Source organism: Rutidosis leptorrhynchoides, chromosome 1, assembly GCF_046630445.1.
Source record: "Rutidosis leptorrhynchoides isolate AG116_Rl617_1_P2 chromosome 1, CSIRO_AGI_Rlap_v1, whole genome shotgun sequence".
Classification (NCBI taxonomy): domain Eukaryota; kingdom Viridiplantae; phylum Streptophyta; class Magnoliopsida; order Asterales; family Asteraceae; genus Rutidosis; species Rutidosis leptorrhynchoides.
Window position 1 is genome coordinate 645,177,515 of NC_092333.1, and position 72,089 is coordinate 645,249,603.

General features: G+C 33.0%; 1 protein-coding gene across 1 annotated transcript; it reads right to left on the reverse strand.

Moving 5' to 3' along the window:
• Nucleotides 1-32,243: 32,243 nt before the first annotated feature.
• On the reverse strand, nucleotides 32,244-33,683 carry LOC139885735 (glyoxylase I 4-like). Its single transcript, XM_071869489.1, has 3 exons — nucleotides 33,403-33,683; nucleotides 32,634-32,968; nucleotides 32,244-32,519 (listed from the first exon to the last, which is right to left on the reverse strand). The coding sequence occupies exons 1-3, from the start codon at nucleotides 33,582-33,584 to the stop codon at nucleotides 32,425-32,427; spliced, it is 612 nt and encodes a 203-aa protein (XP_071725590.1). The 5' UTR covers nucleotides 33,585-33,683; the 3' UTR covers nucleotides 32,244-32,424.
• Between the last annotated feature and the right edge of the window lie 38,406 nt (nucleotides 33,684-72,089).

The window sequence follows — 72,089 nt, forward strand, 5'->3', positions numbered from 1 at the left end:
CAACACGTCAAACATCATGATTACGGAAGTTTAAATAAGCATAATTCTCTTATTTCATATTTAATTTCCTTTATTTTATATTTAATTGCACTTCTAATTATCGCACTTTTATTTATTGTTATTTAATTGCACTTTTAATTATCGTCCTTTTTAATTATCGCAACTTTATTTTATCGCACTTTTATTATTCGCAATTTCATTATCGTTATTTACTTTACGCTTAAAATTAAGTCTTGTATTTATTTATTATTTTACATTTGGTTTTAACTGCGACTAAAGTTTTAAAATCGACAAACCGGTCATTAAACGGTAAAAACCCCCCTTTATAATAATAATATTACTTATATATATGTTTGTATTTTTATAAAAGTAAACTAATATAGCGTTGAGCTTTGTTTAAAAAAGATTCTCTGTGGAACGAACCGGACTTACTAAAAACTACACTACTGCACGATTAGGTACACTGCCTATAAGTGTTGTAGCAAGGTTTAAGTATATCCATTCTATAAATAAATAAATATCTTGTGTAAAATTGTATCGTATTTAATAGTATTTCCTGCAAAAAAATTTAATAGTATTTTATACCCCTTAGCTTTGACATCAATTATTATTCAAAACATATCTATATATATAAAGGAAATATATTGAATGCATATATATAGTTCGAATTTATTTAAGTAAATGACAGTAACACTCGTTTGACTTTCGGTTGCGGTTAAACAAATTTAAATACGAAGACGGAAGACATAAACGAAGATTTGAAGTCGTAAATGGCCAAAACGCTCAACGTACAAGTCAACAGAGCAAAAATTACAAGTCAACTATACACAAGAATATAATATAATATAATATATATATGTATGTATATATACATACATACATACATATATATATATATATATATATATATATATATATATTTATCTATATATATATATAATAAGATGTCGATAGATATCTCACAAGTGGCTTTACTATTCGAGAATTACTATGCCTAATTGAAATTAAATTGTGTTACTGTGCTTGATTGTGTGATTATTCCTTTTCAATTTCACTTAGATTATATATATTCGCTTTTAAATCATTGTACTACTACATTACATAAATGATAGGAATAGACAAAACACTTTAAAAATCAACTATGTACAACTGTCTAAATCCATAAGAATAAGCTTTAATATTCCTAACACTTTAACTAAATAATTGATTCTTGCATATCTAACTAATCAACTCGTGAATGTGAATTACCAACTACGATTACTATTTGTGTTCCTTTGTATCATAAACTATAATATATATACATATGCATATATGAGTTACAAAACCCACTTCGTCTTCCTGGTTCGTGAACCTCAAAATGTTGAACCCTTAAACTGCCTTATCATTACTATTTTAATTATCATTATTATTTTAATTATCATTTTTATTATTATTGTTATAACAAATAAATATTATACTTATATTACACATAATTATATACTAAACATATTAACATTATTTTTATAAATATTACAAATAATAAATTATTGATAAAATACTAATATACATATCAAGATATCTACATGTATAAATATTAATCATTTTAAATATATACAAATTAAATACATATAACATATAAACTAAGATATAATATATATAAATTTTTTCGATTACAAATATATGTGTTAATATACATTAATGATATAGGTGTCCCTTTTTAATTGTTTTAGCGTAATATTTGTATTTTTAGCTCATATTTAGTTTTAAACATAGTTTTTGCCATAGTTATTTTTACTTCTAGATTTTTAGGCTTTGCCGTAGAATTCCTTAAGTGCTTTTTCTTTAGACTAAGATTTAGGTGCTTTAGAATTTTGCGACGCCTTTTTAAGTTTTAGTTTCTTTTTAAGTTATTTCCATTTGGGATATAGTTTTTCCTGTAAGCTTTAATATTTTTAGACACCTTTTACTATGTATCAATTATCATTCCAATTAGTAATCTCAATTTGCGATTATAATTTTAAGTTAGTTGTACTAATAAGGTTAGGTTAGTCAAGTATTTTTAAGTTTTATAAGTTTCTTTTATTTTTCCGTCACCTTTTATTTTTCAACCATTTTTCTTTTTCGACCTTTTTCGACGAACTCTTTTTCTTTCTTATTTCTCGCTATTCTAGTTTTAGGACATAGATTTTTATTCTACTTCTTATCTAAATTTTCTTAAAATTACGAAAATTTATTTTAAGTGGTTAAATTGATAGACATCAAAATTTTCTGGTTCGTAGTAATAGTTGGATTTGTACGTGGACCGGGTTATTGGAGCCAAACAGTCCTCAATTATATTGAGACCAAAAGAATCCTGCCCCTCTGCTGCATCTTTTGGCTATTCAAAACGTGGGCAAAATCAGAAAAGTCTATTAATTGGATAACTTATTAAAAATTTTCTTTCATTTTAAAAACTAATAGGATATTCAGTGAATGCACCGAGCAAGACGTTCACCACCTTTTGTACGTTCACCACCTTTAACTAGATCAAGACATTTAGCAAATATTACTGTCGTTGATTTTTCTTTAGAATCGTCATCCAGTCGACCAAGTACTTCAGTTCAAATTTCCGATAATCCATTTTTTGAATCCGACCTCACAATTGAGAATCCGGAGAATATTCAGGAACGGTTCGTAGATCCTGAACCACTAAACTTTCCTCCGGAGCCACCAATCATTCAAACAGAGATTGTTGAGGAACGAACCATTAAATCAGAATCATCTAGTGATACCGATTCAACAAATTCAATTATGGAGACTCTGGAACCTTTAAGTATGGAAGACCGAATGAGAGCTAAACGCACTGGCCAAGGTCACCCAATTACTCATCCAGACATTAATGCGCCAGATTATGAAATCAAAGGACAAATTCTACACATGGTGACTAATCAATGCCAATTTAGTGGTGCGCCGAAGGAAGATCCAAATGAACATCTACGTACCTTTAATAGGATCTGCACACTATTTAAAATCCGAGAAGTGGAGGATGAACAGATATATCTCATGTTATTTCCCTGGACTTTAAAGGGAGAAGCCAAAGATTGGTTGGAATTGTTACCTGAAGGGGCGATTGATACATGGGATGTTTTAGTTGACAAATTTCTAAAACAATTCTTTCCTGCATCTAAAGCCGTAAGACTTCAAGCAGAAATTGTTACGTTTACACAGAAACCAAATGAAACTCTATATGAGGCATGGACAAGATATGGAAAGTTGTTAAGAGGATGTCCGCAACATGGTTTAGACACCTGTCAAATAGTACAAATATTCTACCAAGGATGCGACATCACTACAAGAAAAGACATAGATATAGCAGCTGGTGGTTCTATTATGAAGAAAACCGAAACTGATGCTTACAAAATTATTGATAATACTGCTTCCCACTCACATGAGTGGCACCAAGAAAAAGACATCGTTAGATCATCTAAAGCAGCTAGAGCCGATTCTAGCCATGACTTAGATTCCATTTCCGCAAAGATAGATGCTGTGGAGAGACGAATGGAAAAGATGACTAAAGATATTCACTCAATACGAATTAGTTGTGAGCAGTGTGGAGGACCACATTTGACAAAAGATTGTCTCAGTATTGAATTAACAATGGAATAAAGAGAGAATATTTCATACATAAACCAAAGGCCTGGAAATAATTATCAGAATAATTATCAACCGCCAAGACCGATTTACAATCAAAACCAAAATTATAACCGAAATATTCCATACAACAACCAACAAGGTCCTAGCAATCAACAAGTATCCAATAATACTTACAATCAGCAACGACCTAATTTTCAAAACAAACCACCACAACAAACCGATGATAAAAAGCCGAATTTAGAAGATATGATGACGAAGCTAGTTGAAACTCAAACGCAGTTTTTCACATCTCAGAAACAAACTAATGAACAAAATGCTCAAGCATTTAGAAATCAACAATCTTCTATTCAAAATCTAGAACAAGAAGTGAGTAACCTAGCAAGGTTACTAGGTGAAAGAAAACCGGGAAGTCTACCTAGTGATACAAATGCTAACCCCCGGAATGAAACAGCTAAAGCCATTACCACAAGAAGTGGTACAACACTTAAACCACCGGAAATACCTGTAACTTCTGATGAAACTATTCCTACTCCACAAGAACCACAACCTGATCAAGATAAGGAAAAAGAACCGGTAGTTGAAAAGGTTAATGAAGATAACACAGTTAAGGATAAACCTTATGTTAAACCATATCAACCACCACTTCCTTATCCGAGTAAAATGAAGAAAGAGAAACTTGAAGCCGAGCAATCCAAATTCTTGGATATGTTTAAACAGATAAATGTAAATCTTCCTTTCATTGATGTGATTTCAGGAATGCCTAGATATGCTAAATTCTTGAAAGATCTAATCTCAAATAGAAAGAAAATGGAAGAACTCTCGGCTGTTACTATGAATGCTAATTGTTCAGCAGTGCTGTTGAATAAGATACCAGAAAAACTATCTGATCCAGGAAGTTTCACAATTCCATGTTTTCTGGGTAGTCTTAGTTCAATAGAAGCATTGGCAGACTTAGGTGCTAGTATAAATCTAATGCCGTATTCACTATACGCTAAACTAGACCTTGGAGAATTGAAACCAACCAGAATAAGCATACAACTAGCCGATAGATCAATAAAATATCCTAGAGGGATAATGGAGAACATGCTAGTTAAAGTTGGTACTTTAGTATTTCCAGTAGATTTTGTTGTTCTGGACATGGAAGAAGATTCTCAAGTTCCTCTCATATTAGGAAGACCATTCTTAAACACGGCTAAAGCAATGATAGACGTGTTCGGTAAGAAATTGACCCTAAGTATAGAAGATGAGAGTGTTACCTTTTCAGTTGATAGAGCAATGCAACAACCACAATCTGCAGATGATACATGTTATTATATTCAAACTATAGATGCACATGCAGAATTATTAGAAGAATTTCCAGAATTACAAGGAACAGGAGAATGTTCTTTAGGAGAAGGTAATGAACAAATTGATGAAGCTGAAATGTTAGCTACACTAATAGCTAATGGATATGAACCAACAACAGAAGAAATTCAAGTGCTAAAAGAAGAAGATAGATATCGATATAAATCATCGATAGAAGAACCTCCGAAATTAGAGTTAAAACCACTTCCAAACCATTTGGAATACGCTTATTTACATGGTGAATCTGAATTACCTGTAATAATATCGTCTTCTCTTACTGAAAATGAGAAATCACAACTCATTTCTATGTTGAAAGCTCATAAACCAGCCATTGCATGGAAGATTCATGATATTAAAGGAATAAGTCCTTCGTATTGCACACATAAAATCCTTATGGAAGAAGGTCATAAAACATATGTGCAACGCCAACGAAGACTAAATCCTAATATGCAAGATGTAGTTAAGAAAGAGATTATTAAACTGCTAGATGCAGGTTTGATATATCCAATTTCTGATAGTCCATGGGTAAGCCCAGTTCAATGCGTGCCTAAGAAGGGTGGCATGACTGTCATTACAAATAAAAAAATGAGCTTATTCCTACTAGGACTGTAACAGGATGGCGTGTATGTATTGATTATAGAAAATTAAATGACGCCACCAGAAAAGATCACTTTCCCTTACCTTTCATAGATCAAATGTTGGAAAAATTAGCCGGAAATAGTTACTATTGTTTTCTAGATGGATTTTCCGGATATTTTCAAATTCCAATAGCACCCGAAGATCAAGAGAAAACCACATTCACGTGCCCTTATGGTACTTTTGCTTACAAACGCATGCCATTTGGACTTTGCAACGCCCCTGTAACCTTTCAAAGGTGTATGATGGCGATTTTTCACGACATGATAGAAGAATGCATGGAAGTATTCATGGATGACTTTTCAGTCTTCGGTGATACATTTAAATCATGTTTAGTTAATCTGGAACGAATGCTAATTAGATGCGAAAAATTAAATCTAGTACTTAATTGGGAGAAATGCCATTTCATGGTTAAAGAAGGCATCGTTCTTGGACATAAAATTTCAAAAGAAGGAATTGAAGTGGATAGAGCTAAAGTAGATGTAATTGCTAAACTTCCACATCCCACCAATGTTAGAGGAGTTAGGAGTTTTCTAGGGCATGCCGGGTTTTACCGACGTTTCATAAAAGATTTTTCTAAAATTGCCACTCCTATGAATAAACTCCTAGAAAAGGATGCTCCATTCATCTTTTCAGATGAGTGTATCAAATCTTTTAATATTCTTAAAGAAAAACTAACTAATGCACCGATCATGATAACACCAAATTGGAATCTACCATTTGAACTAATGTGCGATGCAAGTGATTTTGCAATGGGAGCCGTTTTAGGACAAAGGATTGAAAAACGATTTCAACCTATATATTATGCTAGTAAGACGTTACAAGGAGCACAAACGAACTATAAAACTACTGAAAAAGAACTCCTTGCTATTGTCTTTGCTTTTGACAAATTTCGATCATATCTCGTTCTAGCAAAAACGGTGGTCTATACCGACCATTCTGCTCTTAGATACCTATTTTCAAAACAAGATGCTAAACCAAGATTAATCCGTTGGATCTTACTCTTACAAGAGTTTGACATTGAAATCCGAGATAAAAGAGGAGCAGAAAATCTCGCCGCTGATCATCTTTCTCGTCTTGAAAATCCCGAATTAGAAGTTCTAAATGAATCGGCCATATAAGACAACTTTCCTGATGAATATCTATTGAAGATAGATTATAAAGAAATTCCATGGTTTGCAGACTATGCAAACTATTTAGTATGTGGATTCCTTGAAAAAGGATTATCATACCAAAGACGAAAGAAATTCTTCAGTGATATAAAACACTATTTCTGGGAAGATCCACATCTGTTTAAAAGTTGTCCCGATGGAATAATACGCCGATGTGTATTTGGAGATGAAGCTAGTAAAATATTAAACCATTGTCACACAGGACCAATAGGAGGGCATTATGGGCCTCAAGTAACAGCAAGAAAAGTTTATGATGCTGGATTCTATTGACCTACAATTTACAAAGATGCACACCTTCTTTGCAAATCCTGTGATGCTTGTCAAAGGGCCGGAAAAATAAGTCAACGTGATGAAATGCCACAAAATGTCATCCAAGTATGTGAAGTATTTGACATTTGGGGTATTGACTTTATGGGTCCATTTCCAAAATCTCATAATAATCTATATATACTCGTAGCCATTGATTATGTATCTAAATGGGCGGAAGCACAAGCTCTCCCAACTAACGATGCACGAGTTGTAGTCAACTTTTTAAAACGTCTTTTTGCAAGGTTTGGAACACCGAAAGCTTTAATAAGTGATCGGGGTACTCATTTCTGTAATAATCAACTTGAGAAAGTTCTTAAAAGATATGGAGTAACTCATAAAATCTCCACCGCATATCATCCACAAACAAGTGGACAAGTTGAAAATACCAACCGAGCTTTAAAACGTATTCTAGAGAAAACCGTAGGATCAAATACAAAGGAATGGTCCATTAAATTGGAGGATGCACTCTGGGCTTTTAGAACAGCCTACAAAACTCCAATTGGAACTACACCTTTTAGACTTGTTTATGGAAAAGCATGTCATCTTCCAGTAGAAATTGAACACAAAGCATTTTGGGCTTTGAAGACATGTAATCTTGATTTACATGAAGCCGGACGTTTACGATTAAGTCAACTAAATGAATTAGAAGAATTAAGACATGAAGCATACGATAATTCGTTAATCTATAAAGAAAGAATGAAGAAATGGCATGATAAAAGAATCAGAAGTTCAAAAGAATTTAAAGAAGGAGACAGAGTTCTTCTTTTCAATTCACGATTCAAGCTATTTCCTGGAAAATTGAAATCAAGATGGTCTGGACCATTCATAGTCAAAAGAGTTTTTCCATACGGAACGATAGAATTAATAAATTCAAAAGGGATTGAATTAAAAGTTAATGGTCACAGAGTTAAACATTACATACATGGTCCGATGGAAGTTGACAACGAAGTTAATCACAATTTCGACACCACAGCTAACTAAGTGTGGGGAGAATCAAGTCTTTAAAGGATAATATGTATTTCTGTTAGAGTTAGATTATCTGTTTTCGTGTAGTTCTCGAAAATGGAACCCGAATGGTCTTCCCCTAGCAGACCCTAAAGAACTAGTCTTCTCCCCCCATTCTGAATTTTTATTTTTTTAGGTTTTTACAAAATGAAGACTGCCTGTGAACTAAACCATGGTCTAATGCTACACGCTTTGATCACTAAAAGAAATAATGACATACTACCAAGTGAGATAGTATCAGTAATCAGAGAAAGAATGGACGGAGTTAGAAAAGAATCCAGATGTGAAGATAATAAGTTACAATTTGGTAAAGAATTTGGTAAAGGAAAATCAAAATCCGCAGCGAAAAGAAGAGCACGACACCTAGAAAGATGTCACAAATGCGGAAAATGGTCACATGGAGGTAAATGTTCAAATAATCAAACCTATTCAAATACCGAATTTGTTACTTTATGCAGAGACGGACCATTCATATGTTTAGAAGAAAACACACTGAATGCTCGAGGTTACGCCTATGTAGCTATGGAAAACCAATTAAACCGACTATCTTATGAATGGGATAGATCATATAACTAAGAAATCTATTTCACAGGTATGTCTGTACAGTTTTTATTTTTATTTTTATTTTTAACCTTTTGATAATAAACGCTAATTTGTTCGCTAAAAAGTATTAAATTGGTATTGAATAAAATTAGGTTTGGCGACCGAAATTATTGATATCATTCAAAAATTTATTACATCACTGCGAAATTTAACGTTTATTCTTAAGGTATAAATATCTTTAATCAATCAACCCAAAATATTTCAAAAATTCGTCATGAGTTAAATTAGGTTTTGGAACCGAAATTACTTTACCGAAAAGAGGGGCGCATATTTTTGATAATATTTGATTGATTAAAGTGGGATAAAAAGCCAAAAAGATTTTTAATTTTATTTTTACCATGTTTTTAAAATTAATATATAAATCTTAAATTAATATTGTAAACTTTGTAAAAATAATATATTTAAAATTGTAAATATTTGAAAAATTAATATAAGTTTGGAGTGAATTTATAATATGAATTTTTAAATTAAGTTTGGTGTGAATTTTTATAAATTTTTAATTTTATGCATTTTAAATTTTAAGTTTGGTGTGAATTTTTAATATTAATTTTGAATTTCATATTTAAGTTGTGTGAATTTAAAAACAAAAATTTACTTTATCTCATTAAGTTAAAAATATGATTTTTAAAATTCGTCGTAAGTTGAAGACTAGGTCTTTGAACCGAAATTGCTTTACCCAAGGGAGGGACGATAACTTTTATTATCATTATTTTTAATCTTATTAATTTAAAGTATGCCAAAAACATTAAAAAACCAAAAATCTTAGCTTTAAAAACAATCGCTACAAAAAAGACAAATTTTAAAATTTTGTCGAGGGACGGACTAGGACATCGATCCGAAACGACCTCGTCCTAAATAACAAGGGAAACAAAATTTTAAAATTAAGTACTTAATTGTTTTATAAGTTAATGATTATAAAAAAAAAAAAAAAGCAAACTCCGCGAGTCGCGGAGTTTGAAGGGTATTTCACCGCGAGTCGCGGAGGACCGAAAATCAGGAAAAAAATAAAAAGAGCTGAACGATCAGTTTCAGTCCACACAACCCAAAACTCAAAAACACAGCGAAATACTGCGCGAAAATACACTAAAAAAACCCCCAAAATCACAATTTTTAACCGTTAATCACCAAATTTTTTACTAAAATCATGTTGAGAAGGATGCTATCTAGGAATTACTCAAGAAAAACGGTAAATTTCTACACCTAAACACCATTTAATCCGAAATTAGTGTTCTTGAGCAATTTTTTCCCCAATTTGATTTTGATGTTTTTTAGTGTAATTAGGCTTAAATTGTTTATGTATTATGCTTGTATAACCTAGATTGATGCTGTTTAACATGATTAGAAGTCTTAAACTTCAAATTTTGAGTAATCTAGGGTTTGTGTTCTTGAGCAAATTTGGGGCTTTTTGATATAAACAGGTTATGGCCGATTTTTGTCATGAATTGTTGCTAAATTAAGTAGTGTAACATGTTTAAATATTTAAATGATCCAAACTTTGAGCCTAAACATGATTTTGAGAATTAAAGTGGACTTTTTCAAGTCTAAAATTCATGAACTTGATTTTTGAAAGATAATGCCATTTGAAACTTGTTTAATTGCTAGTAATGATTATTTTGACATGTTATTTGAGTTGAATGCTTATGAACTTGGCGAACATTTTCGTATATGCTTATTTGAAAAAGTGTAGATTTGATAAAAATGTGAAAATAAGCTTAAGTTTAATATAAATTGATAATGTCATTGTAATTATTTTGATTGATGATTTTGCTGACACTAATGCATATTTGGATGCACAAAAATTGTGTTTGATGTGTTTTGCAGACTGAAAGGGGTGAATCTTCATCCCAAGCCCGTAATGCTCCTGCTGAGAATGCGGAACAACAGGAGGTGGATAACTACTACAAGCAGGATATACCTCATCCAGTCATGACCTTTTCCGATATGCACTTGGAAGAGTTGCACCCGAACCTGAGATTTGACAGACTTTGGATAGATTATCCAAAATATCAAAGGGGTTTGCATACTCTTCATTCTAAGGTTGTTGAGGTACCGAGGGTCATAGAATGGGGACCCTTAGAAGCTGTAGAATTGGCCGGGCCAATTAGGGAATTACTTGTACAGAGGTATGGTAATTCTACTTTTAATGACTGGGTACGTTTATTCACCATGCGTAGACCTGTATATAAAGTATGGTGTGAAGAATTGTTGTGTAGTATAGAGTTGAATGATCGGGTAGCTAGTTTAACCGATCGTTCTTTTATTAGATTTTTGTTAGGCGGTTCGATGCGCCACATGTCTTTACTAGACATGGCTCAGGCTTTACGTATATATACGCCTGAGGAGTTAGCATCTGCCGATTGTAGAGGGTTGATACTAAACGGTAGAAAGATAGATGAAAATTTTGATACACACGGTGTGTGGAGTCAAATGACAAGCCATCACCGTTTCAAAGGGGGAAATTACTCTTATTTGGATATAGATAGAGCCGAATTAAGAGTGATTCATAGGTTTTTAGCTAATTCGATTACACAAAGGGGTAAGAACAAGGAAAAAGTAAATGAACAGGATTTGTTTTACCATATGTGTATTCGAGACCCACAAAGCGCTGTAAGTATACCGTATTGTGTGGGTTATTATTTATCAGCTATGGTTCGGGGGATGCGACCGCATAGCATAATAGGAGGTGGTATTTTTATTACTTTGATTGGTGAATATCTCGGTGTGGATATAAGTCGGGGGGATTATTAGTAGAAGAACCAGAACCCCGCGATACTATAGGGTTAAATGTATACCATGGTGCGAAAGTTTTGAAGAGGCGAAATAACGCCGCAGTACAATACCATGGTAGACATCCACAGGTTGAGAGAAACCAACAGCAAGGTAATGTAGGAGGGGGGAATGAGATGCAAGAAATGAAAAGGTTTATAGCTTCTCAGGAGTACGAAAATGCTAGACAGAGAGCATTTGAAGATTGGCAAGTTCATCAGAACCAAATCATAGCTCATTGCCAACATATAGGTAGAAACTATATTCCTACACCGAAACCCATCTTCCCTCCCTGGTCTATAGAGATGCAGCCACCGTATCCTACGTATAACCCTGCCGAAGCATTCTATAGCACCTATGGTTATGCCTGGAACCCCTATTGGTATCAATATCATCCCTAGTCTACTTATTATTATTATTTTTTTTATTTTGTAATTTGTAATGATTGATACGTTTAATACTTTTGTTAATATTGTAATAGTTTTTATAATTGTCTAACTTTTATTCTTAGATTTTAATAATTTTTGAATGTGGGGTAATATACCAAACTTCAAAAATATGTATATATGTTTGCAGTTTATCTTATGTACACAACAGGGTAAAACAACGCATTTTCAAAGTCTGGCATTAAGTTCAGCAAAAGCAACTAATTTTGACGACAAGATACAAAATATATGTGAAATAACAACAAGACGGAATGAACAAATGATGTGCACCATTTATCATTCAGCAAACAAACGCCAATATATTTGGAAACTTTGGTAAAAATTTAATCATTTTCACACAAATCACCCTCAATAATTTAAATTATTACTGATTTCTTGCAAATGAGGGCATTGCAAGATCTTAAGTGTGGGAAGGGGTTAAATTCTTTCGGATTTTAAAACTTTTTACTTTATACACTTGGTTACCATTAAAAATACTAGTAAAGCAGTAGTTGTATTAGAATCTAGTGCTCTCTGATAAAAAAAGAACAGCCCTAGTCTTATATACTAACTACCCAATTCTAGTAAAATTTTTCAAAATTTTCAATTAAATGAACTCAAAATCATGTTTATACATATTTATGAACAATAAAACTAGGTTTTAACACCGAAATTATTGTTACCTCGGAAAGGACATAAATTGAGAAACAAACTAAAATGTTAAAATTCATTTAAAATGGAATAGAGGACGATAAAAAGGAAAATAAAAGCCAAGTGTGGGAAAATTTACCAAGTTATCTTAAACATATGTCACATATATCTGTAACAAATAACTGAAAATACTTTTGCTTTGGACTAAACTAAACTGTTTTACCCGATGAAAGAAAAGAAAAGATGGATCTACACGATGAATCAATTCCATCATTAAAAGGAAGTAAAGTCTTCCGAAAAAGACACGCGCTTCTTGATTTAGGTCATGAAGTTGTCGTCCAGACCAGCTGTAGGTTGACGAAAAATCTAGAAAAGTCATCACTAAAATCAGCAGAAAATCCACGGACCTCAGCATTAAACAGGGTCACCAAGTGGTCAGATTTATCCTAACCATGAGAAGGATTTATCTTGTACAATGGGGGGCACCATGCAAATTAGCTGGATAAGACTAATGAATCAGATCCCCAGAAAGGATAATCTCCTTAAAAATTAAAAAATCAGCTTTTAAGACTGATATCACTCAATCCTTGAGATTGACCTTAAAGATTGAGAATTACAAACTCATGGAATTCAATGATATCTAAACTCGAGCTTGAACGAGAAAATATTTTGATCAAAATTACAAACCGATTTGTTTTCTGAAAACCCTATTTTCAATGCGTTCATTACCATTGAACGTAAAATCCTAGGAATTCACCTGGAATTCATTAGGTCACCTGAACCAAATCGGGTGTCAACCGTAAGAACGGTGGTTGCATAGTGGTCAAAGACAGGACCTTGTGCCATACCGAAAAATCATAAGGGTGAGCTTTACTATTGCTCCTACCAAGGATAGTAATTGCGTCCGACACGTTATAGACCATAATTAAAAGCATGTCAGGGGACATTGCCTTAACAGTTGCTTGTTCAAACGCTTTCCTTTACAACCGGACGGTAGTTTACCGAAAGGTAATATACGGGACAAGTGAACTGGAGGTGTTGCTTTCCAAATACAAGGTTAGCAAGTGGGTGACACAAAACCATAAGTTTTGAGCTAAAATTTTCAAATCTAAAACCCACCAAACCCACAAAAATATTTTGCAAACACCGGTAAAGGGTTATCCCGGAAAACTTATCTAGGGTAAAAACTAGATTTAATTTTCAAAAGATCAAATGTTTTCATAAAGATCCAATTTCCTTAATGGATCTAAATTTTTATAGTCATGTGGAACTGTAAACCATATCGTTACTACCATTGTTTATACCGCCGTATAGAAATCACTGATGTACAAAGTGTGAAGAATAAAGAAGTGATTCTAGTATTTCAAGACGATATTGCTTGAGGACAAGCAACGCTCAAGTGTGGGAATATTTGATAATGCTAAAAATGAACATATATTTCATAGCATTATTCCTGAAGAAAGACAAGCTTTTAGTTGCAATTGTTCTATTTACAAGTGATATTCGTTTAAATAATAAAAGGTGAAGACAAAAGACAGATTCGACGAATTGAAGCCGCAAACGACCAAAAAGCTCAAAAGTATAAAAGACAATCAAAGAGGTTCCAATTATTGATAAGAAACGTCTCGAAATTACAAGAGTACAAGATTCAAAACGCAAAGTACAAAATATAAAATTGTACGCAAGGACGTTCGAAAATCCGGAACCGGGACCAGAGTCAACTCTCAACGCTCGACGCAACGGACTAAAAATTACAAGTCAACTATGCACATAAATATAATATAATATTTAAATAATTCTTATAATTATTTATATATTATAATAAATAATAAAAATCGTCGGCAAGAAAGACTCCAAACCAGAGTGAGCTGTAATTGCAAACTCCGCGACTCGCGGAGTTTGAAGGCCAAAAAGGCCGCGAGTCGCGGAGCCCCAAGTTTCAAAAATCCCTATAAAAGCAACCGAATTCTGATCGCAAAAACCATCTTTTTCTTCTTCTCTTATAATACTACGTAAAAATTTATATTTATATTTTAATTTTAATTTTAATTTTAATTATAATTCTAATAATAAGGGTATGTTAGCGAATGTTGTAAGGGTGTAAGTCGAAATTCTGTCCGTGTAACGCTACGCTATTTTTAATCATTGTAAGTTATGTTCAACCTTTTTATATTAATGTCTCGTAGCTAAGTTATTATTATGCTTATTTAAAACGAAGTAATCATGATGTTGGGCTAATTACTAAAATTGGGTAATTGGGCTTTGTACCATAATTGGGGTTTGGACAAAAGAACGACACTTGTGAAAATTAGACTATGAGCTATTAATGGGCTTTATATTTGTTTAACTGAATGATAGTTTGTTAATGTTAATATAAAGATTTACAATTGGGCGTCCCTATAAATTACCATATACACTCAATCGGACACGATGGGCGGGGTATTTATATGTACGAATAATCGTTCATTTAACCGAACACGGGAATGGATTAATAGCCACTAGAATAATTAAAACAGGGGTGAAATTATGTACAAGGACACTTGGTATAATTGATAACAAAATATTAAAACCTTGGGTTACACTCAGTCGACATCCTGGTGTAATTATTAAACAAAATATTAAAATCTTGTTACAGTTTAAGTCCCCAATTAGTTGGAATATTTAACTTCGGGTTTAAGAATAATTTGACGAGGACACTCGCACTTTATATTTATGACTGATGGACTGTTATGGACAAAAACCAGACGGACATATTAAATAATCCAGGACAAAGGACAATTAACCCATGGGCATAAAACTAAAATCAACACGTCAAACATCATGATTACGGAAGTTTAAATAAGCATAATTCTCTTATTTCATATTTAATTTCCTTTATTTTATATTTAATTGCACTTCTAATTATCGCACTTTTATTTATTGTTATTTAATTACACTTTTAATTATCGTCCTTTTTAATTATCGCAACTTTATTTTATCGCACTTTTATTATTCGCAATTTCATTATCGTTATTTACTTTACGCTTAAAATTAAGTCTTGTATTTATTTATTATTTTACATTTGGTTTTAACTGCGACTAAAGTTTTAAAATTGACAAACCGGTCATTAAATGGTAAAAACCCCCCTTTATAATAATAATATTACTTATATATATGTTTGTATTTTTATAAAAGTAAACTAATATAGCGTTGAGCTTTGTTTAAAAAAGATTCCCTGTGGAACGAACCGGACTTACTAAAAACTACACTACTGTACGATTAGGTACACTGCCTATAAGTGTTGTAGCAAGGTTTAAGTATATCCATTCTATAAATAAATAAATATCTTGTGTAAAATTGTATCGTATTTAATAGTATTTCCTGCAAAAAAAATTAATAGTATTTTATACCCCTTAGCTTTGACATCAATTATTATTCAAAACATATCTATATATATAAAGGAAATATATTGAATGCATATATATAGTTCGAATTTATTTAAGTAAACGACAGTAACACTCGTTTGACTTTCGGTTGCGATTAAACAAATTTAAATACGAAGACAGAAGACATAAACGAAGATTTGAAGTCGTAAATGGCCAAAACGCTCACGCTCAACGTACAAGTCAACAGAGCAAAAATTACAAGTCAACTATACACAAGAATATAATATAATATAATATAATATATATATGTATGTATATATACATATATATATATATATATATATATATATATATATATATATATATAATAAGATGTCGATAGATATCTCACAAGTGGCTTTACTATTCGAGAATTACTATGCCTAATTGAAATTAAATTGTGTTACTGTGCTTGATTGTGTGATTATTCCTTTTCAATTTCACTTAGATTATATATATTCGCTTTTAAGTCATTGTACTACTACATTACATAAATGATAGGAATAGACAAAACACTTTAAAAATCAACTATCTACAACTGTCTAAATCCATAAGAATAAGCTTTAATATTCCTAACACTTTAACTAAATAATTGATTCTTGCATATCTAACTAATCAACTCGTGAATGTGAATTACCAACTACGATTACTATTTGTGTTCCTTTGTATCATAAACTATAATATATATACATATGCATATATGAGTTACAAAACCCACTTCGTCTTCCTGGTTCGTGAACCTCAAAATGTTGAACCCTTAAACTGCCTTATCATTACTATTTTAATTATCATTATTATTTTAATTATCATTTTTATTATTATTGTTATAACAAATAAATATTATACTTATATTACACATAATTATATACTAAACATATTAACATTATTTTTATAAATATTACAAATAATAAATTATTGATAAAATACTAATATACATATCAAGATATCTACATGTATAAATATTAATCATTTTAAATATATACAAATTAAATACATATAACATATAAACTAAGATATAATATATATAAATTTGTTCGATTACAAATATATGTGTTAATATACATTAATGATATAGGTTCGTGAATCCGAGGCCAATCCTATACTTGTCCAATGTCGTCATATGTATTTTTACTACAAAATACAGTATGGTGAGTTCATTTGCTCCCTTTTACTCTTTATATTTTTGGGACTGAGAATACATGCGCTGTTTTTACAACTGCTTTATTAAATGCTTTTGAAATATATTTTGAACTGCGAATACATGAAATGCTTTTATAAATGTTTGACGAGATAGACACAAGCAAAACATTCCTCGAATGAATTATTATGCAGACAGAAGTTCTGCGGATTGTTGTTGAATTATGTGGACATGATAATTGCTACCGTTGAATTATGTGGACATGATAATTGCCACCGTTGAAATATGTGGACATGATAATTACCACCATTGAATTATGTAGACATGATAATTGCCACCAATTGATATGAATGTTATGTATCGAGAGAATGATTTTATACATAGGTTATGTGTATGTTATTTTTGTGCACGAGATATGTGTACGGTTACTAAGATTTATGAAAAATGGTTTCGTACACAAGAAAGGTGTACTGTCTTTAAAAGATATCGCATGTACATTACAGGTGGGTATAGGATTCGGGCCCATTTGTACCATGCAACATTTAAATTTTGTGGTCTATCAAAATGATGAATTTTATTGTTTTATGATAAACTTATGAACTCACCAACCTTTTGGTTGACACTTTAAAGCATGTTTATTCTTAGGTACGAAAGAAATCTTCCGTTGTGCATTTGATCATATTACATGGAGTCGTTCATGGCATATAGAGGTCAGAACCTCGCAATGGGACCAACTGTTGAAGACTTCGTCCAGATGGATTAGGACGGGTCCTTTCAGTTGGTATCAGAGCGGTGGTCTTAGCGAACTAGGTCTTGCATTAGTGTGTCTAACTGATAGTTGATTAAATGCATTAGTGAGTCTGGACTTCGACCGTGTCTGCATGTCAAAAGTTTTGCTTATCATTTCGTATCGAAAATTATTTGCTTATCATCCTTAAATTCTAGACACGTCTTACTGCCTCTATTGCATAGACACTGTATAGATAAATTCATATCTTAGCGCATCTGTTATTGTTACCTTTGCCTGACAGCTTCCGTAGATTCTTCCGTAACTTATGGAATTTTAGTATTATATATGAATATGTAAATTATGTATTGCAGGGTACTAATCTACATCCTATAATCTATTTCTTATCAAAAATCCTTCATCTGATCGTACGAGATGAATCCCTCAACCAGTTCGAGTCCCTCAGATTTCGATAGCTATTCCGATAGTTATTCCGACAGCTATTCCGACATGGATATTCACCTAAGCTCCGAAAGCGGTGTCTCCAGAATGAATCAATTAATCAGCCATCCCCAATGCATCTGATGAGTTCGTAGCCGACTTAATCAATGGAGACGCGAAGAAGGCGATCCCTTCCACCAACCGAATTTACCTCTTGGTGAAGAACCTGAAGCACTTACCGGCGAACCTGCCCGAAACACCATTTTCACACTCATTTCCAGAGTATCTCGTCATGATTATATATTATCTCATATTCTAGATCTTATTCATCCACTCGTCCGAACCGACAATCATCCCGGAATAATAGAATAAGTCAACGAACTTTGCGCTCGAGTAATCAATTTAGAGAATATGGTGCAGAATTTACCAGCTTCAACAACATCATCGACACCAACAGTACCATCAACAATCCATGTCTCAACATCTCATTCTGTACCTCGAGTATAATCATCGTTCTACGTATCGTTCTACAACAATTATCTTCGTTCTTCATGGCGATTATGTAATCTCTAATATTTTAGAGATTATGTATTCTAGTTTTGACGGTAAACCAAATGAGTTTAATACTATATTAACTCATTAAATTCATGATTACATCTGAAGAAAATATATATGTATATATATTTTCATAAAGATTGTAATTAAAAATTCTTTTGTACAAACTGTTAATGGTGAAAATATTTTAACGGGTAGGTAATACCCGGGGAATATTTAGATTTCACATTAATAAGTACACTGTACATTCTTTCAAATCTAATTCAACAGTCATTTACTATCCTATTTACAACCACCGATAGACGTATCCGTTCACCGCAGAAAAACCCTTTTCATTCAATTTCATATTTGAATTTTGATCTATCAGAATCCAACAAGTGGCATAATGAAGAAAAACATTGGACAAGATAAAATTTGTTAGAAACAAACGATTTAACTATAAGAAATTTTGTTAAGAATCCACGCTAACAAAATCCTAACTAATTGTTCCTAGCTAACCGATTACATTCTATTTATCGCAATTTAATTATCGCAATTTACATTCTCGCAATTTTATTTATCGTCATTTAATTTCTGTTATTTACTTTACGCACTTTATTTATCGTCATTTAATTTCTGTTATTTATTTTTACGCACTTTAAATATCGGGACACGTATACAAGGTTTTGACATATCATATCGACGCATCTATATATATTATTTGGAATAACCATAGACACTCTATATGCAGTAATGCTGGAGTTATCTATACAGGGTTGAGGTTGATTCTACAATAATATATATAGTTTGAGTTGTGATCGAGTCTGAGACATGTACACGGGTCACGATACGTATTAATTAATTCGAATATTATATATATTAAACTATATACGAAATATTGGACTGTTAACTGTGGACTATCGACCGTGGACTAATAACATTGGACAATTAAAATGAATTAAAATATTGATTATAACATATGAAACTAAACATTTCTTCAAGTTTGCCACTTGATTTCATCTTAAACCTCATTTGTATTTTGACGATTCCAATCTACGTTCAAACTTTTCATGATTCTTGAGAACATCTCAATCGAGAGGATGAACCAACCGCACATCATCTACGGAAGAAAAGATTGATGTGTATAGTTATGCATCTGAAAACACTCGGAACCTGACTAAACGTTTCACACATATCTGTGCTAGCTCTTTTGGCATTATGATTACTGAAAATAACATTGAAATTCCTCCTCTAATTAGACAATTTTGTCACAGCTCCAACAAGTCAACTTCGAATTTTCGTTCAAAACAACCTTATTATAACCTTGATATATACGCGTGCTCATTTATTGTTTCTAGAGAACCTTTTATATTCCACCATATTACCATCAGCGTTTAATCATCTAAAAACACAATCCTCCTGAAACCACCTCGGATTGATAACCGATGATTCAAATATCGTAGCATTAAATGCAGAGGAAACAGAAAAATTGTAGATGGTCTAAACGGCCAAAAGTTTGATGATAAAGAAAGGAGTGTTAGAAACGCTCAATAGAAAATTTGGTACTGAAAAATAGATTGAGCTAACCATGAAGGAGACCAAGGACAAATACAAAGAGCAAGCCCTATATTCAAAGAATCCAGAAAATTCTGTAGCCGATGAAATCTTTAGAGAATATCTTGTTCCGAAGTCAAGTTAAAATCTTGCGGAAAATTTTTCTTCATCAACCTTCGAACTTAAAAATTTCAAAATATCATCATAAATATCTTCGATATTTCTGAGGATATTTTCATAAATATTCTTATCCGAAATTATCTACCTCTTCGTGTTTTCTGTATTCCATTATATTGGAAACTTCTGTAAAATATAAGTATAAATTATGAATGAAATGTGGAGAAGTGTTGGAGACTGATGCATGAGTTAGTATAATATAATGCGCTTGGCCAACGTGATTATATTACAGTAAGTCATGCTGAAAGTTCTAATGAAATGTGATGATTCACAGACTATAACGTCATCATGTGCCATGTTACACGACTCTTACATTCTACCTCATCTCCAAACATATCAAGAACGTATTTTCTTGATAATCCTATCTTTCTCTTGGATTCTGGTAATTTAACCAATCAAGATCGTGCTATTACAATCTCTCTTAGGACATTAATCATGTTCATTCGAACTTCATAACTACGAATTCTGGATAATTAATCGCTTGACTTAAAGTCGGGAAGAGAAAATAAAAGTGTGAATTAAGAAAGAAAGTATAGGAGTGTGGAAACAAGGAAACAAAAGGGAATGAATTTATAGTGAAATATCAGACAGAGCAATTGAGACAGATAATCGCATTAATTATAGAGATTTTAATTTCCATAAATCCCGAAGAATCAGATCTTATCGATTTCCAAGATTTTCTTTTAAATCCACCGTGACTATGTCAAAAGTTAAATCTCTATCTCAATCTTTTGTGACAGCTTCACTTGTACGCTTCACATAATCGAATCATTTTGTGTATATTAATCAATGATGATAAAACTCCAATTTCTAACTCGTATGCGTCATGAAAACATATTTACTGTTAACCATGACAACCACAATCAAATTTCGGGACAAAATTTCTTTAACGGGTAGGTATTGTGATGACCCGGGAATTTTCGACCAAATTTAAACTTAATCTTATTATCATCCCGACACGATAAGCAAAGTCTATTGAACAAAGTCTCAAAAATTTTGAACTGTTTTTCATATATGCAATTAACCTTCAACTGTTCCGACGATTCACGAACAATTAATTGTAAATGGATATGTGCGTATATATATATATAAATAATAATTAGGAATATAATCGAAAATATTATAAGTTATTGTTATTAAAATTAATTATGTAAAATAAACTGAAAATATGATATTATGATAATTATTATTCAAAACATATCTATATATATAAAGGAAATATATTGAATGCATATATATAGTTCGAATTTATTTAAGTAAACGACAGTAACACTCGTTTGACTTTCGGTTGCGGTTAAACAAATTTAAATACGAAGACGGAAGACATAAACGAAGATTTGAAGTCGTAAATGGCCAAAACGCTCAAGGTACAAGTCAACAGAGCAAAAATTACAAGTCAACTATACACAAGAATATAATATAATATAATAAATATATATATGTATATATATATATATATATATATATATATATATATATATATATATAATAAGATGTTGACATTAATTTCTTTTCTGTTTCATTCGAAATTCATCAAGAACAACCACCCTTCAACTACTACTAGCTGCTGCTATATGTACAGTTTTCTGGGAGCAAGAACAGACCCCCAAACCTTCATCAAAATCACTTTGGATTGCTCATGTTCAATAGATTAAAACACCCACCAACATCATTACGATTATACCCACTACTATTCGTTTGTTTGCTACTCGAATTCACCTCAAACCAATACACATCACCACCATATTTTTATCACCATAAACGAACCCAACTATATGCTTCTTACACGAACCTTCTGTTACAATCGTTTCTGTTTTTCTTTCTTGAAACCACCACAACACCACACGTTCCAATTTCTTTTCTGTTTATGTTTCAACCTGCAAACCACCCAAAACGAAACAGTAAATTCTGTTTTGATCATCTATTACGATTCCTGTTTGAATAACAAGAAACCGTGAACATCACTACAATTAATCGATGCTCCATCAGTTACTTTTGTCTTATATCTGTTCCTGTACGAGACCCAAATAAACAACCATCTCACAACCTAATTGTTCTTCTTCTATGAAGAAACAAGAACCCACCATCAAACACCACATACATCTTTGTTCCTGAGGAAAACCATAGACCACCATTAACAACTAACCATTAAAATACCACTTTTCATCATCGATTGCTGCATATACTTCTATTCAACAATCAACACAACAATACGATACAAAACAAAAAATTATTACTATTGTTATGATGATAAAAGAACCGATTACCTGCTATGCCTATTCTTCTGTTTCAATTAACAACATCTGCTAGATCGAGTGATTTTGTTGATGCACTAATCGATCTTCTCCTATACCTATCCTGTCGACAAACATCATCAAAGTGACCTGCTATTCGTTGTTGTTTGACTGAAGTGGAGGGATGAAGCAATTAAGAGAATAGCCAATGAATCGTTTACTTACTTGCATCAATTGACTTACCGATTAATTGATCGATTGACGAAGGATAACGAATAACGATGATGAAGACTGATGATGATATTGAGCGATGCTGAAGATGAATCGAAGACTTGCTAAACTTTTATGATTTTTCTTGATTGATTGTTGATTAATGAATTGAAGAATAATTGAATCGTGATTTTTTTTTTTTACCTGCGGGTTGTTCTGCCATCTCGATCTGTTTGAGCCAACAGCCAAAGCAACTCCACTCTTTTATTAGGTACGGTGTATATTATTATTATTATTATTATTATTATTATTATTATTATTATTATTATTATTATTATTATTATTATTATTATTATTATTATTATTATTATTATTATTATTATTATTATTATGTTTATAAAGGTTAAGGTTTAATGAGGATAGGATTATAAAAATAAAAATCATAAATACAAATATTGTTAAGAGAATGATTAAAATTAAATTATGATTATGAATTGAATATAAATAAGAGTAAATATGATATGAAGTAGATATAAACATAGATATATTGAAAAAAGAAAATATTATGAATATGAAAACTAATAGTATAAAAATACTAAGGATAATGGAAAGTAAGACAAGAATAAATATATTTGATTATTATTATTATTTTTTTATATTATTATTATTGTCATTGGTATTAATGGGATTATCAAGATTACTTTATTATTATTATTATTATTATTATTATTATTATTATTATTATTATTATTATTATTATTATTATTGAAATGATTTTTATATAAAAACATTATTAGTTTTAATTTTATTATTATTAATTTACAGTATTATTAAAAACTATCATTATTATTATCATTACTATTTTAATTATCATTATTATTTTAATTATCATTTTTATTATTATTGTTATAACAAATAAATATTATACTTATATTACACATAATTATATACTAAACATATTAACATTATTTTTATAAATATTACAAATAATAAATTATTGATAAAATACTAATATACATATCAAGATATCTACATGTATAAATATTAATCATTTTAAATATATACAAATTAAATACATATAACATATAAACTAAGATATAATATATATAAATTTGTTCGATTACAAATATATGTGTTAATATACATTAATGATATAGGTTCGTGAATCCGAGGCCAACCCTATACTTGTTCAATGTCGTCATATGTATTTTTACTACAAAATACAGTATGGTGAGTTCATTTGCTCCCTTTTACTCTTTATATTTTTGGTACTGAGAATACATGCGCTGTTTTTACAACTACTTTATTAAATGCTTTTGAAATATATTTTGAACTGCGAATACATGAAATGCTTTTATAAATGTTTGACGAGATAGACACAAGCAAAACATTCCTCGAATGAATTATTATGCAGACAGAAGTTCTGCGGATTATTGTTGAATTATGTGGACATGATAATTGCCACCGTTGAATTATGTGGACCTGATAATTGCCATTGTTGAATTATGTGGACATGATAATTGCCACCATTGAATTATGTGAACATGATAATTGCCACCAATTGATATGAATGTTATGTATCGAGAGAATGATTTTATACACAGGTTATGTGTATGTTATTTTTGTGCACGAGATATGTGTATGGTTACTAAGATTTATGAAAAATGGTTTCGTACACAAGAAAGGTGTACTGTATTTAAAAGATATCGCATGTACATTACAGGTGGGTATAGGATTCGGGCCCATTTGTACCATGCAGTATTTAAATTTTGTGGTCTATCAAGATGATGAATTTTATTGTTTTATGATAAACTTATGAACTCACCAACCTTTTGGTTGACACTTTAAAGCATGTTTATTCTCAGGTACGAAAGAAATCTTCCGCTGTGCATTTGATCATATTACATGGAGTCGTTCATGGCATATAGAGGTCAGAACCTCGCAATGGGACCAACTGTTGAAGACTTCATCCAGATGGATTAGGACGGGTCCTTTCAATGACCGAATCAAACACGTTGAGATAGACATGCACTTCATTAAAGAAAAACTTGAAGCCGAAATCATATCTCTTCCACTTGTCAGATCAGAGGACCAGTTAGCAGACATCTTAACCAAATCAGTCAATGGAAGAGCATTCCACGAGGTTCTCAGCAAGTTGAATATCGAGAATCCCACTATTCAACGTGCGGGAGAGTGTTAGAATGAAACAAATCGGATCAGAATGGCTCACCATCATCATTTCCTTAATTAGAAGATTTGTATAGCTGTACAGCAAGCTCCAACGGCTAGGTCTTCACATTGAATACCTACCATATTTGTTTAGGCTCCTCTCCATAATTAGAATTGTAATCCTTGTATAAATAGCTAGAATTCTCCTTGTAACAAAATACACAATCAATATACAAAAGCTTCATATAATCGTCTATACACAATTCTGTTTACGTTTTAAAAATGGCTACTAGTGGCTGTTTTTTTCTCATATCTAGTTATTAAGCTTGTTTAGCTTGATATTTTTTTACAAAGAGTTTCATCACTTTGTTATATGTTTGCTCGATATCATGTCAATGGGAATTGAGATTTTAGGATGAGATTTGCAGGTTATGAATTTGAGTAGATGTTGTTAAAGAGAATGGAGCAAAATACCTAAAATATTCTATGTATATAGCATATGTAAAATTTAATAGATATTTAACGATCGTTAACGGGAATACTAAAGAATTGAATGAGTATTATCATTATCTTTGATAACGCTTGTTAAAAAATAGTGTGAATTTGAGGAATGAAAAACTACTTAAAAAGCACTCTGATTATGTAAAATACGTTTGAGTTTAAAATGATTCCACAACCACTAAATTGTTTTATTGATATTAGAAAAAAGATAACAATAAATAAAATGAAAGTCGTCATGCATAAACTCTAATTTCTTTTTTTTAGTCGACGATGTAAGGGAGGGTATATTAAAGATGTAATTTTGTAGCTTTTGTTGAATCAAACGATCAAAAGTTGGGTAACAAATAGTATATAAGGAAATTATACTCATTTAAAAGGATATCAAAACAGGAAAAAAAAGTGAAAGCTATCATGAAATTTTAACTTAAAATAAATTAAGGACTTTTATTTCAATTTACATACATTAAATGAGCAACAAATGAAATTTAAAATCATTGTTTATTTCTATAATTAAATATCAAATTGAAAAAAAAAAATTATAGACAGGAACAATAGTTAAATTTAAAAAATACCACGAGCAGTCGTATCTCAGTGGTATCGGCTTATATCCCGGGCATAAAATTCAAAGTGTGAGACCCGGGCGAATCTCATTAAGGGGTTTTCCCATGTCTTTGGTTTCCCACGTTAGGTGTTCTAGATAAGATCGGGTATGTGGTTCCACATATACTGGACTCCGTCATTGACTTTTAACTAACTGTTGTATAAGAGAATGAATATTACGTAAGTTTTAACCGTGGAAAAGGGTTAAATAAATGAATAACAAATGACAAAATTAATGACAGTTACGCATATTATTCCAATAATCTCTTAAAGACGATTAGGCTACTCACTTTGTTCAAATAAAATGACCCGTTATAACAGACTGACTTTGGGTCAAGATGTAAGTTGACTAAATTGTCCTCAAATGTTATATGTTTTACCATATGCATTATTTTTTAAACGTATGTTACCTGTTATTTGATGATAAAATTTGATTAGTTTTGTGATAAGGGTCACATAAAATATTTATTTATTTAATTTGGACTCTGTTAGTGCCCCTAACGAGGTACGTAATATCTAGATAAATGATAAATAATCGTGTGACATGTGACATGGGGTATAATTTTAAACACCATTTAAGGTGTGTATCTGGATACTTCTATCCATTTTTCCCAATTCGAGAAACACTCTCATTCCTACATAACTTGCTTCTCTTGCAAACCCTAACACTATTATGAGGTATTCTTGGATTAAATTAAGTTTGCTAGCTAATTCTTATATCTTCCGTAGCTAAAACATCAGGTTTGTGCTTTGATTTCGTTATTTAATCCTTGTTTGTTCTAGGTTTGAGTTTTAGTGGGTTTTAGCTTATTGGATGCTTGAATCTTGTTATTTGAAGTGTTTTTAAGCTTCTTGTAGTTCGATTATATATATATATATATATATATATATATATATATATATATATATATATATATATATATATGTGTGTGTGTGTGTGTGTGTGTGTGTGTGTGTGTGTGTGTGTGTGTGTGTGTGTGCGCGCGCGCGCGCGTTTGTGTGTGTTTGTGTTATACAAGCTTCATGATCTATCAATCGATCAGAACTGTGCCAAATCAGGATTTTTTTTGGGTTAAAACCCTTTGAAACTGTTGTTACCTGTTCTTCATCATTCTTTTGAACGAGTTTCTTTCGTGCGATTGAAATTGTTGTTCATGCGAACCACTTTGTGGTTCGTGCGAACCAAATTTGGAACGTGGTCGGATTTTGCTAAGCCTTGATTCATGCTAATGAGGTTGTCGTTCGTGCGAACCACCTAGTGATCCGCACGAAGTAGATGGTTTTGCAATGTATATATTGGTCTGGCTCATTTCGTGTGACCGAGTTGTCATTCATGCGAATGAGATGACTCATCCGCACGAATGACGGTCCTTCGTTCAAATGATCTGCGTGTTTATGGGTGTGAATTTTTGATTCTGATATGCATGGTCGGCTGTTGGTAATGTAATACGAGTACTGACTTGATGCTGTCTTTCTCAGGTGAAAAAGATAAAGAGAAGGCTAAAAAGATTAGACCTCTGATAACCTTCTATTGCTGGTAATCGGTGAGTGGAACTATTCATAGTTACGTATAAAGTAGCGTAGCAGATTATGTTACTGCAATTATGTTTCCTTGTAGTTACCATGAATTACACTGTGATTGCTTGATTATATGATTGTATGTCCACATGTGGAGAATCAGTTATGTGGTAACCTGGGTGGGAAGAGGTCAACTAGGTTAAACATGTCCGGTTCAAGTGTTACTATTCATATAGTATAGTTTGAATGACGCACCCCTTGCATCCGAATTACTATATGAAGGAGCCAGTAACAGGAACTATATATAAATTCTAGCCCGATAAGCTAGTAGTTGCAGGTCTGTACAAGCCTCCGGTCCTCTTCGTGTGTATGTGACTGTTATGTGTTAGACTGATTAACAGTTCGATACCGTGGTGCTTTGTACTTGCTGTGTATAGTTTAATTCACTTAGCGTTATACTAACCCCCACATCCTCCCTTTCATGTTCTGGAACTTTGAAGTTAGATGGAAGGAGACCAGATGGTGAAGTTATGTTTGACCAAGAAAAACTCTGATGCGATTTTGTATTAATGAAACTGTAGTTTTACGTAACACATGTTTGTAAACTGTTAACTTAATTATGTGTAACGATACTGATTTCTATGTAATTAATGTTATTTTCGATAACGTTTTCCTTGTGATTTATAAAAAGAATGGTCGGTGTTACACTCGTTAACGGGAGTGAGCTGGTAACACAGATAGGTAGCAGGTCGCCATTGGATCCTACAGCGAGACCTGCAACGGACGGTATAGTGCTCGATTTCTTTTTTCAATTTGAAACCATTTGCAACGGCTATAATTGGATTTTAATTATTTTAATTTATTTTTTTCAAAACCAATAATTTACCCTCTATAAATATTAACCCATTTGCATAACTTTTTTACAGTAACATTTCATACACTCTCACAACCATTTCATTCAATCTTAATACAATTTCTTCAAAAAGAATGTCTTAGCAAACTAACAATGATTTTTTCAACAATGTGATAATCAATCCGATCCCATCACCAAATAATTCATCATCGAATCAAGCTAGCAATTATTCTCCGAGTCAAACTAGTTTTTAACAACTCGCACCAAATCAAAACGCTATCTACCAACAAAAACAATTTGTTCAACCACCACACCAACAATTTGTTCAATCACCACAACAACTACTACCATTTCAACAACAATTACAATTTCAAAACAACCCATATTATTCATAACAAGAACAATTTCCTTTCAACCAACAACAACAATTCTATTCACAACAAATTTTATACATACCACAAACTTTAACACAACCGACTCTTGAAAGCGTACCTGAAACACAACTCGAAACAAAAAATCGAAAAACTAAAAGAAAAAAGCATGTAAACCAAGTGATGCCCAAAAAGTCAAATTATGCATTGGACTCCGAAAGAAGAAAAAAATATTGGCGGAACGTTGGCTCGATGCTACTGAAAATTCGAAGATCGTAACCTAAAAAACGACGATTCATTTTGAAATATGATTGTAGCCAACTATAATCGTGTCGCTGGTCACAAAAGAAACAATGATCAAGTAACTGGAAAATGGTCGAAAATGGCAAAAGATATCTAGATTTTTATTGGCATTTACAATGAATTAAAAAAAGATTAGCGTAGTGGAGCTAGTGACGCATATAACATTGAAGTTGCGCGTGCACAATATCGACAAAGTCAAGGTGTTGCTTTTACGCATGAAGAAGCACGAAAAGTACTTCGTGAATGTCCAAAAATTTATTTCCTCGAAGGTGTAATGAATACTCGTAGACGTCCACTACCGAAACCAGCGATCACTTTGCGAGACGAGGATCCTTTACGAGTTGATCTGAACCCGGATCACGCGAAATTTTTCACGGACGACCCGATCTGGCGTCCACCCGGTTGACTGGCTGGTCGAAAATTCGTAAAAGCTCGGGTTCATCCGACTCCGCTTCCTTACGTACCTCATCCGATGATGTTCGTACTCAAATCATGATAGCCCAACAAGAAATTGTTCTAACTCAACAAAAAAAAGACAAACATTAGAAAAGAAACGAATGAGTCGCGCCTTTAGAATTCTCAACACAACTATCAACCCGGTATTGCCTAAAAGAGACCAAATAATCCTTCGTGCATATCGCGAGAGTATGAAATCGGTATTAGTAATGGGCGAAGACGAAGACGAAGAAGATGATTCGACGCCCCTCGACTATTTTTATTTATCATAATAATAAGTTTCTTATTATTTATGTAATGTTTTTTTATTAATGTAATGTTTTTTCTTTTGTGTAATTTTTTTATTCCTTATTTATGTAATGTTTAAATTAATGTAATGTTTATTTTTATTTAGTTTTTTTTAACAGTAGTTTGGGATTTATCCGGAAGGGACTAAATCACTCATGCGATCATCTCCCGCAGTTGCTTAACCCGCCCCAACCGATGCCTTGGAGGAAACCCGAACCAATTTGAGGGCATGACCGGTAAAACCCCCTCTCGCTGCCCCACAACGCACTGAGCGAAAGGCGACCATGGGTTGATTTCAAAGTCATGGAATAACCTTGTGTGCAATATTGTAATCCGTGGAATTTGAACTCTTAACTTCTAACAAAGAGTGAGAGACCATTAACACTTGGTCTATAACACTTAATCATCCTCCGACATCCCAAATTAGTAGATAATGATTTATTACCCCGTACTTTATAATGATGATTGCATTATGATCAAACAAGTTGTCAAGCATCTTCAATTATTATCACTACCATTACTTACCCGTTAAACTCTTCTATGAAGCACCCCATAAGTATTTCCTAAATATTTAAGTAGCAGATAATTTTTCAAACACATCTGATACTTTGATAGACAACAAATTGACAATAACTTGCGAAGAAAAAAGTACTTCTTTCTCTCATATTATTTAAATAAACTTAACTTATTATAACGAGTGGATTGTTACAGCAAATGGTAAGTTTATGAGTTGGTAAAAGAAACAGCCTGGGTTCGAGTCCTTCTGGCCCTTTTTTATTTTCGTTCACATTTTTTTTCCTCAGTTCTCGCTTAACATTAGTTTTGTAGAGAAAACTTTTTTATTTTCGTTCACAATTTTTTTCCTCTTTTCTCGCTTAACATTAGTTTATAAAAAAATGTTAGAATGATTCGCCACAACGCGCATACAAGAATTTTTCTAGTTTAAGATCAAAGTTGAAAAAATGAATTTAAAAAAATTAAAATATGACACTTATTATGAAATGTTTGAAGTATTTTTTGTTTATTTTACAACATTTTTCACGTTCAAAAGTGGAAGCAGACAAGAACATTCCGAACTCGTGAGATATTTTGGAGGCAACACAGGAGTAACTATTTAAATATGTCATTTTCCAACATTTAATATCATGCACATAAACACATGGCATGTTTTATGGGACAAAATTGTACGATTTTGTTTATAGTGTAAAATGACAAATTTTTACCAATTAAAATATAATGAAATTAAACTTTAAAGCCCTTACCAAAAGAAAAACTACAGTATTACTTTTAAAATCAACTAACGAGCTGATAAACTGGTTTGATGGATGGCGAGCAACGACAACACACAAAACAAAGTTGTTTGTCGTCATCACGTCTACAACTTGGCTCCTACGAAGATACGGAATAGGCGTCTTATTCAACAGTTTTAAAGAAAAGTGTATTATTTGATTCTATTCGTTTTTATTCTTTTAGATGGTTAAAATATAAAGACAAGTTGTTTGTAAATTGTAACGTTTGACTTCAAAGGTGTTGTAATGTTTAGGCTAACCTAGTTGCTCACTAGGTAGTCTTTATTAATAAAATTTTGGCTAAAAAAATTGAACTAAATCTCAAACTTTTAATCTTTTATACTCACTTATACTCCATTCTTCTCAGTTCAAAATGCATACAGTCTAAAAAATTTCATTATTGTATAGTATTTTGTTGTCTACTATACAGTTTTACTAACTTTTTACATACAATTTTTATTTTGCATGCATAAAGTAAGGGTATAACTTTACGCTACTATTTTGATATATTTATAGAAATGAACTATTTATTTGAGTCATTTTGAAAGGAAAACAAGATTATTAAATTGAAACCGAGGAAGGAAGTAGTGAATTACATATTTTCTTTGTGGTCTTACATATCATTAAATATGCAAAAGTACAAATTTACCCCAACTAATCTAAACAGCATTCATATCATTTCTTTGTCAACCAAAATCAATCATCATAACTACATAACATCGTTTTCATATAAGAAGAAATCAACACCAAAACTCACATTATTTGTGTAGTAATCGTCCATTCTAACAAGAACAAATTAATCACAACAAGACATGGTGACATTGTAACTATACGTTTCAACCGGTGTTAAACAATGGCACGTTCATACAATTGTGAACACTGAAGATCTCAGGAACCTAAATAACTCGATATGTTTAATTTGATATTTTGATTCAAGAATCAACCATATTACATTGATACTCAATGTGTTCACATTTATATTATGGACTATATAATATAGTGTAGCAAGCAAAATGCAATTTTTACAAAAGAGCTTACATACATAAGATCATTGCTCATTTGCTCTCCTTATAAAAGAAACAATACAAGAATTCACCTAAAGAATCTTCAATTAAACTCACATCATTTTTGTACTTAAATGGAAATACCCATCATGTCTATTAACAAATTCTCCATCATCAATGCTTCATGATCTTCACCACAAGAGCGACTATTAGTACTTAACATATCTGCATATATAAATATATCCCCAAATCAATCAAATTTGCAAGAAAGTTAACTTCTTTTTCTTATGCAAATGAAAATGTCACAAATATAACTAAGTTAATATATAACTAACATACCGTGGAATGAGGATTCAATTTGGTTGATCTCTTGTGTTGGTGTAAGCTTGTTGATGGGGCGTGAAGTTATGGGAAGTACAGGAAGAACATGACAATTGCATATTTCGATCATGTTTCCGTCTGGATCATGAAAAAATAGTTGGTTCACTTCTACACCGCCTTCTGTAACCAATGCGGTCACATACTTAATGTCTAATTTGTCGAGTTTATTGATTATGAGATCCATATTCGTGCATTGAAACGAAATATGGTTGTCTTTTGGATTAATTACTCCTCCTTTTGATGGTGTGGTTTCCACTTCTAACAAATGTATTCCAATTCCATGGTTGAACAACCTATTTTAAATCATGAACAAATTTAAACTTTGAAAATTTGTAGAAAAAATTTAGTAACATATCTAATTTCAAAGTTGTAACTATAAATTTTCATTTCAATTTGTCCATGTAACATAAATGTGTAGCTTTAGCTACTATTCAAACTTGTATTTTTATAGCTTTAAAAGGAAATATATCATTAATTGCAACATATAATTTCAATTATGTCCTAATACAAGTGTAAAAATTTATATTTCTTATACTTTTTGTATAAAAAAGTGTCCACTTTTTAGTGGGTAATGTTGGGCATTTTAAAATAAACACTTTAACTAAAAGAGAGTGAATATTTTATTTTTTATTTTTTATACTTAATGTAACGTAGTTATAGTTAAGTACACATATGATACATTGAATAAAGAAAGATAAAAAAAATAAAAATTGAAAGATGGACTAACCAAGCGCCTTCAAAATCGAACGAGGAAGGACGTCTAATCAGAACGAATCCAAGAACGTCGTTGTAAAACTTAACAGACGTACGAACATTTTTGCATCTAAACGAGACGTGATTCAAAGATAAAAGAGGCAATTGTTGAGATGAAGATGATGAACCAAACAATGTATCTTGACCCCCTTCCATAACAACTTGTTTAGCTATTAGATTAAATTTTATATTAATTAAATATTAAATAATGAAAAACAGGAAGCTAAAATGGTTTTAATATGATTGCTAGTACAGAAATGCACAAGTGAGTATATATGAATTTGTTGAAAAGCTCACTTACTTATAGAGGAAATAAGAGGGGCTGTAGATAAAGATAAGATATTTGTACGTACGAGCGGATCCTACGTGTCAACACGTCTTCTCTTTTACGGAGTACTACTACATGAATTTTTTCTAGTTGCATATATAAAATGGAGTAGTAAACGCGCAGGAGCATGCTTTCAATGTGATAAAAAATAAAACCGAGTCGTTAAATACAAATGTTTTTTTTTTTTTTTTTTTTCATCAACTTATTTTTCATTTATATGCATGATACGTTCAACTCAATTTATTTAACATATGAATGATTGAAATTAATAAACAAAGATAAAATCAAGAAAATTTATACTCTATCAATCTTATTACAAATGTTATGTTTTGACTATTGAAAATCTTTATTTTCAACCTTTGACTTTAAGTAACCAATCGGGGGGAAGCGGGGGAAGTAAAAAACTTTTTTTTTCGTTTTTTAAAAAAACTTTGTTCACGAACATTATAGATAGGATGAAAATATGAACATTTAGTAGAGACACTTTGTGATAAATGTTTTTATTTTGGCGGGAAAAAACTCGAAGAAGTAATATATAACAATTATCGTGTTTTTCGAGCGTATGTTGAGGTTTTAGCTATTGGGGTTTAGATATTAGGGTTTAGATATTAGGGTTTATAGGGTTTAGATATTAGGGTTTAGAAATTTAGGGTTTAGGGTTTAGATTTAGGATTTAAATTGAGTTTTTAACACGAACGGTTTAGAGTTTAGGGTTTGGTGTCTTGGGTTTATGGAATAAACCCAAAACACCAAACCCTAAACCCTAAACCCTAAACCCTAAACCCTAAATCCTAAACCCTAAACTCTAAATCGGGCTAAATTTTACTTCACAAAACATGAAGAAAAAAAACGTTCATATTCTTCACGAACAATATTATCTTGAATGTTATTTTTGTCGATCGTTTTTCCGCCTAAATAATAACATTCATCACGAAGTGTCTCTTCTAAATGTTCATATTTTCGTGTGATCTTTATGCCGGAAAAAAAATTCCATAAAAAAATGAATTTTTTTTTTTTACTTCCCCCCGCTTCCCCCCGATTGGTTACTTCCCCATTGATCCTGCCCATATATATATATATATATATATATATATATATATATATATATATATATATATATATATATATATATATATATATATATATATATTAGCGATTGGGATCACCCGAGGGGTCTAAACCACCCGTTGCGATCATCTCCCGTTTCGACTTTGGCGATGCAGCGATAATAACCTCGCCCCCATCGCTGCCCGGGAGGAAACCTTGAAACCGATCTAAGGGCACGGCCAAGTAAAACCCCCTCTCCTTTACCCCCTAAACGATATGAGAAAGGTGTCATAAGTGCATACTTCATGACAGAGATGAAATTGTATTTTTAATATGTAGCCAACGGGGGTCGAACTCTTGACCTCCCCTAAAGGAGGCAGACCACCAACCGCTGGACCACATCACAACTTCTTAAATGTTTTAATTTGTATTATGCAATATCTAATATTTATAACAATAAAACACATTAAAATTTAATAATTGATACAAGTATATATAACTAAAACACACACACCAAAATATTTAAAATTAAAATCGAAAAAGATGAATTTCAAAAGTCAACATATACCTGTGTAATTTGTATGGTAGAAATATAAGTTTTCATTAACGTTAAAGATGAATATGTAATTCAACGCATTGAAAGGATGCATTTTTGTGAAGGAAATGTCAAATGTGTATTATTTGAATAGCTTTTAAGTAGATTTTATGCAGTTTTTTAGAAAGATTTTGGGCAGTTTTTTAGTTAGTTTTTGTGCAGTTTAGTGACTATTTATGTGCTATTTATGCTTATTTGTGCACTTTTACTCTTGTAATTAAGCTTAATTTTGTTCAGGTTTTAATAGTAAAGTTGATATGTTATAGTTATTGTTGTAATTTTTTGTCTCGTGTGTTACGAATTTCTCGATCTGTCAGTGAATATGATCATATAACACACACTAAAATACTTAAAATTGAAATTGAAAAAGATGAATTTCAAAAGTCTAACACATGACACTTATAATCGGACGTTAAAAATTCATATTCAATGCTACATAGTTATTTTTTATATGTAAACAATTATTTGAGACATATGAACCGCATGGTGCACATTTTTTTAAGACTGATAGATTATATTGTAGTTTATTTAGTATAATGATAAACGTAACTTTAAGAGATACGCATTCAAAGTGATAATTATTATATTATAACGTACTTATAATACTTAAATTCGGTGACTCAATTTATTCTTGAAAATATGTAGTTTTATATTGAACAAAATTAACTTTGCAATTAATGGTTAACCATAACCCATATTATTATTTATTACGCTATTCGTTTAGTAAATATCGGCTCTTAATGATTTTTGTTGAATTTATGATATGTTTAGTTAATGTCAATTTTTTCTTTCTAAAATGAGAAATAATGTTTAGTTAATGTCAATTTTTTCTTTCTAAAATGAGAAATAATATTTATTAGTGTTTTTCAAATTAAGCAATATTTGTAAGTGATATAAATATTTAGATAAAAATCTTAGAGATGGATGGAGTTCCATTAAAAGAAAATTTACCTAAACGGGTTAAAATATAAACCTTGAAAGTGACATTCAGATGGTGGTGATTGTGATGATAAAATGTATTTATATATTTGGAATATGTTAATGTTACTAATATGCTATTATTATAATTTAGTTAAAGGGAAACTTGAATTTTTTAAACGGTGAATCAAATTTAAAATTTAAATAATCATCTCTATCTCTATCTCTTCTTTTCTCTTCTCTTATATATTATAACAAAATCAATATTTTCTAAACATCTTATTAAAAAACTACATGGAAGAAAAGTGTCCACTGAATTATAAAGAATCCTCATATAGCAACTGTTGGATTCAAATTAATAAGATTATATATCAATATATAGATATCCTGCTATAAAAAGGCATTACTATTCCTTAACATATACGGAGGATACATATTAAGGCATAGTCTAATAGAGGTTTTTTATTTTTTATTTTATCTGTATACTAATTTATAACTCGCGATTTCGTGGGGCTGAAATGTGATTTAATATTAAACTTGGTAAATTATAAAAACAAATGTGGATGTTTATAAGTATATGCGACAGTAAAATTGAATGATGTCATGTACGTACCTGTTAACAGGTTAAATTTCTGTCTGTTACCCGTGAAATACCAAAGACATGCAATGAATGAAAAAGTAAAATCTAACTAATCATAAAAAACTAACACAGCAAAAATTAAGATATACTAGCTTAAGACCCGCGGATTCGCGGGATCATGGAAGAAAAATTATTTTAATGTAGACATGTTAGTTATAAATTTTAGGATGTTACTGGGGTAAATGATATAAATATTAGGATGTTATGGGTTACACATTTTGAAAGAACTGCATTGGTTACACTTTTGGTATAAAAATCGGCTCAATAGTGCTTCGTTGCCAAACGAAACACAAATAAAAAGTTTTGATTGTATTTCGAATCGTTGGAAGAAAGGAAGCATAGATTGGCTTACGTGGTTGACAAATCCTTATCTATTGATGACATTAGGAAGATTAAAACAGGAATTGGTTGAAGGCAGCTTGAATCTCCACCTCGAGTCAAAATTTTGGTCTTCCAGAATCAAACATAGTGTTTATATTTTATAGTCTGTTATGATTTTTGTCTTGGGCCCTGAATCTAATTTCCTATATTCATTTCCTGTACACGGTTTTATATCATCAAAAAATATCACTTGTTTAATGTTTATCCTATCAGTCATATCCATTTTCTAGCTTTGTTTAAAGGAGTGATTTGAGGTTATTCGAGATTGTTCGATAAGGTGGGGAAATAATAGTAGCACCCATACTTAGCTATTGCCACTTATATATGAAAAAATTAGTGACTAGCAGAAAGTACACAACAAAAAGTCAGAATCTATACACAACTTTAAATGTTGCGAATGCGGGGTAGTTCAAAGGATTGATTCTGTATCATCAATCGGTGATATTGAAGCTTGAAGAACGAAAGAGATGAGATTAACGGGATGCTTTATAGTCGAAGTTACACCCTCCTTGAAGACCCTTTTCTGACATGTAATCAGTTAACCGGTTACTTAAGTTGTCACAAATTACAACATACAAATATCATCAAAATTAACAACATACATGGTGGAAACTGACGCTGCAATTTGACATTGCCCACTTGCTATGAGTAGCACCTATTCCATAAACAAAATGTCACAAATTAGAAAACTAAGTGAATATTATGTGCAAGTGATGCATCAATTTGTGTTGCAATTAGGTGAGTTTAGTCATATATTGATATAACAAATACACAAACAATCACTAAAACTAAGCTCTAATTTAGCCATTTTAAAGTGAGTATAGGTACTTAATGCGTTAATATCAAAGATAGTAACAATCACTGCATGTAATCATACAAATGTCTTGTTTAACCGGATTCATAGGGTGTCTGAGGTTAATCAGCTTAAGGATACTAATTTCAAGGTCAAAATCCGAGAATTGGTAACCATTTAGCACATTCCATAGTAATATCATATTTTATTAGAAGAAACAACGAAACTTACCACGAAAAAGAGCACAGTTGAATCCGGCTAGCCTCAAATCACATTCAACCGACAAAAACAGTTAAAACCTTATAAAATATAAGGTTTATTTACATTTTACCCTTGTGAATGGAGAGCCCTTGGAGTATCCATGGATGCTTTCTTAATGGAGAACATATGGAATAGGAAGTGACAACTTCTCTACATGTGTTATAATCATTCGATACAAAACCATCTTCATATTCTTATGAAACAATATCATAAAACACATAAATCAAAACTCTGAAACACCGGATTTATTCAAAGGTGGATGGCAACTTCAACCATAACAACTTCTATCTCTAATGGGTCAAAGTGAGTTAACCTACATCATTATTAACTTTTTCACAAACAACATAAATATTCAATTAAAATTCATAATTTTGTTAGTTGAAAGCAAATCTTTAAAGTATTTTCACATCAGCTATTTGAATTGACAAGCAGTCTCTCAAAACTTCCCTGAATTAACCATATTAGAATTTAAATACAACCAAAAAAAAAAAAATTAATTAAAATTTTGGTTAGTACATAAAAAATAAAGAATTAAAAGTTATAATACATACTCCGAAATCCCATCAACGACATCAAGAGCATACTTACTCACTATTCAATATCGTCACACAAATAAAACCAAGTCAATAATCACTTTGATTCGAATTTTTTTTGGATGAAAAGATCAACATTTTCAGGGTTGGGTATTTATTAGTATTAATCCGACACCAAAACTTTTCAATTTATCAAATCGTGACCTAATTACTTCCATAAGATATTAAAACACTGCATGAATATCAATATTTTGTTTGATATATATAGAGTAAAATTAGAGATATCATATAGGATAGTTAGATGGTACATCAAGGTCAATATGGAATTACCGTGATTTGGGGATCGCATATACTGGTTCTAGCAGTTGTAAATTGCTTCTTTAGCCATCCAGACCCACTTATCATTTGATCCCTTACCATGGTATTTGGACGAAAATCCAACCCCAACAGCTGCATAAGAAACAAATTACATTAGATTTACAAAAATTTGATATTCATTCATGTAAGAAACAATTTAATTCAAACCTTGAGAGTGTAATATGTTACAACATTTTCTTCTTGACCTTCTGATTCCGCAACCTAGATATTATGGATTGAGTATATAATTTAATTAAATTATAAAAGATGACATCAGAAACATAATAATTTGTGCTAGTTTTGTACCATCATTCACCATTCAATATTGGGATCAGGTGTTATGTTTGCATTTATCTATCTTCTTGATAGCTCTGCCAACATCTCTGCAAATTAAGCAACACGATGTAACGAAAATAGTAGAATCAGATAAAAATTAATGAATGGTAAATTGTTTGAAAGATTTATTTCAATCGAACCATATCATGATCCAATCAAAACTTGGCATATTACGCATGAAGTCAAGGTTCGATAGCCATTTCTCCTAAATGAACATCGTTTTACTAATACGTTGCGGACATAGTTTATGGTACAAACCCATGTAAATCATCTCCATTATATGTCCTCTTCTCGGATGCCTATCATTACAAAACAAACTTTGATCATATAGTTTTAACCAAAACGTGGACAAGATTTTATATGTTTGAATCTGGAAATAAACCCACTCAATACCTATGTTACCTGAAGTTCTTTATCGAGCTTCCTAGTCGTGGCTAACAGCAGTGTTCTTTCTCAATAACTTGGATAGCCCAAAAGTTGAACATCTGATAATAGGGTCAAACATTGCTATTCCAATAGAAAGGTTCTGTAACGACCCGTCAAAATCGCTATTGACGCGGCACGTTAATCATTGATTCCACAGTGAGGTTTTGACCTCTATATGATACGTTTTGATAAAATATTGCATTCATTAAAATAAGTGACTTTCTAAACATAGAAAGTTATAAACATGTGGGCGAGTGCTTAGGTATAAGCAAAACCCCGAAATACATAAGTCTTTAATTTACAGGTTGACATCACAGTCCAATTATTTATTACACAACGCAGTTTTATTTTGAATGCAATAAACTTTGTACAAAGCATGAGAGACTCCATGCAGGCAACAAGCACATCACAGCGGAAGCATTCTAAGGACCTGAGAATAAAACATGCTAAAAAGTCAACACGAATGTTGGTGAGTTATAGGTTTAATTGCTCGAGTCATAAACATATATAAAGATAGACCACAAGATTTCATCAAAAGTTTATCAATAGATTCTACGTAACAGAGCACCCTGGTAACTAAACTTAACGATATAGTGATAATTACCCCATTCGTTTTAATACACGCAAACCAACGTGTCTTAAACTCAAATAACATACGTCCGTTAAAAGGCTAGCGCTCTAGCTCGGACGGGGATGTCAAGCCCTATGGATCCATATACAATTATTCGCGCCCACCAGTCCATATCCTATGTACTGGCAGCTACTAGTTACCAAAGCTAAGGGATTTTCGGTTTAACTCAGTGTAGAATTTTGTATGTACTTGTGTCTTATTGCGTTTAAAATAAATTGCATGTATTCTCAGCCCAAAAATATTTAAAGTATTTAAAAAGGGAGACTATAACTCACAGTTCAATATTGCGATTCAATATTGTAGGCAAATTGCGTAGACGTAATGATGGTAGACGACTGTATGGTTGGCCTTGGATTCAAGAACAATACCCCGAATAATACCTAATATTTCCTTAGCTTAAAGCGGTTTGAAACCCGAATTAAAACACCCTCGTATATAACTTATTATTATTAAACTTAAATTTAAAATTATAATTATAATATAAATAAAAATATTGAGAGTTTAATTTGAAAAAAATTCGTCGAACGAACTGCGTATTTATATTACTTTTCGATTTACTGTAGCTCATGCGATCGCATGAGTTTTCAGTGTTTTTGCCATGCGATCGCATGGCCGCCTTTTCCGTTTTTGTTTGCTAGTTCGTCGACATCAAATAGTGTTTACTGTAGCAAATAGTGTTACTGTAGCAAATAGTGTTTTACTGTAGCAAATAGTGTTTTACTGTAGCAAATAGTGTTTTACTGTAGCAAATCACTGTAGCAAACTCGTTTTCACTGTAGCACTGTAGCAAAATACGGTTTCACTGTAGCAAATAGTGTTTTACTGTAGCAAATTCATTTTTACTGTAGCAATTAATGTTTTACTGTAGGAAAGTCGTTTTTACTTGTACATCTTATGATATATATATATACATACATATATGTATATTTACATAATATTAAATCATAAAGAGAATTGGTTTAAATTAGTAGAAATTTTTCGGGTCATCACAGTACCTCCCCGTTAAAGAAAATTTCGTCCCGAAATTTTGAGTAGTACCTGTTTCATGAGCGATATCAGTGAACAAATGTGGATACTTTTGCTTCATTTGATCTTCACGTTCCCAAGTAAACTCGGGTCCTCGTCTTGCGTTCCAACGAACCCTAACTATCGGTATTTTGCTTTGTTTTAATTGTTTGACCTCACGGTCCATGATTTCAACAGGTTCTTCGATAAAATGGAGTTTATCATTAATTCGTATTTCGTCAAGAGGAATTACGACATCCTTTTCAGCTAAACATTTCTTCAAATTTGACACGTGAAATGTGTCGTGAACACTACTAAGTTCTTGCGGTAGCTTTAATCGATAAGCAACTGCTCCAATTCTTTCGGTGATTTCAAAGGGTCCTACGTACCTAGGACTTAGCTTTCCTCGTTTACCGAATCGTACAACGCCTTTCCAGGGTGACACTTTCAACATGACTTTGTCGCCCACTTGAAATTCTAGCGGTTTTCTTCTTACATCAGCATAACTCTTTTGGCGACTCATGGCCGTTTTCAATCGCTGTTGTATTTGAATGATCTTTTCGGTGGTTTCTTGAATAATTTCTGGTCCAGTAAGTTGTCTTTCTCCTACTTCACTCCAACATATAGGAGATCTGCACTTTCTACCGTAAAGTGCTTCAAATGGCGCTGCGTTGATGCTCGTATGATAGCTGTTATTGTATGAAAATTCTGCCAACGGTAAGTGTCGATCCCAACTGGTTCCAAAGTCAATCACGCATGCCCGTAACATGTCTTCCAATGTTTGTATTGTTCTTTCACTTTGACCATCTGTCTGTGGGTGATAAGCGGTGCTCATATCTAATCGAGTTCCCAATGCTTTTTGTAATGACTGCCAGAAACGTGATGTGAATCGGGTGTCGCGATCAGATATGATAGAGATGGGTACACCATGCCTGGAAACTACTTCCTTCAAATATAGGCGTGCTAATTTCTCCATACTGTCTGTCTCCTTTATTGGTAGAAAGTGAGCTGATTTAGTTAGACGATCAACTATCACCCAAATAGTATCATGACTACTTGCAGTCCTTGGCAATTTCGTAATGAAATCCATGGTTATTCTTTCCCATTTCCACTGCGGAATTTCTGGTTGTTGCAGTAATCCTGACGGCTTTTGGTGCTCAGCTTTGACCTTTGCACACGTTAAACATTTGCTTACATAAGTAGCAATTTCTGTTTTCATATTAGGCCACCAATAAAACTTCTTGAGATCGTGGTACATTTTTCCGTTTCCTGGGTGAATTGAGTACCTCGTTTTGTGTGCTTCATCCAGTACTAGTTGCCTTAGGTTACCATGTTTTGGTACCCATATCCTACCAGCAAAATACAGGGTTCCATCGGCTTTTTCTTCAAGTTGTTTTTCTAACCCTTTGCTTATTTCGCCTTTTCCGTTTTCTTCTTTTAAAGCCTCTAACTGTGCTGCTTGAATTTGCTTTGTGAGATCAGTACGAATTGTAATATTCAAAGCTCGGACCCTAAGAGGTTTTACTCTTTCTTTTCGACTTAGGGCATCAGCTACAACATTAGCCTTTCCGGGGTGGTAACGGATTTCACAATCGTAATCGTTTAACAACTCTACCCAGCGACGTTGCCTCATATTGAGTTGTTTTTGATCAAAAATATGCTGAAGACTCTTATGGTCGGTGTACACTGTACACTTGGTGCCATATAGATAGTGTCTCCATATTTTGAGTGCAAAAACTACTGCTCCAAGTTCTAAATCGTGCGTCGTATAGTTCTTTTCATGAATTTTTAGTTGTCGTGAGGCATATGCGATGACTTTTGTGCGCTGCATTAATACACATCCTAAACCTTGGCGTGAAGCATCACAATAGATCACGAAATCATCATTTCCTTCCGGTAATGACAAAATGGGTGCAGACGTTAACTTCTTCTTTAATAACTGGAATGAGGATTCCTGTTCTGTGGACCAATCATACTTCTTTCCTTTTTGAGTCAATGCAGTTAAGGGTTTGGCGATTCTAGAGAAATCTTGAATGAATCTTCGGTAGTAACCAGCAAGACCTAAGAATTGGCGAATTTGTGTTGGAGTCTTCGGTGTTTCCCATTTACTAATGGCTTCGATCTTGGCGGGGTCAACTTTAATTCCATGTTTACTGACAACATGGCCCAAAAATTGTACTTCTTGTAACCAGAAATCACACTTCGAAAATTTTGCGTACAATTCTTCTTTCTTGAGTATCTCTAGTACCAGTCTTAAGTGTTGCTCATGTTCTTCCTTGTTCTTCGAGTAAATCAATATGTCGTCGATAAAAACAATGACAAATTTGTCTAAATACGGTCTACAGATGCGATTCATTAGATCCATGAATACTGCTGGAGCATTAGTTAATCCAAAAGGCATGACTAGAAACTCATAGTGACCGTAACGGGTTCTGAACGCGGTTTTAGGAACATCTTCTTCCTTCACTCTCAGTTGATGATATCCGGAGCGTAGATCAATCTTAGAATAAACACTTGATCCTTGCAATTGATCAAACAAATCATCAATCCTCGGTAATGGGTACCGATTCTTGATCGTTAATTTGTTTAATTCTCTGTAATCTATGCACATTCTCATAGATCCATCCTTCTTCTTGACGAACAGAATAGGAGCACCCCAAGGTGAAAAACTAGGACGAATAAATCCACGGTCCGATAATTCTTGCAACTGGTCATGTAATTCTTGCATTTCTGAAGGTGCAAGTCTATATGGAGATCGGGCTACAGGTGCAGCTCCTGGTATGAGATCAATCTGGAATTCTACACATCTGTGTGGAGGTAGCCCCGGTAATTCTTCTGGAAATACTCCGGGATATTCTCTTACAACCGGCATGTCATTAATGCTTCTTTCTTCAGTATCGATCTTCTTTACATGTGCCAGAATAGCATAACAACCTTTTCTTATAAGTTTCTGGGCCTTCATACAGCTGATAAAGTTCAGCTTTGAGTTGCTCTTCTCCCCATAAATCATTAATGACGTTTCATCCTTACGAGGGATGCGGATTGCTTTCTCAGCGCAAACAACTTCCGCTCTTGTTTTGGACATCCAGTCCATGCCAACGATTACATCAAAACTTCCTAATTCTACGGGTATCAAATCAATTTTGAAGGTTTCACCAGCGAGATTCATTTCGCAACCATGGCAAATTTTATCGGCTTTTATCAGTTTACCATTAGCTAATTCAATAGTATATTTATCGTCTAGAGGTAATGATGCACATTTTAGTTTAAAACTAAAGTCTTTACACATATAACTTCTATCAGCACCCGTATCAAACATAATAGAAGCTAGTTGATTATTAACGGTAAACGTACCCGTGACAAGATTAGGATCCTCACGTGCTTTACTGGCACTAACATTAAATGCCCTCCCACGCGCGGGTTCTTTGTTCTTCTCCTTATCAGGGCATTGATTTATAAAGTGACCAGACTTCCCGCATCCAAAACATTTCTTGACATCGGTCAGTTTTGTCTTTACTTCAGAAACGGTGGCATAACAATCTTTCGCCACATGTCCTTTCTTGTTGCACTTATCACAGACCACTTGGCAATAGCCTGCATGATGTGTGTAACATCTTTTGCAGAACGGATGAGGTCCCTTATAGTTTGGACTTGCAGTTGCCCCATCTTGTTTACCTTTAAAAGTTTCTTGTTTCTTCAGATGAGTACTTTTGCCCTTATAGTCTTCCCATTTCCTCTTTCCTTCAGTTGTCTTGACTTCGGTAATTGGTGCCTTAATCGAACTCTCTGTGATCTGGTCCATGAGTTGGTGTGCCATTGTCATGGCTTCCTGCATCGTATTCGGTTTGGACGATGTAACATTTCCTTTGATATTGATCGATAAACCGTCAATATACATTTCTATCTTTCGTTTCTCATTTGGCACCAATTCGGGACACAACAAGGCTAGTTCCATGAAACGCTTTTCATAGTTATTGAGATTCGCGCCGATAACCTTCAGATTACGTAACTCAGATTCCATTTTTCTGATCTCGTTTCGAGGACAGTACTCCTCGATTAGCATCTTTTTCAGTTCTTCCCAAGAGATATCATATGCCGTATCTATTCCTTCTGCTTTAGCATAATTGTTCCACCAAGTAAGTGCACCATCTTGCAACGTGCACGAAGCATACTTTGACTTGTCTCCGTTCGCACAATTACTGATTTTGAAAACGGACTCCATCTTTTCAAACCATCGGGTTAGACCGACTGGTCCCTCGGTTCCACTAAACGTCTGTGGTTTGCATCCTTGAAAAGTTTTGTATGAGCATCCGTTTCGTGAGTTTGTGTTTACGGCTGCGGCTTTGGCTGCTGCTTCGGCTGTTGCTTTTGCTGCCTCGGCTGCAGCAATTCTTTCATTCACACGTTTCTCGACTAGTTGCTCAAACTCAGCATCCGACATTTGAGACATGTTTCTTCAATAAACACAACAGATATAATTTAATCATATAGAATATTATAGGTAAAATGAGTTGTCAATAATTAATCGTAGCATATTAATAATATGAACCGATTATTATAAAAGCTTTTTCTTCTTATGAGCATTTTATAATTATTTCTAGGGTATTACCTACCCGTTAAGTTTATACATAATAGCTAGTACAAGGAATTAACTACTAAAATCCTAATAATATTCCACTATGAAAAATTATAGCGAGTTACTACATTATTATGTAATAATAATAATAAGAAGTAGTAATAATACAAATAATCATTCCATGCATTTATTATTAATAAACCAAAATAATACAATACCATACAATACTGATATTTTACATATGCTTATTTTACATAACAAGATAGAGTAGCACACATAAGCAATAAAATAGAGCATGGAAGATTTATGGTTGCGAGGTCGTTCATTCAGAACTATCAGAAACTTCTTCCCATTTGGTTCTCTCTGCCAATTGTTTGTGTGCACATGGTCCGACAGACATTCTGGCAGTGTATTTTATTTTTAGTTGGGGTTTTGAGGTACCCGTTACCTCAGTGGGTTTTATACAATAAGGGTGGTTACGGATCGAATGGTCCTGTTCTTTTTTAATAACTAAGGACATTTTATTATTGTGGTTGTTTTTATTATCTATTGCAAGTTGGAATTTCTCCTTAGTGATCTCTTTTATTTCATTAGCGAAATCCTCCTCCTTACTGATCTCGTCTGATGACGAACTGTCTGAGTCATGTGTAGGAGAATATGACGACGAACTGCAAGAATATGTACCGGTGGTCATGAACCGAAATCTGCCAGGCGTAATCGGCACAACCCGCCCGTCGGCGGTATATCTGGACCAATGTCCATATTTGTTTAAAAATGGACGATCCTCTTTTACTCCAGGGATTCCAACGATACTGTGGCTCCGGAAAACTAAAGCTGGGTGGAGCTGGAACCTCCTCTGGGTTTACCGGGAGTTGAGATTCCCCTGCTAACACACTTTCTTCTTTAATAGGTATTTGAACGCCCTTTTCAGTTGTGGATAGAATAGATTCAGTGTCCGATTCCGAGTCGTACAAAATGATAGGATTAGAAGAAGTCATCTATCACATAATTGAAACAACAATTACGTTAGCATATAAATATATTACATATAATGTTTTTGACCAAATGATAAGCAAAAATCAGTAAAAACAAATATGGTCATAGTCCAGACTCACTAATGCATCCTAACAATTACCAGTTAAACACACTAATGTAATTTCTGGTTCCCTATGACCTCAAGCTCGGATACCAACTGTAACGACCCGTCAAAATCGCTATTGACGCGGCACGTTAATCATTGATTCCACAGTGAGGTTTTGACCTCTATATGATACGTTTTGATAAAATATTGCATTCATTAAAATAAGTGACTTTCTAAACATAGAAAGTTATAAACATGTGGGCGAGTGCTTAGGTATAAGCAAAACCCCGAAATACATAAGTCTTTAATTTACAGGTTGACATCACAGTCCAATTATTTATTACACAACGCAGTTTTATTTTGAATGCAATAAACTTTGTACAAAGCATGAGAGACTCCATGCAGGCAACAAGCACATCACAGCGGAAGCATTCTAAGGACCTGAGAATAAAACATGCTAAAAAGTCAACACGAATGTTGGTGAGTTATAGGTTTAATTGCTCGAGTCATAAACATATATAAAGATAGACCACAAGATTTCATCAAAAGTTTATCAATAGATTCTACGTAACAGAGCACCCTGGTAACTAAACTTAACGATATAGTGATAATTACCCCATTCGTTTTAATACACGCAAACCAACGTGTCTTAAACTCAAATAACATACGTCCGTTAAAAGGCTAGCGCTCTAGCTCGGACGGGGATGTCAAGCCCTATGGATCCATATACAATTATTCGCGCCCACCAGTCCATATCCTATGTACTGGCAGCTACTAGTTACCAAAGCTAAGGGATTTTCGGTTTAACTCAGTGTAGAATTTTGTATGTACTTGTGTCTTATTGCGTTTAAAATAAATTGCATGTATTCTCAGCCCAAAAATATTTAAAGTATTTAAAAAGGGAGACTATAACTCACAGTTCAATATTGCGATTCAATATTGTAGGCAAATTGCGTAGACGTAATGATGGTAGACGACTGTATGGTTGGCCTTGGATTCAAGAACAATACCCCGAATAATACCTAATATTTCCTTAGCTTAAAGCGGTTTGAAACCCGAATTAAAACACCCTCGTATATAACTTATTATTATTAAACTTAAATTTAAAATTATAATTATAATATAAATAAAAATATTGAGAGTTTAATTTGAAAAAAATTCGTCGAACGAACTGCGTATTTATATTACTTTTCGATTTACTGTAGCTCATGCGATCGCATGAGTTTTCAGTGTTTTTGCCATGCGATCGCATGGCCGCCTTTTCCGTTTTTGTTTGCTAGTTCGTCGACATCAAATAGTGTTTACTGTAGCAAATAGTGTTACTGTAGCAAATAGTGTTTTACTGTAGCAAATAGTGTTTTACTGTAGCAAATAGTGTTTTACTGTAGCAAATCACTGTAGCAAACTCGTTTTCACTGTAGCACTGTAGCAAAATACGGTTTCACTGTAGCAAATAGTGTTTTACTGTAGCAAATTCATTTTTACTGTAGCAATTAATGTTTTACTGTAGGAAAGTCGTTTTTACTTGTACATCTTATGATATATATATATACATACATATATGTATATTTACATAATATTAAATCATAAAGAGAATTGGTTTAAATTAGTAGAAATTTTTCGGGTCATCACAGGTTCAAAAACTTGTAGGGATATATTAGACTGCTAATTACCTCAATATATGTGAAACCCCATTCACTATCTTGTGAATTAACTGGTGTTATATCTGCATAATGAGAAGGTCCACAATTATTATAAAGTAAAAGATTCAGGAAACAAATATACAATCAGAAACACATGGTTATTTTTTGTTGAGGTGTCATATGGTTCCCATCATTTTCAACACATGCCCACCCAAACTGCACTCTAATGACAAACGCCTCATTTCCATAATAGCTTAAGCTTTTAAAGAAATACCGTAGCATTTAATTCATGACCCATAATACTAAATGTGTATGATTTGACTTTTTTGACCCATAAATTCAAACTTATGTGATAGGCCTATGTGAGATTTGTTATAATCCAAAACCACACAGCTAATGAGATTTGTCAAAGCTTTGTTATTTCCTCAAGCACCAGGTGTGCGTTTACAAAGGTACAATTCCTTAGCCAAATCTCAAAAAATTTAAAACGTTTTTGTTACATAAAAGAACAAAGAAAATTACTTCAAGAGGAAGATACATTCTTAATCGAGACATTTGAAGAATTCATTGATCTTTGTATTACTCTATGAACCATACATATGTTGTGTGCTTCAAAATGATGACAATCTTAATCATCATTTCTAGATACAATTAACCCACTGTTTGATCATAGTTTTAACAACCACATAACCTGCAACAAAATTTACAAATTAAAACTCTGTAAATCGATTAAAAATAAATAAAATTAACATTTACATGGGAATTATACTAAATATTATTTGTATTCAAACAATTTAAATCCAAAACCGAAATCAACAGCTTCGCCTAAACATGTTTTTGTCGAATATAAGTTTGGATTAACAGGTTATGAATCTATTGGAGCGTGATTTGTTCAATATTTTTGTTCGATATTTTAACAACTATAGTAAAGTAAATAATATTAATAATTAAAAATATTTATTACTAACAATTAATAATCAAAAGTAACTTCTGATTTTGAAAATTAGAAAACCTGTGGATGAACCCTAATATCAAATGATTTAACAATTGAACCACCAAAAGGTCATTGATCGATAGAATCAAATATAAAAACAGTTTTGTAAAGGATTAAGAACATCTAACATTTGATAGTGACTAAAAGATCAGTAACTTACAGATGGTAGATGAAACATACGATTCCAATATCAGTCCGTGAATTTCAAGTGTGAGACTATTTGCTACATAATTTGTTAACGCTGACACAGTTGCTATATCATCGGATTCATCGGGCTTTTTGTTCTCCACCGTAACAATTATCTGACTCATCGAATAGTAACAATCATCGGATCAGCAGGCTTTTTGTTCTCCGCCGTATTAATTATCTGACTCATCGAATTGTAATAATCATCAGATTCAGCGAATTGTAACCGAAAAAGCTTAGATCATACCGAACATGAAGCGATGAATATTGAATTAGTAGTAACCCTAACTTTTCTAGAGAATCAAATCAAAGATTGGTAAAATCAAACCAATACAGTTTACAATTATCTTTAATTTCAACATTTGCCAAATCAAGTAGAAAGAATAAAAAAAATTATGCGAGACATCACATATACCTGATTGAAGATGTTCATCAATCGAGACCTGTTCATCATAATTTTAATTCGAGACCTGTTAATTATAGTATGTAGTTAATAGGTATACTCGCGGGTTGTTCAAAGCGTATTACGAATTCACATGGCAAATTTAACCGTATCGTCTATATGATATATCCATGACCTGCTTGTGATCCATCAATGGATAAATATTTTTACTTGATCCATATTTATGTATAAAGTTTTTATCACGGATATTAAAGATTGATTTGAACTTAGTATATAACAATAATTTTTGAAGAGAGGATCAAATATTAACATATCAATTGAATCAATGATTTAAATTTAAAGTTGATTGATTGAAATTTTGTCTAATGGTTAAAACTAGTTTTCGAACCTTCGCTTCGCGTCGGGGGTTCGGTTTTCAATGTATTTTATTGCGTTTAGTTTGTAAAATTATTTCGTGGCTAACGATGATGTCGTTGAAGCGCAACTCGAGTCGAACTAAAAGGTATAACTCGTGAAAGATTTAAATGTTATTTTAAATTAACAATGTATGTGCATCTCTGCGTTTCGCTATGGAATTGTCGACTTTTAAAAATTTAACGCAAAATCAACGTGTATGAAAAGTACCCCAAATATTTAGCGACCCCAAATATTTAGCGTTTTTTAAAAAGCGTCCGTTTTGCATATAGTTAGTGACATTGTGTTCCTAAAATTATTTCGAGTTTAACGATGGTGTCGGAAAAATTCAAATCGTTGCGAGCGGGAAGATATGACCCGTTGAATATTTGGGTAGAGTTTATTTAAGATATTTTATGAAAATAATTATTTTACACTTTACATACCTGTTTGGGGGTCGATTTGAGTTTTTGAAAAAAGTCTGAGGTACTTTGTTAGTGAAATGAAATTTAGTAAAAAAAAAAGGTGAAAAATCTAAAATAACCCCGTATATTCATCATTTTTATCTATTAGATATATATATATAATTATGTCATGTAGGATTTAAATAAAAAAAATTGTGTAATGAGGTTTTCTTATTATTTACTCCGTTTAATAATATAGATATGGAATGGAATATGGATGGATATAGAAGAATATACAATAGATGTGTTTACGAAACATGAATCATTCGGTATCTATTATTTTCATGATACTTGAAAGTGTGTTTCACTTTTGTCCCCTTGTAATGCTGCTATCAATAATTCTATAATACTGAGCGTATGTTATATGTTATTCTTTATTTGTAAGATCCATAAACAATACGGAAGTATATGACTCTTTCTTAAGCTGCAACTAAATTAAAAATTTGTTAAATATAATATGGCCTACCGTAACAATAATTTGGTTTAAAGGTATATATGCAACATAAATTGTGTTTGATTACATATTTGGCTTGGATATGTTTTTGGGAGAAAAATATGGAAAGTTAATAAAGATACGAAATTAATCTATTAATCTAGGTAATTTATTTAGGTAATTGTTTGTAAGGTCGTTTTTGTTAGATCAAGATTTTTTGTTATTGTACTATTAATATACAATTTTAAATGGATGTCTGGATTATGGAGTATCGTTTGTAATTTTTTAATTTAATGGTTGAAAATTAATTTTAATTTAATTAATTGGTCTATTTTATTTTATTTTTAACATTAAGAAGAGAAAGAGATTACTGGTGCTATATAGATTTTAGAGATTATTAATTTAAGTAATTCTAATTAATTGTTCTATTTTTATACTGTACTTTTTTATTTAATACGTGAATTATTGTTTTGCAAATTTCTATATTATATAGATATGGAATAGATAATTAGATAAATAGATAAGAGATAGATTATTATTATAATAATTATTTTTTTTAAAGGCAAGCATATTATTAAATAAAAAAAGGAAACAAAACTAGCAAGAAGCTAGCCAACACACGAGATCACGTACAAACCCACAAACAACCAAACAACACGATCAAACCTAACTAACATGAGAAACAATCTAAGAAGCCCTCGGACATTATTCCAATAATTTGTCAATATGGAAGGAATGAATGATAAACATGGTTGTATGGTCGACCATCTTCATTCGAAGAATTAGATGATAAACATCGTTGTATGACCGACAAAATCATATTTGATTTCATTCGTGAAATAAAACTGCAAATTAACTTTGTGTTGTAGTTCATGTGGTAGTGGTATGCCTCTCTTAGCGAGACATGAGGAGTTCGACTCTCGCGGGGTGTAGCATCGCACACAAGGTTGCCCCTTAACTATTGAATTTCACCCAAAAGTGCCTTCCACAAATCGTATTGCTGAAATGTCCCGTTCATATCGATTATAAACGTTTCATATTAATTGATCTCTTTGCGAGGTTTTGACCTCTATATGAGACGTTTTTCAAAGACTGCATTCGTTTTTAAAACAAACCATAACCTTTATTTTATCGACAATGTTAAAAAGACACCACCTAGATTATCAAGAAATGATAATCTAAAAATATCACACTTACACACTACCAATACATATTGGTTTACAATATTAATATGTTACAACAAAGTAAATCTCGAATGCAGTTTTAAACAATATTATACAATCATGCTGACACCGAATCTTGTCCATATTTTAACATGCAACAGCGGAAGCTCTTAATAATCACCTGAGAATAAACATGCTTTAAACGTCAAAAAAAAATATTGGTGAGTTATAGGTTTAACCTATATATTTATCAAATCGTAATAATAGACCATAAGATTTCATATTTCAATATACATCCCATACATAGAGATAAAAATCATTCATATGGTGAACACCTGGTAACAGACATTAACAAGATACATATAAGAATATCTCCTATCATTCCGGAAAATCTTTCGGACACTATAAAAAAACGAATTCGAAGTACTAAAGCATCTGGTACTTTGGATGGGGTTCGTTAGGCCCAATAGATCTATCTTTGGTATTCGCGTTAATTAGTAGATCGGTTTACTAATTCTTAGGCTACCAAGCAAAAGGGGCATATTCGGCTTCGATCATTCACCCATATAATGTAGTTTCAATTACTTGTATCTATTTCGTAAAATATTTATAAAACTGCATGTATTCTCATCCCAAAAATATTAGATTTTAAAAGTGGGACTATAACTCACTTTCACAGATTTTTACTTCGTCGGAAAGTAAGATTTGGCCACTGGTCGATTCACGAACCTATAACAAATATGTACATATATATCAAAGTATGTTCAAAATATATTTACAACATTTTTATTACGTTTTAATGATTTGAGTTTATTAAGTCAGTTGTCCTCGTTAGTAACCTACAACTAGTTGTCCACAGTTAGATGTACAGAAATAAATCGATATATATTATCTTCAATCAATCCACGACCCAGTGTATACACGTCTCAGGCTAGATCACAACTCAAAGTATATAAATTTTTGGAATCAACATCAACCCTGTATAGCTAACTCAAACATTACTGCATATAGAGTGTCTATGGTTGTTCCAAATAATATATATACATGGGTCGATATGATATGTCAAAATATTTGTATACGTGTCTATGGTATCCCAAGACTACATAATATATTAGAATATATGTATTATACAATATAAGTTAGCTAGGATATGATTAATATAGATTTGTTACCAATTTTCACGTAGCTACAACAAATAAAATTATTCAATCTTGTTTTACCCATAACTTCTTCGTTTTAAATCCGTTTTGAGTGATTAAAGTTGCTATGGTTTCATATTGAATTTAAGTTTATGAATCTAAATAGAAAAAGTATAAGTTTATAGTCAGAAATACAGATTACAAGTCGTTTTTGTAAAGGTAGTCATTTCAGTCGAAAAAACGACGCCTAGATGACCATTTTGGAAAACATACTTCCACTTTGAGTTTAACCATGATTTTTGGATATAGTTTCATGTTCATAATAAAAATTATTTTCCCAGAAGAAAAACTTTTAAATCAAAGTTTATCATAGTTTTTAATTAACTAACCCAAAACAGCCCGCGGTGTTACTACGACGGCGTATATCCGGTTTTACGGTGTTTTTCGTGTTTTCAGGTTTTAAATCATTAAGTTAATATATCATATAGATATATAACATGTGTTTAGTTGATTTTAAAAGTCAAGTTAGAAGGATTAACTTTTGTTTCGAACAAGTTTAGAATTAACTAAACTATATTCTAGTGATTACAAGTTTAAACCTTCGAATAAGGTAGTTATATATATATGAATCGAATGATGTTATGAACATCATTACTACCTCAGGTTTTTTGGATAAACCTACTGAAAATGAGAAAAATAGATCTAGCTTCAAAGGATCCTTGGATGGCTTGAAAGTTCTTGAAGTAGAATCATGACACGAAAACAAGTTCAAGTAAGATTTCCACTCGAAATAAGATTGTTAAAGTTATAGAAATTGAATCAAAGTTTGAATATGAGTATTACCTTGTATTAGAAAGATATATTACTATAAATAAGAAAGATTTCTTGAGGTTGGATGATCACTCAAAGTGGATTTGCAAGATTGGAAGTAAGCTAGCAAACTTGGAAGTGTTGTTGGTGTGTTCTTGAGTAGTTGTTTTATAACTTGGTTTATGTATGAATTTATGAACTAGATTGAGCTAGATTTTGATGAAGATGATGAAGAACACTTAGAACAATGGAAGAACACTTGAGAGAGAGAGTAGTTTGATGTATGTAAGTTGCAAAATGAAAGTGTGTATGTGTGTGTTCATTCACGTGAATATGGTGTCACCATATAAGCTCCATTAGTTTGTTATTTTGTGAGATATTTCATGCTAGATGTTAAATGATGGTTCCCACATGGTTAGGTGACTCACATGGGCTGCTAAGAGCTGATCATTGGAGTGTATATACCAATAGTAAATACATTTAGAAGCTGTGTATTGTACGAGTACAAATACGAGTGCATACGAGTAGAATTGTTGATGAAAATGAATGAGGATGTAATTGGAAGCATTTTTGTTAAGTAGAAGTACTTTGATAAGTGTCTTGAAGTCTTTCAAAAGTGTATGAATACATATTAAAACACTACATGTATATACATTTTAACTGAGTCGTTAAGTCATAGTTAGTCGTTACATGTAAGTGTTGTTTTGAAACCTTTAGGTTAACGATCTTGTTAAATGTTGTTAACCCATTGTTTATTATATCTAAAGAGATGTTAAATTATTACATTATCATGATATTATGATATATTAATATATCTTAGTATGATATATATATAGTTAAATGTTGTTACAACGATAATCGTTACATATGTGTCTTGTTTCGAAATCATTAAGTTAGTAGTCTTGTTTTACATATGTAATTCATTGTTAATACACTTAATGACATGTTTACTTATCATTTATCATGATTAAACATAGTGTATCAATATATTAATATGATTCATATGTATTTAGTAAGACGTTGTTATAACAATAATCGTTATATATATCGTTTTCGAGTTTCTTAATTCAATAGTCTCATTTTTATGCATATAAATCATTGTTAAAATACCTAATGAGATACTTACTTATCATAATATCATGTTAACTATATATATATATATATATATATATATATATATATATATATATATATATCCATATATGTCATCATATAGTTTTTACAAGTTTTAACGTTCGTGAATCACCGGTCAACTTGGGTGGTCAATTGTCTATATGAAACTTATTTCATTTAAACAAGTCTTAACAAGTTTGATTGCTTAACATGTTGGAAACACTTAATCATGTAAATAACCATCTCATTTAATATATATAAACATGGAAAAGTTCGGGTCACTACAGTACCTACCCGTTAAATAAATTTAGTCCCGAAATTTTAAGCAGTTGGAGGTGTTGACGTATCTTCTGGAAAAAAGTGCGGGTATTTCTTCTTCATCTGATCTTCTCATTCCCAGGTGAACTCGGGTCCTCTACGAGCATTCCATCGAACCTTAACAATTGGTATCTTGTTTTGCTTAAGTCTTTTAACCTCACGATCCATTATTTCGACGGGTTCTTCGATGAATTGAAGTTTTTCGTTGATTTGGATTTCGTCTAACGGAATAGTGAGATCTTCTTTAGCAAAACATTTCTTCAAATTCGAGACGTGGAAAGTGTTATGTACATCCGCGAGTTGTTGATATAACTCAAGTCGGCAAGCTACTGGTCCGACACGATCAATAATCTTGAATGGCCCAATATACCTTGGATTTAATTTCCCTCGTTTACCAAATCGAACAACGCCTTTCCAAGGTGCAACTTTAAGCATGACCGTCTCTCCAATTTTAAATTCTATATCTTTTCTTTTAATGTCAGCGTAGCTCTTTTGTCGACTTTGGGCGGTTTTCAACCGTTGTTGAATTTTGATGATCTTCTCGGTAGTTTCTTGTATTATCTCCGGACCCGTAATCTGTGTATCCCCCACTTCACTCCAACAAATCGGAGACCTGCACTTTCTACCATAAAGTGCTTCAAACGGCGCCATCTCAATACTTGAATGGTAGCTATTGTTGTAGGAAAATTCTGCTAACGGTAGGTGTCGATCCCAACTGTTTTTGAAATTAATAACACATGCTCGTAGCATGTCTTCAAGCGTTTGTATCGTCCTTTCGCTCTGCCCATCAGTTTGTGGATGATAGGCAGTACTCATGTCTAGACGAGTTCCTAATGCTTGCTGTAATGTCTGCCAGAATCTTGAAATAAATCTGCCATCCATATCAGAGATAATAGAGATTGGTATTCCATGTCTGGAGACGACTTCCTTCAAATACAGTCGTGCTAACTTCTCCATCTTGTCATCTTCTCTTATTGGCAGGAAGTGTGCTAATTTGGTGAGACGGTCAACTATTACCCAAATAGTATCAAAACCACTTGCAGTCCTTGGCAATTTAGTGATGAAATCAATGGTAATGTTTTCCCATTTCCATTCCGGGATTTCGGGTTGTTGAAGTAGACCTGATGATTTCTGATGCTCAGCTTTGACCTTAGAACACGTCAAACATTCTCCTACGTATTTAGCAACATCGGTTTTCATACCCGGCCACCAAAAATGTTTCTTGAGATCCTTGTACATCTTCCCCGTTCCAGGATGTATTGAGTACCTGGTTTTATGAGCTTCTCTAAGTACCATTTCTCTCATATCTCCAAATTTTGGTACCCAAATTCTTTCAGCCCTATACCGGGTTCCATCTTCCCGAATATTAAGATGCTTCTCTGATCCTTTGGGTATTTCATCCTTTAACTTTTCCTCTTTTAAAACTCCTTGTTGCGCCTCCTTTATTTGAGTAGTAAGTTTATTGTGAATCATTATATTCATAGCTTTTACTCGAATGGGTTCTCTGTCCTTTCTGCTCAAGGCGTCGACTACCACATTTGCCTTCCCCGGGTGGTAATGAATCTCAAAGTCGTAATCATTCAACAATTCAATCCACCTGCATTGCCTCATGTTCAGTTGTTTCTGATTAAATATGTGTTGAAGGCTTTTGTGGTCGGTATATATAATACTTTTGATCCCATATAAGTAGTGCCTCCAAGTCTTTAATGCAAAAACAACCGCGCCATTTTCCAAATCATGCGTCATATAATTCTGCTCGTGAATCTTCAATTGTCTAGACGCATAAGCAATTACTTTCGTTCGTTGCATTAATACACAACCGAGACCTTGCTTTGAGGCGTCACAATATATCACAAAATCATCATTCCCTTCAGGTAATGACAATATAGGTGCCGTAGTTAACTTTTTCTTCAACAATTGAAACGCTTTCTCTTGTTCATCCTTCCATTCAAATTTATTCCCTTTATGCGTTAATGCAGTCAAGGGTTTTTCTATTTTGGAAAAATCTTGGATGAATCTCCTGTAATAATCAGCTAGCCCTAAAAATTGGCGTATGTGTTTTGGAGTTTTTGGGGTTTCCCACTTTTCAACGATTTCAATCTTTGCTGGATCCACCTGAATACCTTCTTTGTTCACTATATGACCGATGAATTGAACTTCTTCAACCAAAATGCACACTTTGAAAACTTAGCGTACAGTTTTTCTTTCCTTAACAACTCTAGCACTTTTCTTAAATGTTCTTCGTGCTCTTGGTCATTCTTTGAGTAAATAAGTATGTCATCGATGAAAACAATGACAAACTTGTCAAGGTATGGTCCACACACTCGGTTCATGAGGTCCATGAACACAACTGGTGCGTTAGTCAACCCAAACGGCATAACCATAAACTTGTAATGATCGTAACGCGTCCTAAAAGCAGTCTTTGGAATATCATCCTCCTTTACCCGCATTTGATGATACCCAGAACGTAAATCAATCTTCGAATAAACTGACGAGCCTTGTAGTTGATCAAATAAGTCGTCGATTCTCAGTAGTGGGTAGCGGTTCTTGACGGTAAGTTTGTTCAACTCTCGGTAGTCGATACACAACCTGAATGTACCATCTTTCTTCTTGACAAACAGAACAGGAGATCCCTATGGTGATGTACTTGGTCGAATGAAACCACGCTCTAAAAGTTCCTGTAACTGACTTTGTAATTCTTTCATTTTGCTGGATGCGAGTCTGTATGGAGCACGAGCTATTGGTGTAGCTCCTGGTACAAGGTCTATTTGAAATTCAACGGATCGATGTGGGGGTAATCCCGGTAATTCTTTCGGAAATACATCGGGAAATTCTTTTGCGACGGGAACATCACTGATGTTCTTTTCTTCAGGTTTAACTTTCTCGATGTGTGCTAGAATGATGTAACAACCTTTTCTTATTAGTTTTTGTACCTTCAAACTACTAATAAGATTTAATTTCGCGTTGTTCTTTTCTCCGTACACCATTAAAGGTTTTCCTTTTTTACGCATAATGCGAATCACATTTTTGTAACAAACGACCTCTGCTCTCACCTTTTTCAACCAGTCCATGCCAATTATTACATCAAAACTCCCTAATTCGACTGGTATTAAATCAATCTTAAACGTTTCATCACCCAGTTTAATTTCTCTATCCCGACATATATTATCTGCTGAAATTAATTTACCATTTGCTAATTCGAGTAAAAATTTACTATCCAAAGGCGTCAATGGGCAACTTAATTTAGCACAAAAATCTCTACTCATATAGCTTCTATCCGCACCCGAATCAAATAAAACATAAGCAGATTTATCGTCAATAAGAAATGTACCCGTAACAAGCTCCGGGTCTTCCTATGCTTCTGCCACATTAATATTGAAAACTCTTTCGCGGCCCTGCCCATTAGTATTCCCTTGTTTCGGGCAATTTCTAATAATGTGGCCTGGTTTTCCACATTTATAACAAACAGCGTTGGTATTACTTGCTCCGACACTATTCGTTCCGGCATTACTTGTTCCGACACTATTTGTTCCTTTAGTTCTGTAAAACCTTGGTCCGTAAAACTCACACTTTGTCGCGCTATGACCATTTCTTTTACACCTGTTGCAAAATGTCGTGCAAAACCCCAGGTGATTTTCTTCACACCTATGACATGGCTGATTTTGGTTTTTGTTGCCGTTGTTGTTATTGAGGTTATTGTTGAGATTGTTATTTTTGTTGAAACTGTTGTTGTAGTTGTTGGGACATTTGTTGTAGTTATTGTTAGGATTGCGGTTATTGTTGCGATTGTTGTTGCGGTTGTTGGGATAGTTGTTGCGATTGTGGTTGTAATTGTTATTGTTGTTGTACTGGTGACTCTTGTTACCGTTTTCCTCCCACTTCCTCTTGAGTTGTTTTGTGTTGGCTTCTTCGGCCGCCTGCCCTTTAATTCTTCCCTCAATCTGATTTATGAGTTTATGAGCCATTTGACTTTCCTTTTGTATGGAAGCGGGCTCGTGTGAACTCACATCTTCTTGAATCCTTACTGGTAACCCTTACATATAAAGTTCATCGGGGTTGGAATCAGGTTTCTCTATTTTTATATATTTTCCCTTATTATTTTCTTTTGCTTTATTAAATTGGGTCGAGGTAATTTCTATAACATCATCGGAATCTTCATCGGATCCAATTCATCGGAAAATTGGCAATCTTCCCAATATTTTGCTTCCTCGGCGGAAACACCATTGACCATTATTGACTTTGCTCCGTTGGTTGAGGATTTTCTTTTATTTAATCGATTTACTGTAGGTATCAATATTTCTTCCTCCGGAACCTCTTATTCTTCCGATTCTTCCTCTTCCGGTTCCTCCTCTTCCGGTTCCTCTTCTTCCGGTTCCTCCTCTTCCGGTTCCTACTCTTCCGGTTCTTCTTCGAGAATTTGTGAATCTTCCCCAAATACATTCGACTCTTCATTATTATTAGGTGAGTCGATGGAATTTGTACTAGTGGTAGACATCTATCACAAAATATCAAACACATTAAGAGGTTAATATATCACATAATATTTACATGTTAATAATATATAGTTTCCAACAAAAGTGTTAAGCAATCGTTTTTAAAGAAAACGCGGTCGAAGTCCAGACTCACTAATGTATCCTAACAAACTCGATAAGACACACTAATGCAAATTTCTGGTTCTCTAATGTAGTGACCCGAACTTTTCCATGTTTATATATATTAATTGAGATTGATATTTACATGACTAAATGTTTCTAACATGTTAAGCAATCAAACTTGTTAAGACTTGATTAAATGAAATAAATTTCATATAGACAATTGATCACCCAAGTTGACCGGCGATTCAAGAACGTTACAAATTTGTAAAAACTACATGTTGTGGTATATATAGACATATATATATGGTTGACATGAGATTATGATGAGTAAGTATCTCACTAAGTATATTAACAATGTGTGATATACATAAGAAATGAGTTTACTAAGTTAAGAAACTCGAAATGATATATATAACGATTATCGTTATAACAACGTTTTACTAGGTACATATAAATCATATTAAGATATTGATACACTTGGTTAATTATGTTAAATGATAAGTAAATATATCATTAAGTGTATTAACAATGAACTACATATGTAAAAATAAGACTACTAACTTAAAGATTTCGAAACGAGACATATATGTAACGATTATCGTTGTAACGACATTTAACTGTATATATATCATACTAAGATATATTATATATCATAATATCATGAAAATGTAACAATTTAATATCTCATTTGATATAATAAATAATGGGTTAACAACATTTAACAAGATCGTTAACCTAAAGGTTTCAAAACAACATTTACATGTAACGACTAACGATGACTTAACGACTCAGTTAAAATGTATATACATGTAGTGTTTTAATATGTATTCATACACTTTTGAAAGACTTCAAGACACTTATCAAAATACTTCTACTTAACAAAAATGCTTACAATTACATCCTCGTTCAGTTTCATCAACAATTCTACTCGTATGCACCCGTATTCGTACTCGTACAATACACAGCTTTTAGATGTATGTACTATTGGTATATACACTCCAATGATCAGATATTAGCAGCCCATGTGAGTCACCTAACACATGTGGGAACCATCATTTGGCAACTAGCATAAAATATCTCATAAAATTACAAAAATATGAGTAATCATTCATGACTTATTTACATGAAAACAAAATTACACATCCTTTATATCTAATCCATATACCAACGACCAAAAATACCTACAAACACTTTCATTCTTCAATTTTCTTCATCTAAGTGATCTCTCTCAAGTTCTATCTTCAAGTTCTAAGTGTTCTTCATAAATTCTATAAGTTCTAGTTTTATAAAATCAAGAATACTTCCAAGTTTGCTAGCTTACTTCCAATCTTGTAAAGTGATCATCCAACTTCAAGAAATCTTTCTTATTTATAGTAAGATATCTTTCTAATACAAGGTAATACTCATATTCAAAATTTGATTCAATTTCTATAACTATAACAATCTTATTTCTAGTGGAAATCTTACTTGAACTTGTTTTCGTGTCATGATTCTGCTTCAAGAACTTTCAAGCCATTCAATGATCCTTTGAAGCTAGATCTATTTTTCTCATTTCCAGTAGGTTTATCCATAAAACCTGAGGTAGTAATGATGTTCATAACATCATTCGATTCATATATATAAAACTACCTTATTCGAAGGTTTAAACTTGAAATCACTAGAACATAGTTTAGTTAATTCTAAACTTGTTCGCAAACAAAAGTTAATCCTTCTAACTTGATTTTTAAAATCAACTAAACACATGTTCTATATCTATATGATATGCTAACTTAATGATTTAAAACCTGGAAACACGATGAACACCATAAAATCGGATATACGCCGTCGTAGTGAAACCGGGGGCTGTTTTGGTTTGGATAATTAAAAACTATGATAACTTTGATTTAAAAGTTGTTCTTCTGGGAAAATGATTTTTCATATGAACATGAAACTATATCCAAAAATCTTGGTTAAACTCAAAGTGAAAGTATGTTTTTCAAAATGGTCATCAAGATGTCGTTCTTTCGACGGAAATGACTACATCTTTAGTAATTGACATATAACTTAAATTTCCAACTATAAACATATACTTTTTCTGTTTGGTTTCTTAAATTAGAGTTCAATATGAAACCATAGCAATTTGATTCACTTAAAACGGAATTAAATTGAAGAAGTTATGGGTAAAACAAGATTGAATATTTTTGATCTTTTTATCTACGGGAAATATTTAACAAATCTATACAAATCATATCCTAGCTAACTTATATTGTATTATACATGTATTCTAATATATTATGTAATCTTGGGATACCATAGACACGTATGCAAATGTTTTGACATATCATATCGACCCATGTATATATATTATTTGGAACAACCATAGACACTCTATATGCAGTAATGTTGGAGTTAGCTATACATGGTTGAGGTTGATTCCAAAAATATATATACTTTGAGTTGTGATCTAGCCTGAGAAGTGTATACACTGGGTCGTGGATTGATTCAAGTTAATATATATCGATTTATTTCTGTACATCTAACTGTGGACAACTAGTTGTAGGTTATTAACGAGGACAGCTGACTTAATACACTCAAATCTTTAAAACATAATAAAAATGGTTGTAATTATATTTTGATCATACTTTGATATATATGTACATATTTGTATAGGTTCGTGAATCGATCCGTGGCCAAGTCTTATTTCCGAGGAAGGAAATATCTGTGAAAGTGAGTTATAGTCCCACTTTTAAACTCTAATATTTTTGGAATGAGAATACATGTAGGTTTTTTAAATGATTTACAAAATAGATACAAGTACGTGAAACTACATTCTATGGTTGAATTATCAAAATCGAATATGCCCCTTTTTATTAAGTCTGGTAATCTAAGAATTAGGGAACAGACACCCTAATTGACGCGAATCCTAAAGATAGATCTATTGGGCCTAACAAACCCCATTCAAAGTACCGGATGCTTTAGTACTTCGAAATTTATATCATATCCGAAGGTTGTCCCGGAATGATGGGGATATTCTTATATATGCATCTTGTTAATGTCGGTTACCAGTTGTTCACCATATGAATGATTTTTATCTCTATGTATGGGATGTGTATTGAAATATGAAGTCTTGTGGTCTATTGTTACGATTTGATATATATAGGTTAAACCTATAACTCACCAACATTTTTGTTGACGTTTAAAGCATGTTTATTCTTAGGTGAATAGTAAGAGCTTCCGCTGTTGCATACTAAAATAAGGACAAGATTTGGAGTCCATGTTTGTATGATATTGTGTAAAAACTGCATTCAAGAAACATATGTCGATGTAATATATTTCTATTGTAACCATTATGTAATGGTCGTGTGTAAACAGTATATTTTAGATTATCATTATTTGATAATCTACGTAATGTTTTTAAAACCTTTATTGATAAAATAAAGGTTATGGTTGTTTTAAAAATGAATGCAGTCTTTGAAAAATGTCTCATATAGAGGTCAAAACCTCGCAACGAAATCAATTAATATGGAACGTTTATAATCAATATGAACGGGACATTTCAGTTGGTTTTTGAGCGTTGGTCTTAGAGAACTAGAAAATTTGCATTAGTGTGTCTTATCTAGTTTGTTAGGATGCATTAGTGAGTCTGGACTTCGACCATGTTTTCTTTAAAAATGATTGCTTAACATTTTTGTTGGAAACTATATATTATTAACTTGTAAATATTATGTGATATATTAATCTCTTAACATGTTTGATATTGTGTGATAGATGTCTACCTCTAGCACAAATCCCATTGACTCACCTAATAATAACGAAGAGTCGAATATATATTGGCAAGATTCACAAGTTCCCGAAGAACCGAAGGAAGAGGAAACGGAACCGGAAGAAGAGGAAACGGAACCAGAAGAAGAGGAACCAGAAGAAGAGGAACCGGAAGAAGAAGAGGTTCCGGAGGGGGGAATAGTAGGAACCACAGAAAACCGGTCAAATAAAAGAAAATCCTCAACCAATGGACCAAAGTTAATAATGATCAATGGTGTTTCCGCTAAGGAAGCAAAATATTGGGAAAATTACCAATTTTCCGATGAATCGGATCCTGATGAGGATTCCGATGATGTTATAGAAATTACCCCGACCCAATTTAATGAGGCAAAAGAAAATAATAAGGGAAAAGGCATCAAAATAGAGAAATCTGATTCCGACCCCGATGAACTTTATATGTACCGTCAACACCCGTATTTTCAATATCGTGACAATAACCCGGGAACCTCTAAACCACCAGGTTTTTCTAAACCAATGTGGAAAACAACGACTCGTATTAGAGGAACATCATATATCCCTAGGAAATTATCAAAACGAACAAAGTTCGAAGAAGAAGAAACGAGTGAGTCGGATTAAAGAGTTGTAATCATGTTGTGTAATATATGTAATATAGTGTGCTTGTACTTTTATGTTCTATGTAAAAATTGCTTGTATGATTTGTTAATTATCTTTTACGAATCTAATCCTTGTCTATTTTACAGTATAAAAACAAAATGGACGTTAAGGGTAGACAACCGAATATTTTAGAAGACCTACCAGGGGATATGATTGAGGAAATCTTATCTAGAGTCGGTCAGAATTCATCAGCACATTTAGTTATGGCGAAATTAACTTGTCAAACATTTGAAAGACTTTCCAGAAATGCCTTAGTTTATAAAAGGCTTTCCTTTGATAGGTGGGGTATATCACATTGGGGAGACCGTAAGTTACGCCGTGTTTTCTTTAAAGCGTTAAATGCGGGGAACCCAAATGCAATTTTACGCTACGGGTCAAGAACCTATTTTGACTCAACATATCCCAACATAGGATTTCGTGAGTTAGAAAGAGCTTCTAACATGCAACATAAAGAAGCATGTTATGCTTACGGGTTAATAATGTTCGCTTCTCATCAAATTGAGAAAAAGAACATTGGGTTGCAACTTTTAAATAAAACATTCCCACAAGTGATGGACTCGGTAGTTGAGATGAGAAACAAGGTTTTTAGATTATTACGGGGCTGTTGGACATTATGAAACCCTCGTCCTTTTGACGACATTACAACATGCTGTCTTGTCAACGGTCACAACGGTTATGTTCCACAAGACCAAGGATGGGAAGTAGTCATAGTAAAACCATAATGCATGACTTGTTTCTGGACTTATGAATTACGTGTCTTTATTTCCTTTGCTGAACAACTTGCGTATTAACTAGATTTATCTTCAAAACTGTCCTGTATCATAGTGTATTATATTTCATGTTATATGTAATATAGCGAAGTTGTAAGTTTGAATAATATTTGTATGTGATATATTATTATAATCAGTTTTTCATATGGAATTGTAGTAGTTGAATTGTATATTAGCTACTAAGTATGAACTTAACGGGTAGGTAGTACCCGAATTTAAACTTATAAAACGCTAATATGAAGAAAAAGCTTTTATAAATGAGTTCATGTTATGCTACGAGATATTATTGACTACTCTTAATATTCTGTATGATTAAATTGTTTCATTTGACTATTTTGAAGGAAATGGCACCGACTACTCGACACACCTTGAATATGAGCGAAGAGGAATTTCGTGCCTTTCTTGCTTCAAACATAGCCGCAGTACAGGCCGCGCTACATACCAACAATAACTCTGAATCTAGCAATACAGCTAACGGCGCAAGAAATCGTGTAGGATGCTCCTACAAGGAATTCGCTGCCTGCAAACCTTCAGAATTTGATGGGACCGAAGGACCAATCGGATTGAAACGGTGGACCGAGAAAGTTGAATCGGTGTTTGCCATAAGTAAGTGTGCTGAAGGAGACAAAGTGAAGTACGCTACGCATACCTTCACAGGTATTGCGTTAACATGGTGGAATACCTATCTAGAGCAAGTGGGACAAGATGCTGCTTACGCGCTACCATGGTCAGCATTCAAGCACTTGATGAACGAGAAGTACCGTCCCAGAACCGAGGTCAATAAGCTCAAGTCAGAACTTAGAGGGTTACGAGCACAGGGATTTGATATTACTTCGTACAAAAGACGATTCACAGAATTGTGCCTATTGTGTCCGAGAGCGTTCGAAGATGAGGAAGAGAAGATCAACGCGTTTGTGAAAGGGTTACCGGAGAGAATCCAAGAAGATATAAGTTCACACGAGCCTGCCTCCATACAAAAGGCATATAGAATGGCTCACAAACTAGTGAACCAGATTGAGGGAAGAATTAAAGAACAGGCGGCCGAAGAGGCCAACGTGAAGCTAGTCAAAAGAAAGTGGGAGGAAAACAGTGATAAGAGTCACCAAAACAACAACAACTATCCCAACAATCGCAACATCAATAGCAACTACAAAAAACGGCACAACAACAACAACAACTACAACAATCATCCCAACAACAATAACAACCGCAACAACAACAACAATCAGAAGCAGCTATGCCAAAGGTGTGAAAAGTATCACTCGGGGTTCTGCACCAAATTTTGAAACAAGTGTAAAAGAAATGGTCATAGCGCGGCGAAGTGTGAGGTCTACGGACCAGGGGTTAACAGAACGAAAGGAACAAATGGTGTCGGATCGAGTAATGGCGGAGCAAGTAGTGTCGGAGCAAGTTTTGCCAATGTAGTTTGTTATAAATGTGGAAAACCGGGCCACATTATTAGAAATTGCCCGAACCAGGAGAACACGAATGGAAAAGGCCGCAGAAGAGTTTTCAATATTAATGCGGCAGAGGCACAGGAAGACCCGGAGCTTGTTACGGGTACGTTTCTTATTGACAATAAATCTGCTTACGTTTTATTTGATTCGGGTGCGGATAGAAGCTATATGAGTAGAGATTTTTGTGCTAAATTAAGTTGTCCATTGACGCAGTTAGATGGTAAATTTTTACTCGAATTAGCAAACGGTAAATTAATTACAGCAGATAATATATGTCGGAATCGAGAAATTAAACTGGGTAGCAAAATATTTAAGATTGATTTGATACCAGTAGATTTAGGGAGTTTTGATATAATAGTTGGCATGGACTGGCTGAAGGAGATGAAAGCAGAGATCGTATGTTACAAAAATGCAATTCGCATTGTACGAGAAGAAGGAGAAACCTTAATGGTGTACGGAGAAAAGGGCTACACGAAGCTACATCTTATTAGTAATTTAAAGGCACAAAAACTAATAAGAAAAGGTTGCTATGCTGTTCTAGCACACGTCGAGAAAGTACAAACTGAAGAAAAGAGCATCAATGATGTTCCCGTCGCAAAAGAATTTCCCGATGTATTTCCGAAAGAATTACCGGGACTACCTCTACATCGATCTGTTGAATTTCAAATAGATCTTATACCAAGAACTGCACCAATAGCTCGTGCTCCTTACAGACTCGCACCCAGCGAGATGAAAGAACTGCAAAGCCAACTGCAAGAACTATTAGAACTGGTTTCATTCGACCAAGCACATCACCATGGAGAGCTCCTGTTTTGTTTGTCAAGAAGAAGGATGGTACATTTAGGTTGTATATTGACTACAGAGAGTTGAATAAACTTACCATCAAAAACCGTTATCCACTGCCGAGAATTGACGACTTATTTGATCAACTACAAGGCTCATCGGTTTATTTGAAAATCGATTTACGTTCTGGATATCATCAAATGCGAGTAAAGGAGGATGATATTCCAAAAACTGCTTTTAGGACACGTTATGGTCATTATGAGTTTATGGTTATGCCGTTTGGATTGACTAACGCACCAGCTGTGTTCATGGACCTTATGAACCGAGTGTGTGGGCCATATCTTGACAAGTTTGTCATTGTTTTCATCGATGACATACTTATTTACTCAAAGAATGATCAAGAGCACGAAGAACATTTGAGAAAAGTGCTAGAAGTATTGAGAAAATAAAAACTGTACACTAAGTTTTCAAAGTGTGCATTTTGGTTGGAAGAAGTTCAATTCCTCGGTCACATAGTGAATAAAGAAGGTATCCAGGTGGACCCGGCAAAGATCGAAACCGTTGAAAAGTGGGAAACCCCAAAAACTCCGAAACATATACTTCAATTTTTAGGATTGGCTGGTTACTACAGAAGATTCATCCAAGATTTCTCCAAAATAGCAAAACCCTTGACTGCATTAACGCATAAAGGGAAGAAATTTGAATGGAAGGATGAACAAGAGAAGGCGTTTCAGTTATTGAAGAAAAAGCTTACTACGGCACCTATATTGTCATTGCCTAAAGAGAATGATGATTTTGTGATTTATTGTGACGCATCAAAGCAAGGTCTCGGTTGTGTATTAATGCAACGAACGAAGGTGATTGCTTATGCGTCTAGACAATTGAAGATTCACGAGCAAAATTATACAACTCACGATTTGGAATTGGGTGCTGTTGTTTTTGCAATAAAGACTTGGAGGCATTATTTATATGGGGTCAAAAGTATTATATATACCGACCATAAAAGTCTCCAACATATATTTAATCAGAAGCAACTGAATATGAGACAATGCAGGTATATTGAACTGTTGAATGATTATGATTTTGAGATTCGATACCACCCAGGGAAGGCGAATGTGGTAGCCGACGCTTTGAGTAGAAAGGACAGAGAACCTATACGGGTAAAAGCTATGAATATAATTATTCATACTACCTTACTACTCAAATAAAGGAGGTGCAACAGGGGGTTGTAAAAGAAGGAAAGTTGAAGAATGAGATACCCAAAGGATCAGAGAAACATATTAATATTCGGGAAGACGGAACTCGATATAGGGCTGATAGAATTTGGGTACCAAGGTTTGGAGATGTGAGAGAAATGGTACTTAAAGAAGCACATAAAACCAGATATTCAGTACATCCCGGAGCGGGGAAGATGTATAAAGATCTCAAGAAACACTTTTGGTGGCCGGGTATGAAAGCCGATATTGCTAAATATGTAGGAGAATGTTTGACGTGTTCTAAGGTCAAAGCTGAACATCAGAAACCATCAGGTCTACTACAACAACCTGAAATCTCGGAATGGAAATAGGAAAATATTACCATGGATTTCATTGCTAAATTGCCAAGGACTGCAAGTGGTTATGATACTATTTGGGTAATAGTTGATCGTCTCACCAAGTCAGCACACTTCCTGCCAATGAGAGAAGATGACAAAATGGAGAAGTTGGCGCGATTATATTTGAAGGAGGTTGTCTCCAGACATGGAATACCAGTCTCTATTAACTCTCATAGGGATGGTAGATTTGTTTCAAGGTTCTGGCAGACGTTGCAACAAGCATTGGGGACTCGTCTAGACATGACTACTGCCTATCATCCACAAACTGATGGGCAGAGTGAAAGGACGATACAAACGCTTGAAGACATGCTACGAGCATGTGTTATTGATTTCGGAAACAGTTGGGATCGACACCTACCGTTAGCAGAGTTTTCCTACAACAACAGTTATCATTCTAGTATTGAGATGGCACCGTTTGAGGCACTTTATGGTAGAAAGTGCAGGTCTCCGATTTGTTGGAATGAAGTGGGGAATAGACAGATTACAGGTCCAGAGATAATACAAGAAACTACTGAGAAAATCATCCAAATTCAACAACGATTGAAAACCGCACAGAGTCGACAAAAGAGCTACGCGGACAGTAAAAGAAAAGATATAGAGTTTGAAATTGGAGAAATGGTCATGCTTAAGATTTTACCTTGGAAAGGCGTTGTTCGATTTGGTAAACGGGGGAAACTAAATCCAAGGTACATTGGACCATTCAAGATTATAGATCGTGTCGCACCAGTAGCTTACCAACTGGAGCTACCTCAACAACTCTTGGTTGTACATAACACTTTCCACGTCTCAAATTTGAAAAAATGTTTTGCTAAAGAAGATCTCACTATTCCGTTGGACGAAATCCAAATCAATGAAAAACTTCAATTCATTGAAGAACCCGTCTAAATAATGGATCGTGAGGTTAAGAGACTTAAGCAAAACAAGATACCGATTGTTAAGGTTCGATGGAATGCTTGTAAAGGACCCGAGTTCACCTGGGAGCATGAAGATCAGATGAAGAAGAAATACCCGCATCTATTTCCAGAAGATTCGTCAACACCTTCAACAGCTTAAAATTTCGGGACGAAATTTATTTAACGGGTAGGTACTGTAGTGACCCGAACTTTTCCATGTTTATATATATTAATTGAGATTGATATTTACAATACTAAATGTTTCCAACATATTAAGCAATCAAACTTATTAAGACTTGATTAAATGAAACAAATTTCTTATAGACAATTGATCACTCAAGTTGACCGGCGATTCAAGAACGTTACAAATTTGTAAAAACTACATGTTGTGGTATATATAGACATATATATATGGTTGACATGAGATTATGATGAGTAAGTATCTCACTAAGTATATTAACAATGTGTGATATACATAAGAAATGAGTTTACTAAGTTAAGAAACTCGAAATGATATATATAACGATTATCGTTATAACAACGTTTTACTAGGTACATATAAATCATATTAAGATATTGATAGACTTGGTTAATTATGTTAAATGATAAGTAAATATATCATTAAGTGTATTAACAATGAACTACATATGTAAAAATAAGACTACTAACTTAAAGATTTCGAAACGAGACATATATGTAACGATTATCGTTGTAACGACATTTAACTGTATATATATCATACTAAGATATATTATATATAATAATATCATAATAATGTAACAATTTAACATCTCATTTGATATAATAAACAATGGTTTAACAATATTTAACAAGATCGTTAACCTAAAGGTTTCAAAACAACATTTACATGTAACGACTAACGATGACTTAACGACTCAGTTAAAATGTATATACATGTAGTGTTTTAATATGTATTCATACACTTTTTAAAGACTTCAAGACACTTATCAAAATACTTCTACTTAACAAAAATGCTTACAATTACATCCTCGTTCAGTTTCATCAACAATTCTACTCGTATGCACCCGTATTCGTACTCGTACAATACACAGCTTTTAGATGTATGTACTATTAGTATATACACTTCAATGATCAGCTATTAGCAGCTCATGTGAGTCACCTAACACATGTAGGAACCATCATTTGGCAACTAGCATAAAATATC

Coding starts and splice junctions, on each gene's coding strand:
- LOC139885735 (XM_071869489.1), bottom strand. CDS start 33,584: ATGGAAGGGGGTCAAGATACATTGTTTGGTTCATCATCTTCATCTCAA. Junction 32,969..33,402: donor TTCGATTTTGAAGGCGCTTG/GTTAGTCCATCT, acceptor GATTTAAAATAG/GTTGTTCAACCATGGAATTG. Junction 32,520..32,633: donor AATTGAATCCTCATTCCACG/GTATGTTAGTTA, acceptor TTATATATGCAG/ATATGTTAAGTACTAATAGT.